This window comes from Arachis hypogaea, chromosome 13, assembly GCF_003086295.3.
Source record: "Arachis hypogaea cultivar Tifrunner chromosome 13, arahy.Tifrunner.gnm2.J5K5, whole genome shotgun sequence".
Lineage (NCBI taxonomy): Eukaryota > Viridiplantae > Streptophyta > Magnoliopsida > Fabales > Fabaceae > Arachis > Arachis hypogaea.
In genome coordinates this window covers 113,537,327-113,609,415 of record NC_092048.1, presented here as the reverse complement: position 1 = coordinate 113,609,415, position 72,089 = coordinate 113,537,327, and the positions used below count along the sequence as shown (strand labels likewise).

At 38.0% G+C, this 72,089-nt stretch overlaps 2 protein-coding genes and 1 non-coding gene across 46 annotated transcripts; 1 reads left to right on the top strand and 2 right to left on the bottom strand.

Annotated features, from left to right (window-relative positions):
- Positions 1-7,070: 7,070 nt before the first annotated feature.
- LOC112738944 (small nucleolar RNA R71) lies at positions 7,071-7,178 on the top strand. Its single transcript, XR_003169891.1, has one exon. It is a non-coding gene; the product is annotated as a small nucleolar RNA R71 (small nucleolar RNA).
- A 23,161-nt stretch (positions 7,179-30,339) lies between these two features.
- On the bottom strand, positions 30,340-37,174 carry LOC140177983 (uncharacterized). Of its 43 annotated transcripts, none has more exons than XM_072212283.1 (14): positions 37,075-37,174; positions 36,734-36,828; positions 36,247-36,567; positions 34,818-34,905; positions 34,468-34,735; positions 33,988-34,340; positions 33,783-33,905; positions 33,374-33,499; positions 32,966-33,165; positions 32,532-32,756; positions 31,986-32,379; positions 31,818-31,901; positions 31,615-31,746; positions 30,340-31,284 (listed from the first exon to the last, which is right to left on the bottom strand). In XM_072212283.1, the coding sequence occupies exons 4-7, from the start codon at positions 34,827-34,829 to the stop codon at positions 33,858-33,860; spliced, it is 681 nt and encodes a 226-aa protein (XP_072068384.1). In that variant the 5' UTR covers positions 34,830-34,905; positions 36,247-36,567; positions 36,734-36,828; positions 37,075-37,174; the 3' UTR covers positions 30,340-31,284; positions 31,615-31,746; positions 31,818-31,901; positions 31,986-32,379; positions 32,532-32,756; positions 32,966-33,165; positions 33,374-33,499; positions 33,783-33,857. The 43 variants fall into 43 exon arrangements, with proteins under 43 accessions (XP_072068384.1, XP_072068393.1, XP_072068392.1 ...); XM_072212292.1 differs by having other exon boundaries at positions 31,818-31,909; positions 36,770-36,828; positions 37,075-37,173; XM_072212291.1 differs by lacking the exon at positions 37,075-37,174 and adding an exon at positions 36,973-37,064 and having other exon boundaries at positions 31,818-31,909; positions 36,770-36,828.
- LOC112732748 (kinesin-like protein KIN-14J) lies at positions 37,071-44,215 on the bottom strand. 2 transcript variants are annotated; one of them, XM_025781524.3, is made up of 22 exons: positions 43,733-44,215; positions 43,115-43,257; positions 42,850-43,004; positions 42,559-42,660; positions 42,167-42,362; positions 41,924-42,048; positions 41,679-41,762; positions 41,489-41,572; positions 41,299-41,391; positions 41,183-41,212; positions 40,477-40,830; positions 40,309-40,390; positions 40,133-40,228; positions 39,857-40,036; positions 39,648-39,754; positions 39,382-39,560; positions 38,968-39,132; positions 38,616-38,869; positions 38,312-38,475; positions 37,650-38,203; positions 37,427-37,533; positions 37,071-37,326 (listed from the first exon to the last, which is right to left on the bottom strand). In XM_025781524.3, the coding sequence occupies exons 2-22, from the start codon at positions 43,200-43,202 to the stop codon at positions 37,265-37,267; spliced, it is 3,261 nt and encodes a 1,086-aa protein (XP_025637309.1). In that variant the 5' UTR covers positions 43,203-43,257; positions 43,733-44,215; the 3' UTR covers positions 37,071-37,264. The 2 variants fall into 2 exon arrangements, with proteins under 2 accessions (XP_025637309.1, XP_025637304.1); XM_025781519.3 differs by having other exon boundaries at positions 43,115-43,252; positions 43,733-44,187.
- Between the last annotated feature and the right edge of the window lie 27,874 nt (positions 44,216-72,089).

The following is a 72,089-nucleotide window of genomic DNA, read 5'->3' as shown; positions in this document are numbered from 1 at the left end:
TGATCTGTAAGGATGCACTATAGTAGAACGGCCATGTCCGCAGTGAAGGAGGACTCGTGAGTGCTCGAAAAGACGTAATGGGACATGATCTATGCCCATACGCAAGCCTCCAAGGTAAGTGCTAAAGCCGAGATTCCCTTAGGGCAGGTACGATGGTATCCGTAGATCCATCGGCTGCCAGGTAGTGCGATAATTCTGAGAACGGCGTCCCAGTCAAATTGGTACATCTGGCGCTTGAGTGCGGCTTCTTGAAAGGCATCCAAACCTTCCGGAATAGGGGGAAGACCTAGAGCTCTTTGAATGGCCTCTTCTGTAATGGGGACTTGCTTCTGACGGACAAAGACAGACTGCAGGGTTGGCAGGTGGAAGTTGGAGTAGAACTCGACTACCCAAGAAAGATTGACCTGCCTCGGCCGTCTCTGTAGGAAACCCCATTGTCTTTGTGCAATTTGCGGCTCAACAAAGGTAGCAATATGGTTTGGGAGGAGAAGAAGGTATTTGTTGTTGTAGCTCATTTCTGCCAGGATGGGGAACATCTGCTCACAGTAGCGATTGGGAAATCGCGCAGTGTCCTTTGCTGGGAAGACTTTCTCCTTTTCATCAACCTTTATAATCCTCTTAAGTCTCTTTGTTGAGGGCTTTACCGCAGTTGAAGAAGGCTCTGCCACTAGTGCTCTCTTTGTTCCTCTCCTTGCTGTTGATTTGGGGGTAGCTTTCTCTTTGCCCTTCTTGGTGGCCATTCTGAAAAAGGGAAGAGAAAGTAAATTAAATTCAAAAAGATAGAGCAAGGGAGAGAACGGAGAAGGGTGGTGATGAATGCACAGTAAAAGGTAAATGATGTTAACACATGGTCATGACTACATGTGAAAAGTCATCAATGGAAAATAGTTAGTGCATATGATGACAAGTGAATGCAAGGTGTTTATTGGCATGCTGGCAAAGGCATGAGTAGCATAGATCATGCATCACTCGTAATAAACCATCACGTTTGTATTGACAATTAATTTTAACGAATAAAATATAAAAGGGGTTTTGTGAAAAACGGGCATTTAATAGTAGAATAGAATAACGTAGAAAAGTGCATATTGCCATATTGGCTTTTTCACAAACACATAGCATGCATGGTAAATAAGGTATAGAAAGTATTAAGGTGAACATACAAGCAACCCTTTTTTTTTTAATTGCCAAACAATTTTACAACAATCCACAAGCATATAATGAGAAATAATGACTCAAATAAATTTCTAACACCAAGTAAAAAGGAAAAAAGAAAGAAAAAGAAAATATGGATAATGAAAATAAAAAGAAAAGAAAAGAAGATAACATATAAAAATAAGAAGAAAAATAGAAAAGTAAGGAGGGAAGAAGAAAAAGAAAAACCTTATTAATAGGGGAGAGAGAGAGAGAGTAGAAAGTGAGAAAGAAGGAAGAAGGAAAAAGGGAGGAGGAAGAAATAAGGAGGGAAAAGAGAAAATAGGATTTGGGGAGAAAAAGATAAGATAAGTGGCAAATCAGGGAAGGTGTCCGGCGCAAGCGACGCGGTCGCGTGGGGCACGCGGTCGCGCGACTTACGCTGATACTGATTGACGCGGTCGCGTGACCCGTTTTATGCCACTGGCGCGAGGGCAGCCTCGCACTCGCACAACTCTCTGTTCAAAACCATTAATTGCCAAATATTGGGTGACGCGATCGCGTGGGGCAGGCGATCGCGTGAGTGGCCATTAGAAGGATGTGACGCGGTCGCGTCGGTCACACGGCTGCGTAGGAAGGATTGTGCGTTCAGCACCAATCCAGCACCACTCTAGCACAACTTTCGGTCGTGCACCCTTTTTACGTCGAATTCCAGGGCACGCGGCCGCATGGGTGACGCGGTCGCGTGGGAGACCAATGTTTCCACTCGACGCGGACGCGTCGGCGATGCGGTCGCGTGGGGCAATTTGTGCCATTGGCACGCCTCCAGCCACACTCCTGCGTGACTCTCTGTTCGCCTTTTTTATTTTCTCCCATCTCCTGCGACGTGGACGCGTCAATGATGCAGTCGCGTCGCGTGAAAAATAATAATTTTTTTAAATAAAAGTATGTAAATGCAGAGGCACGAAATGTACTAATAAAGAGAAGAGTTATTAAATAGAAAAACTAAGAATAAAGAAAAGAACGATCATACCATGTGGGTTGTCTCCCACCTAGCACTTTGCTTTAATGTCCATAAGTTGGACGCTCCACTAGCTCAATCTTCGGCTATGTGAGGATCTTCCAAGAGGAAGATCTCGAGCTCCTTATTTTTCTTCAGCTGCTCGCCATGGTACAACTTTAAACGATGTCCATTGACTTTGATGAGTTCAGAGCTTGAAGGATGGCTAAGGTGATAAACTCCGTATGGTTCGGCCTTCTCTACTCTGTATGGACCATCCCATCTTGATCTCAACTTGCCTGGCATGAGTCTCAGTCGAAATTTGTAAAGGAGGACTAAGTCCCCAGGTTGGAACTCTTTTCTCTTAATGTGCTGATCATGTACAGCCCTCATCTTCTCCTTGTATAGTCTAGAGTTCTCATAAGCTTCTAGGCGAAGGCTTTCCAATTCTTGCAGTTGCAATTTCCTTTCAGCTTCGGCTTCCTCAATTCCCATGTTGCACTCCTTTACTGCCCAAAAGGCTTTGTGCTCTACTTCAACAGGGAGATGACAAGCTTTTCCATAGACTAAGTGGAAAGGACTCATCCCAATGGGTGTCTTGTATGCGGTTCTGTACGCCCAAAGTGCATCTTGTAGCCTGGTGCTCCAGTCTCTTCTATGAGGTTTGACTATCTTCTGCAATATACACTTTATCTCTCTGTTTGACACCTCGGCTTGCCCATTAGTCTGAGGATGGTATGCTATTGCAACCTTATGAATGATTCCATGCTTCTTCATTAATCATGTTAGTCTCTTGTTACAAAAATGGGTGCCTTGATCGCTCACGATTGCTCGTGGGATCCAAAGCGACAAATAGTATGGTTTCTCACAAAGGAAACAACAGTGTTAGCATCATCAGTGCGGGTAGGAATTGCTTCCACCCATTTGGAAACGTAATCCACAGCTAACAATATATAAAAATAACCATTAGAATTTGGAAATGGACCCATGAAGTCAATGCCCCAGACGTCAAAAATTTCACAGAAAAGCATAATTTGTTGAGGCATCTCATCCCTCCTGGATATATTACCAAATTTTTGGCATGGGAAACAAGATTTACAAAATTCAGCAGCGTCTCTAAAAAGAGTAGGCCACCAGAATCCACAGTCTAAGATTTTTCTAGCTGTTCTTTGAGGGACAAAATGTCCTCCACTCTCATATGAGTGAAAGGCCTCTAAGATAGACTGGAATTCTGATTGAGGCACACACCGTCTAATTACCTGGTCAGCGCCACATCTCCATAAATATGGGTTATCCCATATATAATATTTAGACTCGCTTTTCAGCTTGTCTCTTTGATGCTTAGAAAAGTTTGGAGGAAAGGTGCGGCTAACTAGATAATTAGCTATAGGTGCATACCAAGGGACTACCTCAGATACTGCTTGCAGGTTATCAAATGGGAAATTATTAGCTATAGGAGTGGGGTCATCTGTAATGTGCTCAAGGCGACTCAAGTGGTCTGCCACTAAATTCTGGTTACCACTCCCATCCTTAATTTCTAAATCAAATTCTTGTAATACTAGTATCCAACGTATAAGCCTTCGTTTGGACTCCTTTTTGGCTAATAGATACTTTAGAGCTGCGTGGTCTGAGTACACTACTACCTTCGTACCAAGTAAATAGGCTCGGAATTTATCCAAAGCAAAAAAATAGCAAGAAGTTCTTTCTCAGTAGTAGTGTAATTGGATTGTGCGGCATCTAGAGTTTTAGACACATAAGCAATAACAAAAGGATCCTTACCTTCACGCTGAGCCAATGCTGCTCCTACTGCATGGTTGGAAGCGTCGCACATTATTTTGAATGGCTGGTTCCAGTCTGGTCCTCTCACAATTGGAGCTTGAGTTAGGGCGGTCTTCAGCTTATCAAACGCTTGTTTGCAATCCTCACTGAACTCGAACTCAATATCCTTCTGCAGTAGTCTGGATAAGGGAAGTGCTACCTTACTGAAGTCCTTAATGAATCTCCTGTAAAAACCTGCATGGCCAAGGAACGAACGAACTTCCCTCACAGAAGAGGGGTAAGGTAAACTAGAAATAACATTCACCTTTGCTGGATCTACAGAAATGCCAGTATTAGACACAACATGTCCTAGTACAATCCCTTGTTGAACCATAAAGTGACATTTTTCAAAATTTAATACAAGGTTTGTACTGACACATCTATCTAATACTCTAGATAATCCATCTAAGCAAAGGCTAAAGGAATCACCATAAACACTAAAATCATCCATAAAAACTTCCATACAGTTCTCAATAAGATCAGAGAAAAGACTCATCATGCACCTTTGGAAGGTAGCTGGTGCATTGCACAAGCCAAAGGGCATTCTCTTGTAAGCATAAGTCCCAAAAGGACATGTAAAAGTGGTCTTTTCCTGATCCTCAGGAGCTATATGAATCTGGAAATAACCTGTGTAACCATCTAAAAAGCAATAATGTGATTTACCTGACAGGCGATCCAGTATTTGATCAATGAATAGAAGAGGATAGTGATCCTTACGGGTTGCTTGGTTGAGGCGTCTGTAGTCAATGCAGACCCTCCAAGCGTTCTGTACTCTGGTTGCTATGAGCTCTCCATGCTCATTCTTCACTGTAGTGACTCCAGACTTCTTGGGCACCACTTGTACTGGGCTTACCCATTCACTGTCTGAGATGGGATAGATGATATCTGCCTCCAGTAGTCTGGTCACTTCCTTCTTGACAACCTCTAAGATAGTGGGGTTCAGTCTTCTCTGGGGTTGACGAACGGACCTTGCTCCCTCTTCTAAAAATATTCTGTGCTCACATACTTGAGGGTTGATGCCTACTATATCTGCCAAACTCCACCCAATTGCCTTCTTGTGCCAACTCAGCACACTAAATAACTGCTCTTCTTGTTGAGAAGTGAGTTCCCGTGCAATGATAACTGGAAACTTCTGCTTATCCTCAAGGTAAGCATATTTAAGGTGTGGGGGAAGGGGTTTCAACTCTAACTTCTGCTCATGGTTAGGCTCTGGATTGTCTGGAGCAGGTGATAATGGCAAAATGCCCTCATTGTCGTTCAAGAGTGTCCCCACACTCGGACCTTGTCTTGTGTGCTTCTCCTCTAACTCCTCCTGGTGAACTTCAGCTACAGTTTCATCTATGATGTCACACTGGAAGATAGAATGATCTTCTAGAGGGTGCTTCATAACTCCATTCAGATTGAAACTTACTAATCGGCCATCTATTTCAAAAGAGTATGTTCCTGAAAAAGTATCCAATTTGAACTTTGATGTCTTCAGGAATGGTCTTCCAAGTAGGATTGATGATGGCTTCTCTAAGTCATTTTGGGGCATCTCTAGGATATAAAAATCATTGGGAAATGTGATCCCCTTAATGCCCACTAATACATCTTCAGCAACTCCAACCACTGTAATAATGCTTTTATCTGCTAACACAAAACGAGCTGCCGACCTTTTTAAGGGAGGGAGCCTCAAAATATCATATATAGACAAAGGCATTATACTCACACATGCTCCTAAATCACACATGCAGTCAGAAATTATCACACCACCAATAGTATAATTAACCATACAAGGACCTGGGTCACTACATTTTTCAGGTAAACCACCCATTAAAGCAGATATGGAACTACCTAAAGGAATAGTTTCTAATTCATTAATTTTGTCTTTATGTATACATAAATCTTTTAGAAACTTTGCATATTTAGGTACCTGTTGAATAACATCAAAAAGAGGAATAGTTACCTCAACCTTTTTGAATATCTCTACCATTTTGGGATCAGGTTCCAGCTGCTTCCTGGGCTTCCTTGCAAGTTGTGGAAATAGAATGGGAGTGGTGTCTTCTGTAGTATCTGCGCTCTGTGGTGCTTCTTCCTATGGTTGAACTTCTTCTTTTTCAGCTATGTCCTGTATGTCCTCTTCCTCTTCAACATCTTCTATTTCCACTACCTCTTCAGCTGAGGCGTGTTCTGGTGGGCTTGGCTCCTCCTGATTCCTCTCCTGCAGTGTGGTTCCAGACCTTAGGGTGATGGCATTAATGCCACCCTTTGGATTGGTTAATGGTTGAGAGGGAATTACACTGGAGCTCAAAGGATGGTTATTGGAGTTATTCATTTATCCAATCTGTGAGACAAGAGCTTGCAAAGTAGCGTTCAGACCATTTAGAGTGGCATTAATGTTATTTTCCATGGTCTGTTGTCTCCGATCAATGGATTGTAATAAATCATCATTAGAAGATGAGGAATGATACGTAATTTGAGAGGTCTGCTGTTGGGTATTCTGTGGTCCTTGGGATTGTCTCAGGTGAGGTGCTCTATAAGGCTGGTTCTAATTCTGCTGCCTGTTGTTGTTATTATTCCACCTCTGATTTCTCTGATTGTCTCTTCCTCCTCTCTTGTTGTTGTTGTCCCTCCAATTCTGGTTAGAATTGTCCTGCCATCCATGGTTGTAATTGCCACCTTGATTGTACCCTTGGTTGAGGCGGTCATAGAAGTTATGAGTGGCTGCCACGGTGTTGTCTTCCTGCTGGAGCTGCGGACATTCATCAGTATAGTGGCTATAATCAGCATAGATTCTGCAAACTCTCTGTGGGACTAACTGTTGGCCTTGCTGTGATGGAGAAGGTTGAGCTTGCTGAACTTGTTATTGATTCAATTGCATCTGCTTCAGCAAGTTGGTCATTTCACAGATACTCTGAGTCAGAGTAGCAGTCTCTCTGCTAGAGGATACTTCTGCAACGGATTTTGAATGGCCTTGTTTCTGCCTGTGATTCCGAGTAGATTCAGCTAAGTCGCTGATCAATTGCCATGCCTCATCCGTGGTCTTATACTTTTTCATAGACCCATTGCTAGCACTTTCCAATGTGGTCTTATCTTGGGGCCTTATGCCTTGTGTGACGTAACCGAGTAACACTATCTTGTCAATCATATGGTGGGGGCAAGCTTCCAGAAGATTATTGAAGCGCTCCCAGTATTCATAGAGAGTCTCAGATTCATCCTGAACAATCATGGAAATGTCTTTCCTTAGTTTATCAGTAACTTCAGCTGGAAAGAATTTTTCCAAGAATTCTCTTCTCAGTGTATCCCAGTTGGATACAGTTGCTGCTGGTTGAGTGTAGTACCACTCTCTTGCCTTTCCTCAAGAGAAAACGGGAAAGCTTTCAGCAAAATTGAAGTTTCATCTACACCATCACGCCTGACGGTAGAACAGGCTGCTTGAAAATCTCTCAGGTGCTTGATAGGCTCTTGAGCAGGCAAGCCATAAAACTTGGGCATCAAATTGAGCAGTGCGGTCTTTATTTCAAAGTCTGTAGCCACCGTCGGGTGATGCGCTTGAAATGGTTGCATTGTAAAATCAGGGGCTCCAGCCTCCTGGATAGTAACTCTCCTAGCTGCTGCCATGTTACCTGCACGTAAATCAACCAAATCAGTAGAACAGGGCTGGTTTCTTTCTCAAGTGACGTTTCAGATCTGCCCTCAGAGAGGACTAACCGACGCCGAGCTTGCCTTATTCGTGAAATAGTTCTTTTAATCTCAGGATCGAATACTGGCAAGTTTGGATCAGGAAGTGAATGCGTCATCTAACGAAAGAAACAAGCAGCTCATAGTAGCAAGATAAAATAAAATGCAAATAAATAAAATCCAATCAATAACTTTAGCACTCTATTGCAACTCCCCGGCAACGGCGCCAAAAATTGACGTGGCGGAAATTGGCGAGTTAAAAATTGTTATAAGATATGCGTTGCAAGTATAGTTCTTAACCAACCAGAGATCCGCTTATCAATTTAGAAGGGTTGTCACAAAAATTAAAATTAAAATACTGGAAGTATGAATCCTAGGTCGTCTCCCAACGAGTTGCAGAAAGGTGTGCTAATTTATTAATCAGAGGTTTTCAAAAAGAGTTTGAGTTGAATAAGCAGGAAATTAAATTAGAGAAATTAAGTAATTTAAATAAAAGCCTTGACTGGGAGTAGATTAGTTGGAAGCCCTATTCTTGTTGCAGTACTCTCAAGATTAATTTATAATTGAAGGTTGTTCTGTTTAGTTAACCCTTACTAGGTAAGGGAAAGTCAAACAAGTTGGAATGCTATTTCTATTCACAAGTCCCAATCCGCTTACTTGGAAGGACTGCGTTAGTGACTAGAGAGCAATCCAACAATAAACCCAATTACAATTTCTCTTTTGAGCATTCCAACTCAAGGGTTCCTTTCAATCAACTCCCCATCAAGTTAGGGAACTACTCGCTCATTGTGAATGTAGAACTCATAACATAGGAAAGGGAATTAAAGAAAGACATGATAAATAAAATTCAAAGGAATCAATTAAAAATAAAAGTAACTCTTGTATTAATAAATTCTAAAATAATCCAATAGTAAAATTGAGTAAATTAAAGGACATGGAAGAGTAAAGCCAAGTAAAGAAAACGAACTAGAATGACGAAGTCTTGATGAGGTAATAACTCTTCTCAATATCCCAATGCAAGGAGCGATAGAAATTAAAATCCTAAGAACTATGAATGTGTAGAGAGAAAACCTAGAAGAGGAGTAAAACTAGATCTAAAACTAAAAACTGTGTAGAATAAATGTTGTTTTTGGTTTCTGCATGTCCTCTGGCTCTAGTCTGCTTTTCCAGGCCGAAAACTGGGTCAAAACAGGGCCCAAAATCGCCCCCAACGAATTCTGCAGATTATGCAGATCGCGCATGTCACGCGATCGCATCATTCATGCGGACGCATCATGCGGCGTTTTGCTTTGCCACGCGGGCGCGTCGTCCACGCCTCTGCGTCACTTGTGCTATTCCAATCCGCGCGGTTGCGTATGCCATGCGGCCGCGTCACTTCTCGCTGATCATCTCCTCAATTTCTTGTATTCCTTCCATTTTTGCAAGCTTCCTTTCCAATCTCCAACTCATTCATGTCCTATAAAGCCTGAAATACTTAACACACAGATCACGGCATCGAATGGAATAAAGGAGAATTAAAATACATAATTAAAAGTCTCTAGGAAGCAAGTTTTCAATCATGTAATAATTTTAGGAAGGAAATATAAATGCATGCTAATCATATGAATAAGTGGGTAAAGATCATGATAAAACCACACAATTAAACACATTATAAACCATAAAATAGTGGTTTATCAGCGTACCTGACGCGTACGCGTGAAAAGCGAAGTTGCTCAGTGACGCGTGTGCGTACCTGACGCGTACGTGTGACACGCAAAGAAGACTATCGACGCGTCTGCGTGACTGACGCGTATGCGTGACATGCGCCACATGCAGGAAACGCAGAAAATGCTAATTTGGATTCTGATTTAAACTTTTATTTTAAAATAGGAAAAGATATTATTTTTAGTTTTAGAAAATAGATTTTAAATTTATTATGATTAGATATAAGAGGGATTAGAATTAGTTAACTTTTCATTCCACCTCAGCCCAATTTACAATCCTTATTTTCTCTCTGAACCATGAGCAACTAAACCTCCACTGTTAAGGTTAGGAGCTCTGTCTATTGTATGGATTGATACTATTATTTTCTATTTTAATTCATGTATTGATTTCTATTTCAAGAATTGATTTCGTTCTTTATCTTATGAATTTGGGTGGAACGGAAGTATGACCCTTTTTCTAATTGCATTCTTGTATAACTTGGAAAAGCTCTTTACTTGAACAACAGCTTGAAAACAATTTCTCCTAAATTTTAATTATCTGGACTTAACGGAATACGTGACATATAATCCTTTTATATTTAGGTAATTAGAGTTTCTGTGGCACATAAACTAGAATTGAACTTCATACTCTAATTGGAATTAAGTGACCAAGGAATTGGCGGTTGATGAAAGTTAGAGTAGACTAAGAAGGTCTAAGGAATTAGGGCTTAGTTATATATAGTTTGCCATGAATTGAATCTTGCATGATTAAAATAGTTAGTAAGAAAAGTCAATCTGGAAAATAGATAACTCTGAAGCCTTAACTGTTTCTCCATACATATTTCACAACCTGTTTACTGCTTGTTTTATTAAATTTCTGAATTATTATTTAATACTTTTGAATGCCAAAACACTCTTTTCTGTTTGCCTAACTAAGTAAATTAATCAACTATTGTTGCTTAGTCCATCAATCATCGTGGGATAGACCCTCACTTACCTGAGGTATTACTTGGTACGATCCGGTGCACTTGCCGGTTAGTTTGTGGTTATGAATTTCCGCACCAAGTTTTTGGCGCCGTTGCCGAGGATTGATAGTGATTAACAACTACTCGTTGTTTGATTGCTTAGATTAGATAATTTTTTTCATTAATTATTTTTTTTAGTATTATTAATTTTTATTTTCTTTTTTTCCTTTCTTTATTTATTTCCTTTTTCGTTAATACCCCCTCCCCTATTTCGTTTTCTGTTTCTTTTCTTTTATTAGTTAGTTTTAAATAAAAAAATAAAAATAAAAAAAATTAAATAAATAAATAGCACTAATAATTTTCCTTAATTTCTGAAATTAAGTTTGGTGTCACCTAGTTAATTTCATTTTAATTTTCCCTTTTATTTTCCCTGTTAATTTTCGAAATTTTTTGTTTTATTTATTTAGTATTTCTATTTTATTTCTTTACACGGGGTACCTCACTGGGAATTCTCTACACTCTGACATATAGAATCCCATATTTTCTTATCTTCTGTTTGTTTATGCGCAGGAACAGAGACAAGGAACATCTCTTAGACTTTGATCCTGAACCTGAAAGGACTTTCAGGCGACGTTTGCAACAAGCAAGACTTTACAAGGCTGCAGAATCCACTATGGATCCTAATAATACTGTTAATGCCAATGTGGTAAATCTGAATGGGAATGAGCCACAAAGGAGAGTGCTTGGCTCTTACTCTGCTCCTACTGCAGATCTTTATGGAAAAAGCATTGTGGTGCCTCCTATAGCTGCGACCAACTTTGAGTTGAAGCCACAATTGGTTACCTTGGTGCAACAAAACTGCCAGTATCGTGGTCTTCTCCACGAAGACCCAAATCAATTTATTTCTAACTTTCTGCAGATTTGTAATACTGTGAAGACAAATGGAGTGAACCCAGAGGTGTACAAACTCATGCTCTTCCCGTTTGCTCTGAGGGATGGAGAAAAGCTATGGCTAGATTCCCAACCCAAGGAGAGTTTGGATACTTGGGATAAGGTTGTTACTGAGTTTCTCACTAAATTTTTCCCACCAAAGAAGCTGACTAAGCTTAGGGTGGAGGTTCAGACCTTCAAGCAGAAGGATGGTGAAACTCTTTATGAAGCTTGGGAGAGGTACAAGTGAAGAACTGAAGATTGATGGTTTAGAAGTTATAGTAAACTCTTGTTGTAAGTATAGTTACTAAACCAAGCAATCAACCTTTCTTACAAAAGTTTTGGTTGTCACAAGTAACAAATCCCTAAATAAATTGATAACCGAAGTATTTAACCTCGGGTCGTCTTCTCAAGGAACTGCAGGAAAGTATGTTCTTATTATTGGTTATGAGTTTGTAAATTGGGGTTTTGGAGTTTGGGCAATGGGCACAAGTATATTTATAAATTAAAGCAATAAAAATAAATAAGAAATTTTATTGTAATTAAATTAAAAACCTTGACCCAGAGAAGATTAATCGGAAGTTCTATCCTTGTTGGATTTTTCTCAAGATCAATTGATAATTGAAGGTTGCTTCTACTTAGTTATCCTTTACCAAGTAAAGTAAAAGAAAGTCAAGTAAGTTGGAAGTCTACTTCTATTCACAAGTTCTAATCCTCTCCCTTGGGAAGGATTAGTGTTAGTGACTAGAGAGCCAGCCAACGATAAACCCAATTACAATTTAACTCTTGAGTAATTCAACTCAAGGGTCTCCGAATATTAATCAACTCTAAAATCAAGTTAGGATCCAACTTAGAACATTAATTAATAACAAACAATAGAAGAAGTGATAAATCTAAAATACCTCAATTATATTAAATAAAATATTCAAATCTTAACATGGAAAAGTTCATAAGCCAATTAGGCAACATAACTAATACAAGCATTAAAGTATCTGAAAATAAGAGATAAATATAAAGTAAAAGAAATATTGAACCTGATGAAGAGTTGAATCCTAAATCCTTTAAGAGGAATCCTAATCCTAAAACCTAAGAGAGAGGAGAGAACCTCTCTCTCTAAAAACTACATCTAAATTATGAAAAGTGAATTATGAAAAGCATGATTATGAATGGATGCATTCTCCCACTTTATAGCCTCTAATATGTGTGTTCTGGGCTGAAAACTGGGTTAAAAACAGCCCAGAAATCACCCCCTGCAATTTCTGTTACGTTCAAGTCGCGGGAAAGTGACGCGGAGGCGTCGTCCACACGTCCGCGCGGATTGAAGTTCGCAGATGCGACACGGGCGCGTCATTCACGTGTTTGCATCACCTAACTTCAGGGCAGTTATGGCAAATTATATATCAAATCGAAGCCCCGAACCTTAGCTTTTCAACGCAACTAGAACCGCATCATTTGGATCTTTGTAGCTCAAGTTACGATCGTTTGAGTGCAGAGAGGTCAGGCTGGACAGCTTTAGCAGTTCCTTCAGTTTCTTGTATTCCTTCCACTTTTGCATGCTTCCTTTCCATACTCTAAGCCATTCCTCCCATGTAATCCCTAAAATCACTTAGCATACATATCAAGACATCTAATGGTAATAAAAGAGGATTAAACATAGGGAACTTAAGGCCAAAGAAGCATGTTTTCAATCAAAGCACATAATTAGGAAAGCAAATGTAAAACCATGCAAATAGTATGAATAAGTGGGTAAAGAGTTGATAAAAACCACTCAATTGAGCACAAGATAAACCATAAAATAGTGGTTTATCAACAAGCTACTGACTCGGCAATGCCCTCCGGACATGTTCTCCAAATGGACCCAACTAGATATCTTTTATGAAGGTTTGGGTGAAATGTCCAAAATGTGCTTAGATAATTCTGCAGGTGGTTCATTGCACAAGAAGAAGACACCGGAGGAGACTATTGAGCTGATTAAATTGGTTGCTAGCAACCAATGTTTATACTCATCTAACAGGAATCCTGTGAACTCTGAGACTCCTCAGAAGAAGGGTGTTATGGAAGTGGAAGCTCTTAATGCTCTTCTTGCTCATAATAAGCTTATGTCTCAGCAAATAAGTCTACTTACTCAATAGATGGGTGCCATGCAAGTCTCAGCTATCAACACCCAAAAGTCACCTCAAGAGGTCTCTTATGACATGACAAGTAATTTTATGCAAAATGATAATTATGGTTATGTTCAATCCTCTTCTAAACAGGTCAATTACATAGGGAGTGCTCCTAGAAACCCCAATAATGATCCCTATTCTCAAACCTACAATCAGGGGTGGAGAAATCACCCAAATTTTGGGTGGAGAGAGAAACCTCAGAGGCCACAGAATTTTAATAATAACTCTCAGGGTGGTTTTCAACAGAAAAATTTTAATAACCACCAGTTTCAGTCATCTCAGCAAGCAACTTCTCAGCCCCAGCAGAACAATGATTTGGAAGCAATATTGGCAAGTTTCAGACAAGAAACCAGAGCATCCATCAAGAACTTGGTGATTCAGATGGGTCAACTAGCCACAAAAGTTAATGAAATTGATCAGAGGACCACTAATAGCCTTCCTGGTAACACAATTCCAAATCCAAGAGAGGAATGCAAGGCTATCACCTTGATAAGTGGACAAGTGACAAGTACAGAAGCACAAGTTAATGAGGAGCCAGTTGAAAAAGAAGATTTCAAGGTTATTCAATTGAGAAGTGGTAAAGTAGCTGGCTCTGAGACCAAGGTCAATGAATAGTTAGTTGAAAAAGAAGCTTCATATGAGAAGAAGGAAGAAGTAGAGCACGTCCCTCCAAGGCGTGCAGACAACCCATTCCCAGACTCTCTTAACACTTATCCTACATTGCCAAAGGCTCCTGAGTACAAGCCTAAAATTCCATATCCTCAGAGACTTCAAAAGGAGACCAAGGACAAGCAGTTTTCAAAGTTCTTGGAAGTCTTCAGAAAGCTGCAAATCAATATTCCTTTTGCTGAGGTTTTGGAGTAAACGCCTCTCTATGTCAAATTCATGAAGGAGTTGTTGTCAAAGAAGAAGCCTTTAAAGGGAGATGAGACAGTGGTCCTGACTAAAGAATACAGTGTCATCATTCAGAATAACTTGCTAAGGAAGATGCCAGATCCAGGGAGCTTCCAAATTCCATGCACCATTGGGAGCACAACCTTTGAGAAAGCATTATGTGATCTTGGAGCAAGCATCAACTTAATGTCCTTGTCTGTGATGAAGAAGCTGCAAATCCAAGAGGCACAACCCACAGGGATAGCATTACAGATGGCAGACAAATCTATGAAGCCTGCATACAGATTAGTGGAAAATATCTTGGTCAAAGTGGGTAAGTTCTTCCTCCCAGTAGATTTTGTGATTCTTGACACAGAGGAGGATGAGAATGCCTCTATAATCCTAGGAAGACCTTTCCTAGCCACTGAAAGAGCTCTAATTGATGTAGAAGTGGGTGAATTAGTGCTCATAGTACATAATGAGAAACTGGTCTTTCATGTCTTCAAAGATATACATTTAGCAGGTAAAGAAGAGAGGTGCATGCAGACTGAGCTTATTGATCCAAACCTTCAAGAACCCCCTGATAATGCACAGCAGAAATTGCAGCTCAAACCTCCTTTAGTGACAACCAATAAAATTCCTCCTGATATCAAACCTAAGTTTGGTGTCGGGAATACATCATCCACCAAGGAGGAGGTTCCCAAAAAGAAGAAAATACCCAGGGGATGGAGAAACAAAAAGATCCCTACTAAAGGTTTCTCCCCAAGAATGAAGGTGGTGTTGACTAGGAATCCAGTATGGATTTATACAGTAAACAGAATCCTCTCTCTGGAGCATATTGAGCTAATTTATGGAGACAAAGGAAAGAAGTTCAAAGTAAGGGGTGAAGAGCTGAGCCCCTATGATCCTCCTCCTTAGACGAGCTAACCGTCAAGCTAGTGACGGTAAAGAAGCGCTTGTCGGGAGGCAACCCGATGATTTTGTATCCTTAGTCATTTTTTGTAGTAGTAGTAGTAGTTTTCTTACTTATTTGACTTTTATTGAGTTTTTACTATTTTCTGATCATGCAGCTATTTTAAAACAGGAATCGAACATTTCGAAAAAAAAGAGCACACGACGCGTACACGTCATATGTGTATGCGTGAAAAATAGAAGTGAATAGAGAGTTGAGCGGGAGTGGCGATGGAACCATGTTTTGCGCACGAACAAGCCCATGCGTACGCATACCTCACGCGTGACCCTGAAAAATGGCGTAAATGGGTGTATGGCCAGAGTGTTATGATGGTATGGGACTGTAATGGTGCTGGGAGCACAAGCCCTATCACGCGCACGCGTCCCTGACGCATGCGCGTCCTTTCCAAAATTGGCCATCCACGCGTGCGCGTGCATGACGCGCACGCGTCATCTGAAAATTTTGGTTCCCAGGCCACGCGAGCAGAGAGTTTGTGCGTGCGCGTGGCTGCCTTCGCGTGATTCGCACAAACCAAGGGTACGCGTACGCGTGCCAGACGCTGACGCGTCACTTTCAAAATCTGGCGACCCATGTGTACGCGTACAGCACGCGTACGCGTCGCATGCGACGCCCAAATCAAACCCCTCAGCGCTTGATTTCACATCGTCCATCCCCCAATCCTAATTCTCTCTTGTTCTTTTATCCTTTTATTCTTCTTTCATCATACTATTTTTTTATGTCTTTTTTTATGTCCCTCTCTGTTTTCAGTTCTTCTTTGCTTGAGGACAAGCAAACCTTTAAGTTTGGTGTTGTCGCTTCGCTTATAGATTTTCTATGGGACCAAAGGGAGGCAAATCATCTTCACTGAGGAGCATAGCCGGAGGAATGAGATGGCCACCAACATAACTGAGGTGGTTGAGTTCTTTTCATTATATATTCCTTCCCGCTCTTACTATGTTATGTTCCGGTTTTTTGCTATTTTGCTTTGTTTATTGCATGATCCTTTATTAGTTAGATTCCTAGGTTCTAGTTAGTTCTGTTATTTTCAAAATTTCTATTAATTACTTAAATTCTAAACGGTGTCTCATGTATTTCCCACTGAGCTTGAAATCAAAAAGAAAGAAGAAAAGATGTAGTGCATGAGAAATTGAGTTTAATTTTTAGAGTAGTCTTATTTATTCAAATGTGGTGGTATTTTCTGTGACTCTGAATGCATGACATGAACAGTGCATATTTAAATTTGAATCAAAGAATGTTGATGTACAAGGAACAGGGATTTAGAGAATTATTATGACTTCTCTGAATTAAACAAAAATTTAATCCTTGAAGCAAAAGAAACAGCAAAAAAAAAAGAGAAGGACATAAAAGCAAGGTCCAAGGCTCTGAGCATCAACGACTAGGGAGGTCAGACATGATTAAAAGCTCAAAGAGTTGTTTCCCTAGTCCAATGCTTGTGGTGTTCTTGTGTCAAGTAATCCTTGAGACAAAACATTTAGAGTCGAGATCAATTGCAATTAGCAGAGTATGCCAAAGACTTTGAGCACCACTATCTGGGAGTAGCTGAAAGAAAAATCAGAACTTCAAAAGAGCTCCCCAGTTAAGTGCTTGTGGTGTTTCTGTGTCAAGTGAAGCTTGAGACAAAATATTTAAAGTCACGGCTAGGCTCAAGGTGCAATGCACCAAAGAAAAGACAAAAATTGCTGTGTTCAAAGGTTAAATTGAGTTATAAAAGATCAGAGAATTCATAATATTATCCGGATTCTAAGTCCGAATGACAGTGACATTCTTCTTATTCAAAGGAAAGTGAGATGCCAAAACTATTCAAGATTGCAGTTGTAAACCCCACTGTAAGAAGAGACATGAGCTTAATCGAACTCTCATTCTCATGCAAATTCACATCCTGAGCCTATATTAGTTTGGTTGCTTGAGGACAAGCAACAATTCAAGTTTGGTGTTGTGATGCGTGAGCATCTTTCCTATCTTTTCCTAGTGAATTTGCATTTAATTTGTTGATTTTAATCAAGAATTCATTATCTTTTAGCCACTATGGATGCTACTTTGAGTCTTGTGCAATTCTATTTATTTTAGGTAACATTTGGTTGGATTTGATGGAGCTTCCGCAAAAAAAGAGAAAAAGGCTATATAGGGCAGGAATGGCTTAAAGGATGGAGAGGAAGCTTGCACAAATGGAATCAGCACAAGAATTAAAGGAGATGACAGCAAAGAGCCACGTGTGCGCGTACCTGACGCGTACACATGAAAAGCAAAGTTGCTCAGCGACGCGTGCGCGTACCTGACGTGTACGTGTGACACGCAAAGAAGACCATCGACGCGTACGCGTGACTGACGCGTATGCGTGACATGCGCCAAAGGCAGAAAACGCTGATTTAGATTCTGATTTAGACTTTTATTTTAAAACAAGAAAAGATATTATTTTTAGTTTTAGAAAATAGATTTTAAATTTATTAGGATTAGATATAAGAGGGATTGGAATTAGTTAACTTTTCATTCCACCTCAGCCCAATTTACAATCCTTATTTTCTCTCTGAACCATGAGCAACTAAACCTCCACCGTTAAGGTTAAGAGCTCTGTCTATTGTATGGATTGATACTATTATTTTTCTATTTTAATTCATGTATTGATTTCTATTTCAAGAATTGTTTTCGTTCTTTATCTTATGAATTTGGGTGGAACGGAAGTATGACCCTCTTTCTAATTGCGTTCTTGTATAACTTGAAAAAGCTCTTTACTTGAACAATAGATTGAAAACAATTTCTCCTAAATTTTAATTATATGGACTTAACAGGATACGTGACATATAATCCTTTTATATTTGGGTAATTAGAGTTTCTGTGGCACATAAACTAGAATTGAACTTCATCCTCTAATTGGAATTAAGTGACCAAGGAATTGGCGGTTGATGAAAGTTAGAGTAGACTAAGAAGGTCTAAGGAATTAGAGCTTAGTCATATATAGTTTGCCATGAATTGAATCTTGCATGATTAAAATAGTTAGTAAGAAAAGTCAATCTGGAAAATAGATAACTCTGAAGCCTTAACTGTTTCTCCATACATATTTCACAACTTGTTTACTGCTTGTTTTATTAAATTTCTGAATTATTGTTTAATGCTTTTGAATACCAAAACACTCTTTTCTTTTTGCCTAACTAAGTAAATTAATCAACCATTTTTGCTTAGTCCATCAATCCTCATGGGATCGACCCTCACCCACCTGAGGTATTACTTGGTACGACCCGAGGCTCTTGCCGGTTAGTTTGTGGTTATGAATTTCCGCACCAGAGAGGGGTATATATAGGGGTGGGGAGGGTTTGGGTTCGGTCATTACGGAGAGAAAAATGGGGGGGCAAGGGGAATTGAATTTGAATTTGAGTGGGGTTGGTGGGAAAGGAAGTGGATGGGATTTATGAGTAGTTATTGGGAAGAGGAAAAGGTGGGGTGCGGGAATCTAGGCAATTGATGGGTGTAAGAGGATAGAGAAGGAAAAGAGTTAATGAATGGTGGGGTAGATGGGGGTTGGGTGGGACCCATTGGCTAATGAAGCATCAAAATTCGAACCAGGCTACCTCCCCCGTCGGCATTCAATGTCAGGTTTAAGCGTTGAACGCCAGGAGTGTACCACTTTTTTTTTGAATGGTGGGGCGTTCAATGCCAAGAATTGGCGTTCAACGCCCTAGGTGGACCAAATTATGGTTCTAAGCTGCTCCTGGGAGGGCGTTGAATGCCCAGCTTTCATCCCCTTTCTGGCGTTGAGTGCCAGTTCTGCCGTTCAACGCCAGCAAGGGGCTCACTCTAGGGTGTTTTGTTTTCTCTTCTAAGCGTTCCTGTTTCTATTCTAGGTGCTACACATGATCACAAACGTTAAAAATAAAAGGAAAACTATGAAAAACAATAGAAATAAAATGATATGAAATCAAAACCAAAATGATATAAAGGAAAATAAAATTAAGAAATATTGTACATATGGTTGGGTTGCCTCCCAACAAGCGCTTCTTTACCGTCATTAGCTTGATGGACAGCTCTTTTACAGAGGTTAATAGGGGCTCAGAGCTTCACCCCTCATGGTGAACTTCCTTCATGTGCTATCATGGATCAGTTCAACATGTTCCAGAGACAGGATCTGGTTCACAGTATGTGGAATGACTAGACTTCTAGTGAAGACAACTTGCATGTCAGGTGAGAAGTCTTCAGTTGGGATCTTCTTGTTTAGCCAGCCCTCGGATACTTTTTTCTTAGTGCCTCCTTCCTTAGTGGTTGATGAAAAATTCCCAACATCAAACTTAGGTTTGATGTCTGGGGGCTCTATAAGGCTCTGCACAGAGAGAGAAGGCTGGAATACTAAGTGTTGCATAGTAGTACCTCCTTTATCCGAGAGAGATTGAGGGTTAGGAATCTTAAATAGGATATGATCCTCCCATAGCCTCAGAATTAGCTCTCCCTTCTCCACATCAATCAAGGCCTTCGCAGTATCTAGGAAGGGCATTCCAAGGATGATGGAGTTGTCCCTGTCCTCTCCAGTGTCAAGTATCACAAAGTCTGCAGGGAGGTAAAGGTCTTCAACCTTTACAAGGACGTTCTCCACCAGTCCATATGCCCGTTTCAGGGACTTATCTGCCATCTCCAATGAGATCCTTGTAGGCTGTACCTCTTGGATCCCCAACTTCTTCATTATAGAGAAAGGCATAAGATTGATGCTTGATCCAAGGTCGCATAATGCCTTCTCAAATGTGATGGTCTCTATAGTACAGGAAATCAGGAAGCTTCTGGGATCTGGCATCTTCGGAGGTAGAGCTTTTTGTACAACGGCGCTGGATTCCTTGGTCAGCACCACGGTTTCATCCCCCTTCAGGGCCGTCTTTTCAAAAATCACACTTTTTAAACAGGCCATATAAGGGGGTTTCTTCTCTAACACCTCTGCAAAAGAGATATTGACTTGCAGCTTCCTGAGGACTGCTAAGAACTGAGCAAGTTGCTCATCCTCAGGTTCCTTTTCCACGTCGAGAGAGGGTTGGTCTTCAGGCTCTTTCATCTTCATGGATATGTGTGTGAGTACACTCTATGTCTCCTCCTGAGCCTTGTTCTCCTTCAGTTCCTCAACAGCCTTTTCCTCCTTGGGTTCGCCCTCAGCTTCCATAGTAATGGCCTTGCATTCTTCCCTTGGATTTACCTCAGTGTTGCTTGGAAGAGTGTTGAAGGGTGCCTCGGATATCCTCTTGCTCAACTGACCAATCTGTATCTCTAAATTCCTAATGGAAGACCTAGTCTCTGCCATGAAACTATGAGTGGTCTTGGAGAGGTTAGAGACTATTGTAGCTAGGTCAGAGAGGCTCTGTATGGGTGTGATGCCAAGGCATCTTAGGCTAGTTTCACTAGCATTTTTTTGTTAGTTTTAGTTGTTTTATGCATTTTCTTGAGCTTAAAGTAACCAAGAATGGTTAAATGAATTACAAAGCAATGAACCATCCAAACAGTATGATTTTGATGCAAATTCCATGAGTTTTTAGTTATATTACTTGAATGCTATGAATGGAAGATTTCTCATGAAATTTTGCAAGACTTTGATGCAATTGTTTGGATGATTTCAGGGAAGAAGAGGCTAGGCAAGGAAGCAACAAAATCAATAAAGGAAGCTTGAATATCACATGTGGAGTTTAAGTTCCAGTTTAAGCTTAAACTGGAACTTAAACTACCAAGCCATATAATGCTGGAAATGGCGTTTAAGTTCCAGTTTAAGCCTAAACTGGAGCTTAAACGCCAGAATCATGAAGGCTAGGAAATGCTGGAACTGGCGTTTAACCTCCAGTTTAACCTTAAACTGGAAGTTAAACGCCAAAATGAGAATTTCACCAAGGGAGCATTTCCACGTTTAAGCTCCAGTTTAACCTTAAACTGAAGCTTAAACGTGTTCGACACAAATTCTCACCAAAGAAGCATTTCCACGTTTAACCTCCAGTTTAACCTTAAACTGGAGGTTAAACGCCAGAAGTAAGAAAGGCACCAGGAGCATTTCCACGTTTAAGCTCCAGTTTAACCTTAAACTGGAGCTTAAACGTGTTCGACTATTTCTCTCCTCCAGGGTTGCTTTCTCATTTCCACGTTTAAGCTTCAGTTTAACCTTAAACTGAAGCTTAAACGTGTTCGACCCAATTGCTCCTCCAGGGTTGCTTTCTTCATTTCCACGTTTAAGCTTCAGTTTAACCTTAAACTGAAGCTTAAACGTGTTCGACAATTCACACTCCTGGGTTGCTTTCTTCCATTTCCACGTTTAAGTTTCAGTTTAACCTTAAACTGAAACTTAAACTTCAACTTAAACGCCACTTTTTGAAAGGGTTTCTGGGCCAAATATATTGAAGTTTAAGTTAGCATTTGAGCACAAACATTAACTTAAACGTATTATGGTATGAAACCCAATTGAATATCATGGTTTATGGGATTGGGCCTGAAGAATTGATGAGTCTGGAGCTTCAATTTGTTGAGTCTTGTGTCATTACTTGTTTATCACTAAGTTTGCTCAATGAATGTTACAGAATTGGATCACAGCCTCATCAGGATTATGGATCATAAACCCAAGCAAAAGGAAATCAGGGAAAGGCCTCAAAGCCCAAGAAACACAACAGAAGCTCAATTTAGAAAGTGTATAAATAGGATAGAATTTAAGTTGGTTGACACACTCGAGGAGTTTTATACACGGGAACTTTGGATCATTTTCTTTTTAGTTTTGTAATTGAATTCAGAGCTATGACTCACTAAACCCCTTTCATTGGGTTAGGGAGCTCTATTGTAATTCAATGAATCAATAATAGTTTTATCTTCTTCTTCAATCTTTTCTCTTGAATTTTGTTAGAAAGTTTCTCGATCTAATTCCATTGGGTAGTTGTCTTGGGAAAGAAACTACCCATAATTGGAATCCTTCGGAACCTTGGGAAAGGAATGGAGGATTCATGCTAGAGAAGCTTTCTCACAGTGAATTGGATTGGGGTTTGGATGGATATTGTGACATGTAATCCTACCAAATTGTGGTTCATGAAACTATGTGGTATAATCAGTGATCGAGCATCATCTCTTCTTATGAACATTTAAACCAAGGGATTGGGAATTTGTTTGTTTTTAGAGAGAATTGGTGAGCCAAGGGATTGGGATCCAATCATATAAGATTGCCAAGCAAAATTCAATGAATGCATTGGTTGAGGAAGGGATAAAAGTTGTTTTGATTCGGAGATCTCAATATCTCCTAACACCCAATGAACTCCCCATTTCTGATTTACCACTTTCTCTTTACATTCTGCAATTAAATTCATGCAATCACCCCCATCCCTTTTAATTTCAGCAATTTAGCTTCTCGCTCTTTAATTCATGCAATTTTACATTCCGCAATTCTCATGTAAATCGTGATTCCGCTCAACTAGAACATACTTCTAATCCGAATTGCTCACTCAACCAATCCTTGTGGGATTCGACCTCACTCTATTGTGAGTTTTTACTTGACGATAACCGGTGCACTTGCCGGAAGGAATTTTGCCGATCGTGCAATTTCCTAAATCGTAGCATAACAAGTTTATGCACATCAGGGTGTCTCCATCTGCTGCTGAGAGGGTTGGAAATGTCTGTTATTGAACCTGTTTTGATTGGTTCCACCCTGATTACTGTTGAAGCCTTGTTGAAGCCTCTGCTGATCTCTCCACCTGAAGTTAGGGTGATTCCTCCATCCCTGTCTGAAAGTCTGGACTTCCACCCTAAGCTTACTTAGCTTCTGAGGTGGAAATAACTTGGTCAAAAATCCATTGACTACCTGCTCCCATGTATCCAGGCTCTCCTTAGGCTGAGAATCCAGTCATAGCTTTGCTCTGTCCCTTACAGCAAAGGGGAAGAGCATGAGCTTGTAAACCTCAGGATTCACTCCATTTGTCTTAATAGTATCAAAGATTTGCAGAAAATCCGAGATGAACTTGTTGGGCTCCTCCTGCGGGAGTCCATAACTGACAATTCTGGTGTACCAGAGTGACCAGTTGAGGCTTAAGCTCGAAATTGTTGGCAGCTATTGTAGGTATGGATAAGTTGCGGCTATAGAAGTTAGATGTGGGTGCAGTGTAGGAGCCAAGGACCTTCCTTGCGTCTCCTCCGGCGTTTGGATTAGCTGCCATGGTCGTATCTTCAGCTTCTTGCTCAAGAGATTCTGTGAGATTTCCTCCAACTCTGTAAGCTTGAGCTTGTTGCAATCGCCGCCTCAAGGTTTCTCAAATTCAGGATCAGGATCAAGAAGGGCTTCCTTATCCATGTTCCTGCTCATAAACAATCAAGAAGCAAAGCAAGAAAAAAAAAGTAGGGGTCCCTATGTCAGAGTATAGATGACCCCCTGTGAGAAACTCTAATAAAGATATCAAATGAGATAAAGTAATAAATAAAAAGAATAAAAAATGAATATGGGATTTTAATTTAAAAAGTTTTCGAAAATAAAGAAGAAGAAAGAGGTTAAGAAATTTTCAAAAAAAAGGAAGAAAAGAAGAATTAAAGAGACAGCAATCTTTAAAATTAAAATAGGATAAAGCAACCAACTAACTAACAAGATTTAAAAATATAGACAGAAGAATTAATTTGAAAATTTTCGAAAATTTAGAGAGAGAAAAGTCACATAAAGATTTTGAAATTCAATTTGAAAGAAAGAAAAACTAAAGAAATACCAAACTTTTAAAATTTGAATTTAAAATAAAGATAAGATAAGATAATAAAAATTGAAAATCAAGTAAAAAGATAAGATAAAGATCTAAGATCAAGAAAGATAAACAAGATATTGTTAAAGAAAATTAACTTAAACAAAAAATTATTAATGGGACACCAAACTTAAATTTTAAACCAAGATAAAACAAGACTTAAGAATTTTCGAAAATTTGAAAGAATTTTTTTTTTTGAAATTTAAAAAGAAAAGAAAAACACAAAAAGACACCAAACTTAAAATTTGAATTACGTAAAAAGAAGGTAGCAAAAATTTCGAAAATCAAAAGAAAAAAATAAACAAAAAAGAAATTGAAATTTTCAAAAAAATAACAAGATCAAATTCAAAAATCAAGAAAAAAAAAATAACCAAAACTAAAAGACACCAAATGTAAAATCTGAGACAAAATTCGAAAAAGAGAAAAAGATGACTAAGATGAATTTTTGAAAAATTTTTAAGAAAATGAACAAGGAAGGTTCGAAAACTTAAAAGAAAAGAAACAATCAATTGAAAAACTAGTAAAAGTACCTAATCTAAACAATAAGACAACTGGTAGTTGTCAATCATGAACAATCCCCGGCAATGGCGCCAAAAACTTGGTGCGCGAAATTAGAACTCGCACAACTTCACCGGCAAGTGCACCAAGTCGTCGAAGTAATACCTCGGGTGAGTGAGGGTCAACTCCACGAGGATTGTTGGATTGAGCAAGCAATAGTTATCTTACAGGACTTAGTCAGGCGAAAAGTAAAGAGCGTTGTTGTTGTTGTTGGCACATAAATCAAGAAAGTAAAGAAAAAGCAATTAAAGATTGGTGAAATGATAATATATGGAAGCAGTTAAGGTCTTGGAAATGTTGATCCTTCCAGATTAATACTTCTTACTAACTATTTTAACAATGAATGCTTCATTCCATGGCAAACTGTAAATGATTAACCATAATCTCTTAGCGATTAATCTCTTCTGATCCTACTAAGAATGCCACTGACAAGGCCAGATCTTTCGGATTAGAGTATGGAGCTCGGTGTTCTAGTTTATACCACAAAGGCCCTAATCACCCCAGATCCCGGCTGAACAGGTATTCCCATGTCCCCAACGAGTTGTGGATTAGCCGTCTAGGAAGTGTGTTCTCAAGCTGCAGTTCGAGTGATCTTTGGTCGAGCATCACCAAAACTCATGTAGAAAAAAGGGTCATACTTTCGTTCCACCCAGTTTCATTAGTATGAAGAACGAGTCACACCTTAGAATGGAATCAAACATATATATTAAAATAGAAAAGTAATAATATTAAGCCATAGGAATAAACAGAGCTCCTAACCTTAACCAAGAGGTTTAGTTGCTCATGACTTACAGAGAAAACAAAGTAAAAGTAAAGAAGATCTGAAGCAATGTGTCCTCTAAGCCTAAGTGATCTCCTCTTTAAATAGTAAATAATAGACCTAAAAGATGTTAATTTAAATTTAAAAATTACAAGGATAAGATAAAATAAGCTAAGGAGTGCTACTTTGGGGCCCACTTGGTGAGTATTTGGGCTGATTCCTGGCATTCAACGCTGAAATGGGCGTTGAACTCCCATTGGGGGGGTGAGCTCGCTGGTTTCTGCTCCATGGCTGGCATTGGACACCAATTTTGGGCGTTCAACGCCAAGAGTTCCTCCTTCTTGGGCGCTAAACGCCAGGCTTGAACGTTTAGCGCCAGATTTGGCAGTGATTCTGGAAGAGAAGTATAGACTATCATATATCGTTGGAAAGATTTGGAAGTTAGCTTTCTAACGCCATAGAGACCACATCAATTGGATCTCTGTAGCTCAATTTGAGCTCGTAGGATTGCAAGGAGGTCAGGATTGACAGCATCTGCTATCATTTCCTCATCTTTGAACAAGATTCTGCCAAATTCGCCCAAAATTCACCTAAAATCATTAAAATAACATGAAAACTCAAAGTAGCATCCAAAGATGAAATTTTCACTAAAATATACTAAAACTTGATAAAATCTAACTAAAAACAACTAGAAAATACTATAAAAAAGGGTAAAAGAGGATCACGCATCATTGCCCTCCACTTGACAGGTGGTAAGAAATCACTGATAAAGGTGTCTCAGAACTCTGCGAGGAATCTCTGCTACCTTAACATGCATGGTACGTGTTGTCCTCGTTGCGACACGTGGCGAATCTCTACTGGGAATCTCTGATAAAGTTGCCTCGAAACTCTGTGTAAAATCTCTGCTAAAGTAACACATATGGTGCGTGTCGCTCTGTTCGCAACACGTGGCGAATTGCTACTGAGAATCTCTGTTATAGTTGCCTCGAAAATTTGTATAGAATCTCTGAAAAAGCAACACGCAGGGTGCGTGTTGTGTCAATATATCTACAACTCCACACTTCTGTAAAACATCCTAAATAACAATATTCAACAAAAAACACCACTTATTTTTTCATATCAAAAATAATTTCTAGTCAATTTAATCCTTTTCACATATATATATATATATATAATTTTCTACAACAAATTTAAGCCATTTCTTTTACTAATGATGTCACATCAACAATTTTAATGACTTGACAAAAAATAAAAATCAACCAATAATCCTTTAGTAAAAGATTTAAAAAAATAAAAGAAAAAATTCTTATCTATTATTATTCAATCAAAATTAAAGTATCAATTAAATATAAAAATTAAAAAATTAAAAACTTAAAAATTCAAATTAAAAAATGAGTTCGGTGACAACGAGAGAGAGAATGTGAGGGTAAAACACAGTGAGGCAGCTGGCACCACCGGTGGAAAAGATAAGAGGGAGAGCGATTAGGGGTTTACATCAGGCAATGGGGTGGAGGGGTATAGGGCTATTAATGGGATAACAAGAATGGTCAGAAAGCGTCAAAGTCTTTTTTCGTGACAAGGTTTTAGGGATGTCGGCGCCGCAACTTCTGGTGTGAGATCATACTCTTGTTGGGGAGGGGATGGCTCAAGTAATTGGCAAGCAAGGAGATTCAACACCACCAAAAGTGATCTTTTCTAAGGAAGCAAATAAAGCACTTGCAAAACCATATAAGGAAGCCATTGTCATCAAGATTTTAGGGAAACATATGAGTTACATGGCTATTACTCACAAATTGAAAGGAATGTGGATGCTTAAAGGTGGGTATGATGTTTTGGATGTAGGGTATGAATACTTTCTAATCAAATTCGATTTGGCAAAAGATAGGGAAAGGGTTCTCCTTGGTGGACCTTAGATGATTGTGGAATCGTACGTCGCAGTGAAGCCTTGGACTATTGAATTTGTCTGAATGAAAATAGTTATGCAAATTAGAATATAATAATAATTGTATAGCAAAAAATAAAAACATAATTACAAAAAAATTGGAAAAAAATAATTTATATTATTATTAATTTTAAAAATTATAGAATAAATTGAAATAATATTATTTTCAAATAATAATAATATTAAATAGAATATCTTAGAAAATAAAATAAAAATTATCTTATTTACTAATTTTAATAAAAATAATTTTTAACATAACAGGAAAGAAAAATATAATAACGGAAATTCTAAAAAAATATTTATCAATATTTCTATTATTTATTAATTTTAATAATTACAGATTAACATATTAAATTTCAATAATATTGTAAGAAAAAAAAACAAAAAATAAAAAATTATTAATATAATCACAGAAAATTCAAAAATAAGTATTTAAACTATTTAATTTACTACAAATACTTATAACGATATGAACCAAAATAATGATACTAAAAATAATACAATTCAAATACTAATCTCTAAATTAGCAAAAATAATAAACTTACATAATTAGGTTGTCCCAAATAATTAATAACATATTTTGCCGTAGACGTATAATCATGTACCATTTTTACTAAACACACTACTAGGGATGGCAACGAGTCCCCATGGGGCAAGGACATCCCCCCCACCCCCACCCCCCGCCCTCCGCCCCGTCACCATAATTTTTTCCTTGTCCTTGCCACGTCTCCGCTACAGGTAACAGGGACCCCGTATCCGCCGGGGACCTGGACATTCGCGGATATCTGCGAATTTTACAAATTAATAATTGAACACAGAAACTTAACAATTTCAAACACAGAACATTAACAGTTGAATAAATCCTAACTTTTCAAATAAAAATTCAACAACAATTGCCCAAACAAGGATAAAACTCAGAAGATTAACAATTTCAAATACAAAAAATTAGCAATTGAACAAATCCTAAATTCCTAAATAAAAATTCAACAATAATTGCACAAATAAAGATACAAACTCAAAAAATTAACAATTTCAAACATTGAACAAACCCTAAATCCCAAATGTTGAAAAAAACTCAAATAAAACTAATCAGAGAAAGGGACTTATTGATGCGGCAGTGACGATTGTGCTAGTGGCGGTGACGATTCTACTGGAGGCAGCAGCGACGAGGAAGACCGATTAGGAGACTGCAATGATGATGAACGAGCATGGAGCAGGAGGTGGTGACGCTGTTGAACGAGACGACGACAATGAGTGAGAGGGCGGTGATTTGCAATGTGAATGAAGGAGGGAGGTGGTGACCAACGATAAGGTTTGTAAGCATTAGAGATGTAGAGAACGTTGGAGTGGTTGGTGAAGTGATGAGAAGTAGTAGCTGGAGGCAAGGAAGAAAGAGGTGACTAGGTCAAGGTGGGCTACTGAGTGAGGGAGAGAGTGAATCTGACGTGAGGCTGAGATCTAGGGTAAAAGATTAGGGTTTTTAACTTTATATATATATATATGGGGTGCATTGGACCTGTGCAACTGTGTATGCGAGTCTGATACCTTGTCAAAGAGAGGAAGTTTGGAATTTCTTGACAGAGTTCTCTAGAAACTACACAAACCCTTGGCTAGCCATTGGGGACTTTAATGAAATGTTACTCCCTTTTGAAGTCAAATGAGGTAATTTTATCCATCGAAGAGTAGAAAATTTTAGTTGAGTGCTAGAAGATTGTGGATTATAGGATCTTGGGTCCAAAGGTCTGCGTTTCACATCTATAGTATATGCATTCTCGTTGAATTAACCAACAAAATTCAACAAGGTTCGCAGCTAACAACATAAGAATCCAAAACAAAGTCACTGTGTGTAAGACAAGAAAAACATCAAGTTCCAACAAAATATAGCTCAGCATGTGAGAGTATCCCTAGCCTAGGTAAACAACAATGTAATATACATCCTTTTCTTTCCCATGTTTAGCTCATTTTGATGGGCTTTTTCTTCGGCAATCCTGCATCTTGCCGAAGTATGCTCTTTGTGCCAGGTGTTGTGAACAGTGTCCTAACCTCCTTACGTTTGTTCTTTGGTTGGTTGCGGCGCACAGCAGGTTGAGAATGGTTGTTAAGGGCATTCAAAGCATCTCCAATGGCTGAATTTTTATGACACAGAATGATGTCAACCATTATTTCCAACCTATATAACTTGATGGTGTCCTGCATGTGAAAATCAGTGTTAAATGACTGCATTTAGGTATAGAAAGTTATGCGTGTTTAATTTGGAAGCTCACATAATTCCAGCCATTTAGTTTTCCGCCTTCGGTCAATTAGTCCATGAATTTTATTGCGTATACACTACAATCAAAACTATGTGAATGAAAGCAACAAATTGTATTAAGAGAACTAGTATGCATCCCAATGAAACTTACCAATTAAGATATTGCAAGAATTTTAGGGGGACTTATGATGGAGAGAATCGTTGTCGGTCTAGATTTTCTTCCTAAAGAAAGGAATTACTTCGTTGTAAGCATAGCTCCAAACCAACAAACAACTCTCACATCAAATTAAATTTTTTGTTTTGTCACAAGTACAAACCCCAATGAATTTATAACCGAAGTATTTAGACTCCGGGTCGTCTCACAAGGAATTGCAATGAAATGGTCAATTATTGGCTATGAAGAACAAGGGGTTTGGTTGATAGAAGGGGCAATAAAATAAATGACAAGAAAAGTAAAGAGAGCAATTAAAGAAAGCAATTAATAAAGAGAAACATTCATGGCAAGATTTGAGATCATAGGCTTTCTATCCTAGTCATTAATCATAATAATTAACAAGAATTTATCTTATTACGTCATCCCCAACGATGGAAGAAGATATAGGTTATCTTCTATTAGAGAAAGTCTAACAAGACTAGCTAATCTCAATCCAAATGTCATAATCAACTCACTAATTGAATTAGCAAGAGATTAGCGTCATTGAAAATGATATTAACTAACAACTCTAGATCACCAATCTAAGTTGGGTTTTCAACTCAAGATTGCCTAATTACTCTTTCCAAGCCAAGAATGCTCAAAATCTACTCTCACATCCAACCAAGCATTTTGTCAAACACTTGGAAGGCATAAAAGGAAAGCATAATAAATGATAAGAAATAGTAAAATCTACCAACTACAAATTGCAAGGAGACAAGATCAACAGCTCAAATTCACAATAAGAGAACATTAAACATCAAATTTCATTAAATGTGAACCAAATCCAACAAGAGCATCGATGAACATAAAAGAGAGCAAAAAAGGAAAATTAACAAGAATACTAAGAGAATCAAAGTGTAGAAACATGAAATTGTAGAAGAAACAAGATGAGAACAATAATCAAAACCTAGATCTAAGATGAAATTAAGCCTAAGAACCCTAATTCTACAGAGAAGAGGGAGCTTCTCTCTCTAGAAACTAACCTACATGATGCCAAAACTACAAACAATTGCTCCTCCTTTGCTTGGACTTCAATTCTGCATGAAATACACTCAGAAACAAGTTGGATTTGGGCCTGGGCAGCTCAGAAATCGCCCCCAGCGCTTTGCCTTTAAGTGGGTCACGTGCTAGTATCGGCGCATACGCGCCATGTGCGCGTGCGCGTCGATTGGCTGTTTCTTCATCCGCGCAGACACGTCTTGTACGTGTGCGCGTCTCTATGCAAAACCAAATTTGCGCGCGCGCGCCTTGTACGCGTGCGCGCCCATCGATGCATTTCCAATATTTGTTTCTTCATGCATTCTCCACTTTGTATGCTTTTCTCCTCATTTCTTCCATCCAATACTTGCCTTATGAACCTGAAATCACTCAACAAACACATCAAGGCATCGAATGGAATTAAAGTAAATTAAAATCATCAATTTAAGGGCCTAAAAATCATGTTTTTACACTTAAGCATAATTCAATGGAGAATTACAAAACCATGCTATTTTATTGAATAAATGTGGAAAAAGGTGATAAAATCCCCTAAAATAAGCACAAGATGAACCACGAAACCGGGGTTTATCAACTTACCCATTTGGTTGTATTAGAATAGAGACGTATGTGCAAGACAGACCTTTTTGAGTGGGCTTATAAGTGGGGATGACCACCTTTGTCATGTCTTCAATGAACCTTTCTTGAGACACATTCAAAGTTTAAACGGAATACAATAATAAGGGTTAAATAGAGCAACAGAATCATGAGATGTTATTGTACTGCATATGCATCTAGCCTCATCTGTGTTGTATCATATGGTTTAGTGTGTAAGCTATCTAGTACAAAAAGCCTTTTTCCGGATACATCAAATGCATACACCCACCAATGACAGGACATACATATGGGAAAAAACCACTGCAATAATATACAATTGTAACTAAGCATAGTATGTACATTTATAAAGAAAAATACATATTCATTGTTCGGGTGCAACGATATAAGTTAATTGTCATATGGCAAATGGACTTACCCACTTTCTCTTTAAATCTGCTACCTTGTCAAAATACCTTGTGTCGGTACCAAAGTGTTCACCCAAATCCATATACACCGGATTTGGCCCGTCCTCAAAATGCATTAGATTTTTTGGGACCAGCACCATTTCCTGTCCAAAGATGAATGTGAGTGTTCATAAGCGGTAACGTACATAAATGATTCATATAAACATATCCTTACCAGTATCCCCAGACACACGCAGAAGTCATGCGTGAATCTGTTTAACCCTGAGTCATTGAATGCGCAACACATACAGTGCACGACCTACATAACTAGCTTGTAAAATATAAATGTTGCCAAAATATGAGATCAAAACAAATTGGAGTAAAATGTTTTTGGGTTACATACATTGTTGTTGAGCCAAGCATGTGGTCTCAGCGTGCACAAGTCCTCCCTTGCCAGCATTAGGTGCGGTCTACCCTCATACGATGCCACTATTTGCTGGTTATCAACAGATGTGTCCACACACCACCATTTGATTCATTATTCATCCCACTCAATGAGTTTTCATCCCCAAAGTAACGGATGAATGGATCGGGGGGACGGTGTGGGTGTTTTGAAGATTTGGGTCATCCCAAGGGAGAATGAGAGGCGTTGCGGACTGGGTGTGCATCAAGAAGTACCTTTTGGAATAATGGTTTGGATTGGATCCACGCTAATGGGTTTTGAGCCGTAACACCATTCGATATCTGCCCACAACTTTTCACACTCTGGATCTCGTTGAGATAAGATGTCAAGATTTCTGTTTCAAAAATAACTGTGAGGTGGCCAACCATTATACATTTTAAGGAGCCGATAACAAAAAATATGCATACTATATCTACAAAGTTTTTTGGTATACACTTTCCTATCAAAAAATTCACTAGAATATTCATCAATTCTTGAATACTATACCAATGCTCTTGACGGAGTTTTTGTTTCATGATCGTCTGGCTCGGTTGATTGCTTTGTTGTTTCCGGCTGGCTGGTTGTGGCGGTGTCCCCTTCCGTCCTATGATGCGTTCTATTGCAGAGTATCTTTCCAATGGGCTCGTCGTCATCGTCATCCTCATCGGATGCAACTGAAGGTGCATTTGTGCGCATTGAGCCGTTGCTAACTCGACCCCTCTTGTCGGATCCCTGAAGTCACAACACCAAACTAGTTATACACAAAGAACCTCAAAGTGCTTTTAAATCACACAATAAACTCACGATAAAATAACATTTCATGAAGCTATCTCAAAACATGGCATCACCAGTAACTTATTTAAAGGTAAGTTGACATGTTCTCATGTTTTAACTTTGAAACATGCAATTTAAACCTTCTTAAAACAGAATATTTTACTCACTTTTTGTCTTTCTATTGTGTCCATTTCACTAGTCGTGCCGATGTCCCCTTTTGTCATACGAGGTTCAGGAGTTCTTGTCCAATCAATTTTTCTCTGCAGTTTTTTGGCAATGGGCTCGTCGTCATCGTCATCCCCATCCAATACAACTGCGGGTGCATCTATCTTGAGCAGTGTCTAACTCCCCCTCTCTTATCAGATCCCTGAAATCACAAAGCCAAACTATTCATATAGAACTACCACAAAGTGCTTTTAAATCACACTACAAACACAACGTAAATTAATACATCTCCTCTGGCAATATAAAATATGGCATCAGCAGTAAGTTTTTAAAAATAATTTGTATTGTTCTCTTGATTTATGTTTGAAACATGCAACTTAAAGATTCTTCAGAAAGTAAAAATTACTCACTTTTGTGGACCCTATGGTTCCTTTTGTCCGGTGCGCGTCTTCTCTTTCAGCACATTGGTTCATCGTGACCTCACTCGCACAACCTTCACCGACACACCCATTGTTCCCGTCGGTATCGCTGCATTCCTGTTCGGAGCATCAACTAGTCAGAAGGCACATATAGCTAAGGATACATCCAGCGAGGACACATCGACATACGATTGAAACAGAAGACACAACTATTACCAACAAATTGGAGTAAACACTAATTAATGAGATGTTAGTTCTTCTGAAGGCCACGTAAAATTAATTACAAGAGAAATCGACCTCTGCATTATAAATATCTAATAAGCACACATGTATAAAATCTAAAAAAATCAACCAATTTCTTCGTGCTACAAGAAACCGTTAGCCTTGCTTCAATGAATACCTCTGGTTGAACAGTTGATGATGCCATAGCGCTGAGCTCCGCGGCAGTCCATGCAGAAAGCCACGGCTCATGTTCTTAACAATTCTCAAGTTCACCACGTTTTAGCTTTTGAAAGTACAAAATCTGGAGATATCGCAGACACACCTTAGGTGTTGGGATTCAAAGGTGAGTCAGATTAAATACCATTTTGAAATTAAAATGTTACCAGCAAAGCGAATATGCAACTCTCACAGGACTTATTGTTTCTACGTTGATACTTCCTGATTGCCTGTTCTAACAAGTTGAAAATATGCAACGGCCAACGGTATCTTCCCATATCAGAAACATCAAGTATTATATCGATGTGCCAAGACGAGATGACGTGTTGCACAGTCAAACACAGAAACATCTTAAGCACAAGCAGGATGAAATGTCTCCTGAACTCCATCCTGTCATCTACAGTTTCCATAGCACAATGGTTGACAAAACACCTATGTTGAATGGTTTTCAACCGATGAAATCTTCTTTTTATTGAAGCATGAGAAACATTCCCACAGTCGAACGGTGGGAAGTCGTCAACTACAACATGCATGTGCATAAAATAGTGTAAAATGAGCAGCAAAATAGGTAGAAAAAATGAAAAACCATGGAGACCGAAACTATTTTGACCAATTGAATGCTGTGTAACACAGAAAGCTATACTCACCACCAGGTGGGATTCCGAAAACACGCTGAAATAACTCGGGTCCAATGCGGATGTTTCCATGATCTACAGTCAACGTGCTCGTTTCAGTGTTGTAGGCTTTAACCAACGAAACCATTATGCCTTGTTTAACCGGCCACCTCGGGACTAGCTTCAGGAAACCAAAACCCATTGCTTCTATCTCCTGTAGCTTTTCTTGGGCTTGGTTTATTTCCAAATCTTTGAAGAAATCCGCAATGTGGTATGGTGAGCACCTTATCTCTGATAATTTCTGTCAACATAAGACAAGACCATTAGAAACAAACAAACTGATAAATTAGAATAAAAACACAAATCTCTGAATGATGTAGTACCGACTTTCCCATGACTTGAAGGTGATTTCTGGCAACAGACCAAAAATTATGTCCACGTACAAAATTGTCTTTTATTCCCCAAACTCAACTAAGTCAGCGGTACAAGAACAGGAAGAAATAAAGTTAAGCGCAAGATTACATAACAAAATACAATTCAGCCACATAAAAAACCAATTTTCACCTTTTGATTCTTCTAGATTAACTAGGTCACAAGTACAACAATAAGAAGACAAAAAGTAATTCAATAACCACCTCTATTAATCAAAGAATTACTATAACGCTAAAGACACATGTAATATATAGGTGTGCACATTAATATGACCAGAATTAAAATTACAACCATGAAAATTATGTTATTCGAGTTCAGATAAAGGAGAACTACCATAAAACACAACACCAGATAATAGCAATTATACCAGAATACAAAGATAATAAAAAGAAAACTTAGATAATGGAATTTAGTAATGTTCAAAGACATGAAGGAGTGTTTTTTTTCTAGAAACCACCTATATGTAGAAAAGTTTAGTAATATAAACTATCCTAAAAAGCAAAAGCGTCACAATGGATATGATAATGTAGTTAAGGTCGTGTTGAAACATTTTTTAATGAGATGATTATGACGTATCAACTAAACGACAATATGGACATGGACAACAGGCAACATAGCAGCTTTGAATCTTATTTCAGGCGAAATCAACAAAACAAAAATCAATTTCTCATAACCCACAACTAATTTAAAATATGGAACGACGCATAAAAAGTAAATCTAATAAGAAGACACACCAATTTTATATAAAATATCCATAGTTGCACCTGTTGCTCGCTAGACCATAAACCAAATAACAACTCAACAATAAAAATTTCCAACATCCAACTACTTTTTGCTTAATCAACCCAATCAAAGGTCCAAGGATTAATTGGTTTTTTACATGTAATCATTCGAAAGCAACATCCATTAACCATATTCACATCAATAACACCTAACGCACCAAAACAAACACCAATTAGTGACAACCATACATATTAGTTGAACCAAGGAATGGTCCATGAAAATGAACTCTTACTCAGCAATACAAATCAGCACAAACCATCACTCTAAAGACACATCTGAAGTAATGTTCAATTGCTGTGATTACAACTAATACGTTCCCTTTTTCCTTTTCCTTTTAACTTAGCAGTACAAAACATCACCCTTAATTTACAGTGTGATAACCTCCAGACATTATCAAAATCCAATTATATGTTGACAATATTCAAAATCATTTCCAACCCAGGACATATGGACACATAGGAATCAATTCATTATTTTTACCTTTCTAAAAGAATCCACACACTCAGAAAACCATGTTGTATCAATCTCAAACCTTATGAAATGCTCTCAAATCGAACCTAGTACAAGCAATTAATGAAAATCTGAAGAACCACTAACCTGTTATTGCAGCGCCGGCACCGGAGGGAAGACACGTGCGGTGGGCCCAGACGCTAGGCAGGGAGCGGCGCTGACTGGGGATGCAGAGGCCGAACAAAGGCACCGTCGGGTTGGAGGCCGGAAGAATGGATGCATCTTCAAAGGGGGGCCGACGGCGACATGCAACAAAGGCGGCGATGCTAGGGGACTACAAGGAGGTACTTGCGTGTGGCGTTGTCTGGTGTTCCGGCGGCGTTGACTCCCGTTGACGGCGGCAACCATCGAAGACTGCAAGGAAGAGGGGCTGAGTGGCGCTGAAAGGGGAGAGTTGGAGGGATGTGGCTGCACGGTAACAAGATGTGGGTATTAGGTTTACAATAGTAAATTAGTGACATTAGGATTAACCTAGGTTAATTAAGAATGCGACTTTTTGAATAAAATAGGTTTCGGGGTCCAACCCAATGAAAGTTGGCAAGACCCTGTTGGAAACGGAATTGATATTACAAACCATAAATATATTAACAGACATAGGCATGATCCATACGAGATCCTGATCAGTCCTGGTGCAAATGAACTTTTGAAGATATGGGCGCGTTTGATTCCCTGCAATGATGCCAAGAATGAGAATAAGATTTGCACATCTGTATTTATCGTTCAGATGTGGATTTTTTTTTTTTTAATTTGGGATAAATACAGATGTAAGTTTTAATCAGATGCGACTTAGTGTCTTCAATGATTCTCACTTACTTGGTGGCTACATATGTCATAAGCATAAAACAAAGATACATACAGACGTAGATTTTAAATTTTTAATCAGTTGAGTTGTACGATTCTCACAATCTCACTTACAGAAAAGATCGCGATGCTTAAATACAAAATAGTTACAAGCTAGGGTTTGCAATCGCCTCACTAAATAATAGATTGAGGCTGAAATGAGCTATAACTCAGCCTTGGGTGCAGAATAATATAATAAGCACCTAACATGAATAAAAAGTTCCTATGGCCCTAATCTTTCTACAGCATCCAAGTTGTATCCTAACTATTGCCATCTTTTGAGGGGCTTTGCCGAAGAAGAGCTACCAGCTGTCTGTTTTCTAACACCTACATGCAGGACGTTAAGTTAAAAACAGAACCATGGGAGACAGGGAAAGAGATTAAATTAAAATAATAAGCGAAATGAGAGCAAGCTGGATACACATACTTGAATTTGACACTGAGTGGGTTCTGTTCAATGATAGCCTAGAAGGTTTCGTTGGTAGTTTCGATGCAACTTGCGGGGCTTTGGGAATTTTGGATGGCATGATAGGCCTGCATGCAATTCAATGCAAATCGATATCAAGTTTATGGCTCAGCAATGACTCACGTTCCACACAATGAAAGTACATAGTTACTACAATAGTGTTGAACACAGAGAGAGCACTCACTTTCCCGTGCTCTGAGGTGGAAGGTCGTCCACTGTTGTGTTCTTTGCTGGTGTGGTTTCAGCTGCCTTCTCGACTTCAGGGAAAAGAGTGTACTCAACAATACTGCTGATTGAATCGGTTTCTGTACCCATTGAAAGACCGCCATCAGATATGTCACTTAATCGCTCTTCTGAATCTGCATCTCCAAATCCTAAGAGGTCAATGTCCTCATTGAAATTTTGATGATTATCTTCTCTGGCTAATTTCATTTGTAGGGAACTGGACTTGTGCCTGAAATCATCCAACGATCGAGGAGAACCAGCTTCTGATTGCCTGTCACTATACTCAGAGCAATTGTCAGCATCAGAAGTTGCTTTGTCACGGGCTCCAATGCTCCTTGTTCCTGAGTGTCTCAAGCTATGCCGAGGAGTCCCCATTGAGTGTCTTCTCGGAGATGATGGGACATGCCTAGGTGAGATCGTACCAAGCTTTGCACCATTGTTATTAACCTTGACCGACTGCAACCGCTCAATTTCTTCATCCTTCCTTGTAATTGCATCCTTGAGAGACGACAACTACAAGAAAAGTAGAAATCAGTGTGCAATTGTAGATGATATTGCAAAATCAGTTTAAGCCAACTGGTTTCAACATATATGTTAAATGCAATTAAGACTGGATATAACCTGTTCCATAAGTTCTCTCACATCCTTGCCCTCTTTGTTGCTACGAGCAGCGCCTAACTCCACACCAGAAACCCTCTCAGCAAACTTCAAGGTACTTATAGTTTCAGAATATGAAGCGACATCAGGATTAAGTTGTACAAACATAAGGGTTTTTGCTTGACCACCTAGAAAATACAAGTTCGAAAGTTACCATAATAAGATATGATTACAACATGCCCCAAAAGAAAAAAACAAACAAACAAAACAAAACAAAATAAAACCAAGAGAACAAATATAACTTGATATTAATGATGGCAAAAATTACCTAATGAACTCTGAAGAAGTTGAGTCAGTTTACTATTTCTATATGGCACGTGTGAACTCTTCTGTGCTAGAGCAAATATCACATCTCCAAGTGCTGAAAGTGATTTGTTTATATGTTGTGCCTCCTTAAGCCTATCTCCTGTTGCTTCAGAACGATCCACTCTTTCACTTCCAGCAAGATCTACCAGATGTAGACACCCACGCAAGAGAGTGTTGGTCTTCAAATCCGTTCCCCGAACATGAATGGAGAGAACACTGGCACATAATTATAATAACAAAATGAGTACCGAATCTTCACAATTCGACAAATGACATTAAGAGGAGAAAAATATTCTGCAAGCTTTGAATACAACCTATGTGATCTACTACTCCTTTCATTTAAGGCTGTGGCACTTGTAGCCCGATTCGTCATCCCGATATTCATCAACTCAAGGACATCTGTCATTGAATTTACAGAGTGCATACTTGCATCAGGAACAGCCAACCCATTTGGTTGGGTTGTATTCCAAATCCCAAGTGTGTGCAAGTCAAGGAAACAGTATTTTATTTGCTTGAAAACAAGAATGAAAGGAAATGTATGCTAAACGATACTATAAATTTATATGTCAAATTTTTTATACATATCTATATGCAGTAAATAGTTGTACATCAATACATAAATGAAAAAGCATGCATGCATGTTTAAGGATAGATAGGAGATGCTTAGCTTATAATAAAAGGCAGCCCAAAGCATCTGTGTATATTTATTAGAATTAGAAAAAGGATATCTCTTTTGAGGGCCATTGGTTGATAGTAAATCACGAACTTGTTCATTATAAATCTCAACCATTTGAACACCAATTTCATACATGATAGAGTTCCTTCTGCTATGGGAGATATGGAAAAGATCGTGTAGCGCCCGATAGTTGACTCCCCAATCCGATTTTGACGATAAGGAAGGTCCACTCTAGAAGAAGGGGGTGAAAACCTAAATTAAACTTTTGAAACACAATGCAGTTAAAATGTAAATAATGCCCAACATATTAAATACTACCATTGTATATGTTTTTCCAGCACCAGTTTGACCATATGCAAATATACAAACATTGTAACCATCAAGAACAGAACGAATTAATGGTTGAGTATCCCTGAAAACTTCTTCTGCAGAAATAATAATAAGAGGTGCAAGTCAAAAGTTACTACCAATTTGGTAAAATATAAAACTAATAACAAACATAAAATTCAAAAGAATGAATGTTGTACCTTGACTTGCAGCTTGACCAAAAACCTTGTTAAATTTAAAAAGCTTGCGACTATCTTTTCCTTGTTTGAGAGGATTACTGACAATTAGTTCTCCATCCTCACCCGCAAACTCAATGGTTGAATGATTTTGATTTTGTCCCGGAAGAAAGGGTCTAATTCGGCAATATACCCTAATATTTCCTATTCATCAATGATTTAAACAACAAAAAGAACAGGTCAGGTCAGAATCAAGCAAAGACACAATAATAGTGTGTCTAAGCACTACAAAATACACACCTTTCAAATCTTGAACTTCATTATACAATTTTCTATTTTCAGCAAGAACTACGTGGTAATTTTCAGCAGCATCAGCTAGACCTTTGAGTTTGGTTCCTATATATGAGCACATCTTGTAAGTATATGACACATCATAAAACAATATAAAGTACTTGAAGAGATACAGTATATATTACCAAAGTACTTGAAATCCTCTAAGTAGCTTCTTTTTGTTTTTAACACTTCATTTTTGACAGACTTCATTGCAGCTCTCAATTCCTATAAAGCACCAAATAATATAAATATAGCACAAGTAAAAAGAAAATGGAAATAAAAAATGATGCAACATAAACAACAAAGCAAACCTGAAAAGCTCTAGATTGGCAATCGACAAAACTTAGGTAAGTACGCTCCTTATTCTTCCAATTCACAGATCTGGATTCTGAAAATGCCTCCAATTCCTTCACTTGCTTCCTTGCATCAGCAAGAAGACTTTCAAGTTCGGATATTCTTTTCAAGTACTCAACTTTAGATTCAGTAGCTTGTGATTCTAGCTGCAAAACATGTTCTTCATGTGTTCTTTTGATCATTTCCAGTTCTTGCTTCAGTGTAGAAACTTCAATTTCATTACGAACTTTTTCTTTCTTTAATCGAGAAAAATCCTGTTCTTCAAGTTTCTTCTTCTCCTCAAATTTACTTTGTTCAAGCTGCAAAGAAACCTGATGAAACAACTGACTGAAGTTAGTAGCCAAACAGAACTAGAGTTGGAAGCTGGAAAACATGTTTTGTAATTTTAAATGCTAAAGCATTTCAATATTAATCAAATCATCATTTACTTTTCAAAATTATTAAAGGTAGTCCTTTTGCAATTATAGGAACTTTATTATATATAAAGGTAACAATGCTGCATAGTTTCAAACAAATCTACATAAAAACTAGCTTTGTGTACAATAAGCAACATGAGCTGATAGTCCAATCAATTTGAGCTACTTAATCATGCTGAAAATAACAACTTCAAGTTTTAACTTCTAACAAAAATGAGGATCTATATTGCAACAGATAGGTTTGCACCTTCAATTGCTGAACCCAACTTGCAACCACCTGTATAAAATAGAGACAACTTTGAAATTAAACTGAGATAAAAATAGAGTAAGCCACACTCCCAGCTCAATCAACAAAGAAACTACCTCGTTCTCTTCAGTGGTCCCAGCTGCAAGAGTTTCAAGTGCATTTATTCTTGATTGGTACTTCTCCTCATGAGCCTTGAAAATATTGTTTTGCTTCATATATGCAACATAATAAAACAGTCATTCTTCAAGGAAAAATGAAAAACTTGAATTCTCTAGGAGGGCAATGAACATATAAAGTTAATTTTACATTTTTTATGCTTTGTGCTTGATGTGAAACACGCAACTCAATGACTTGCAGAATTTTCTTCAACAGACAACCTGCACGTTGAGCCTAGAAACATGCAAATAAACTCAACAACTGTTTATCAACAAAACCAATTTGGCAAGAACAGGGTAGCATTGACATGAATTATTTATTGCAGAAGTATTTAACTCACTTGGGGTACATCTCCATTCTTCCTTTCAAAGATATCACTGAGGATCGCATTCCCTATGTTAAAGAGCGATCGAGTTGATACACACTGCAGATATACATTTCACTTATTTATCAGGTTCATATATGAGCAAACTACAAGAGCAATAGTGCATAACACATATTGAAGAATTCCCTAGTGGTAACTGGTAAGCACAAAAAGAAAATAGAAAATTTGATAGAGACAAGTATATTATCTTATTGACTCACATCCAAATTGTTTGATTTTAATAATTCCATAAGTTTAGCATCTGAAAGATCTAAGGGCAGTCCTTGCTTCAACTGGAACAGTTCATTAGACTTCAACCCATTTTGGTCTTTGGCAGCAATTCCCCCTGGACAAAGAGATGTAATAAGAAAACATCATTGATATAAGGTAATTGCTGCAGAAAGAATATTAAAATCTTCAATAAATCTATTTAGAGCAGAGCATAATTTAATTGATTGTAATACCATAAACAAAAGAACCATCGATAGCATGTCGGAATTTCAAAGTATCCTTGAGACAACTATCATTTTCCTCAAGGGATGTTTGATCTGACTGGCCCCACCTCTTCCTAGAAAAACTCTGGATATTTTCCCGAGCAGCATTGAAAGCAAATTGAGTTTTCAATGTCTCAAGAGATTGTAAGACAGGCACCATGGATCCCTGCGTGAATTCTCAAACGACGTCAAAATTAAATAACTACAGGAGAAATTTCAGTTTTGTCTATGGACAGTGCCACCAAATTTCTCCCTCATAGCAACTATAATATAAATAAAAAAATAAAAGAAAGAAGAAGGATAAGGAAAGGCCATAACTCAGCATGTTCTCAAATAGCATTTCAGAAAGGAACTTCTTATACCTGCTCCAGGTCTGACAATTCAAATCCAGACAATCCCAATTCATCCAAAGACATTAGAAACTTTTTAATGCGGCCCACTGGCTCATTCAAATATCCACGTCCCTGAAGTTAAAGATGTACTTCATTAGAGGAAAGAGAACAAAAACAAATAAAATAATAAACTCCAACTTAATGTCAGCACAATCAGAAAACAATGAAAATTATTGTAGACATACTCATCAAATAGAAACGGTTTTAACAAAAGGAAAAGCAATATATAAGTATTAACACAGCGAAAGATATTTGTATTACTTCCAATGAACCAGGAACCAGCTGGTCCAAAAGGCTGCATAATAAAGATCCATCCCTCAACCATTCTCTCAATTCCTCCTCTGAAGTTTCTGAAGGCAGATTAAGGTTAGGAAGCACGGCATTCATCCACATCACCAGAGAAGCAAGCTGGCTACCTGAAAACATAATCAAATAAAACATTGTAGAAATGGGGAAGTAGGATAACAAGCACAAACAGATAAGCATCTAAACTTAAAAAGACAGAAGCCAGTAGTAGTTCACTTACCTTCAACTGTACCTCCTAACTCTTCCCCAGAAAACCCATTTAAGCTGCCAGTTTCCCCTTTTCCTCGCCCCTCCTGCCCCAACTGCATGCTCGTTTTAGATACTCTTCCTGCCCCTTTGATTAACTGTACCTGTTTCCCTACGCTGGCACAACAGAGATGAGAGAACTTCCATAAGAAAAGTACCCCCTTGACTCAAACATATTTAGCAGCTTACGTGGACCAGAAATTAACAATGTATTAAGAAATCAAAGTAACTATATCAGAAAAAAGGTTAAATGTCTACGATATAAACAGATAAAGTCAGAAAATAGTTGTCTAACATTTAGAAAAGGGGAGACATTAGAATAATTAGGATATTTTTTCCTTAAACTAAACTACATTGAAAAATACAGTCAGATTAAAGGAGCTCGGATTGAAATAATTACTCCAGAAAATAATACAGTGAAATTTAGAGCGGCAAATGGAGAAGATCGAATTGAAAAAGAAACAGAAACAAAAATTGAAAAATGCTAAACTCGGAAACGCAGCTGCGGCATTAGCTGACGCGCATTATTAATAATTAATTCATCAATCAATCGATCAATTCCTCAAGGAACGAAAACAAGATAAAAAAATACCAAGAAAAGCAAATGCAGCAGATCGGCGCAAAGATATGTTGCAGAGGCAATGCAGGAAGAAGTTGAGGAAGTGGGAGCTACCACGCAGCGCTTTGGAGGTACGTAAAAGCCTCCCAGATCAAAATCGGAACCGTTGAAACGACAGCGTGTTGGAGCAGCAATGCAGATACCGAACCGAACAAGGCGATAACGGATGGATCCAAAATTGCGGAGTGGTTATTTTGTAGAGTTTGGTGGAAACGGTGAACGGAATTTAGTTGGCAGAGAGATTTGATTTGGATTTTGGTTTTAGTGGTGTGGGAGACTGTGTGTTGTTGTAGAAGGGGGAAAGGGTAAAAACCAAAAAGAGGTTCGGGATTGGCCCTTTCCTTTGTTAAGTTGTTTTCGTTTTCGTTTTCATTTTTGAAATGATAAAAGCGTCGCGTCGAGACCTGAAACTTTGGAATAAATTTTGCAAATAGTATATTGAATTGGATTGCAAGCAAAATAAAGTGAATTTGAATCTTTAAGTTTTAACCTTTTCTTAAGCTTGCCCCTTTTTGTTTAATTAATGAAATCGCACCTTCTTTGTTGCGATTTTGTGAATTGGCCACTGACTACTTCTCGAATGACATTCCCGCCGGCCTCCTTAAATCCGCTTTTAAAAATTAGATCGTCAGCTTTGTCTTAAGCCTCTATCCTGTATTATTATTTTATATGAACGAAAAAAATTCTACGTCCAAATAATTATCCAACCAAAGTTGTATAACCATTTTTCATATTAACTACTATCACGGTTATTTTTTTTTCCTTTTTTTTCTTTTTTTATTTAAATTTTTTTTTCTTTCCTTTTCCTTTTTCTTTTTCTTGATCGCCATTGTAATTCTTATCATAGACGCGAATTTGGAATCTCTATTTATTTATAGTATTTTTTGTGTGATTTAAATTATATTGATAAGTTTTTTGGTGTCGTCATTTTTAAGTTTCGGTATTATTATGAATTAGATTTATTGTGATTCATATTTCTATACTTATTTTGAGTTTAATTTTTTCTAGTGTCACCATTTTAAAATTTTGGTATTATTTCTTTTTAAATTTATATTCTTGTCATAAATTTGGATTTGGAGTCTCTATATAGTCGTAGTGTTTCTTATGTGATTTAAACTATGTTGATGAATTTTCTGATACAGTGGTACTATCATTTTTAAATTTCAGTGTTGTCATGAGTTAGATTCAATGTGATTTGTGTTTTTGTGCTTGTTTTGAGTCCAGTCACCATTTTAAAATTTCGGTGTTATTTTGATTTAGATTCAGTGTTGATATGGCTGTTACAAATCAAAAGTCATAACTCGGCATTATGCGTTATAATTCGGCCCAACAGATTTTAACTCATCACAACAGCGCAACTCCGAAGTAAAACACCCGACCAGATATTGTAACCTACCAATCTATAATTACTCTTCAATGCAGATAATGACCAAAGGCTCAACCGATCAATCTCACTTCACCTATAAAGGTATTGATCTTGCCTGGAAAGTAGATCGGCTTTTACTCCTTGAAATCAGCCGAGCTATATGCTACAAGGTTGGACGTCTGTCCCTTCAGGGTCCGAGCTTCTGATGTTCGTTGTAAGGTATAAGAACGTGAGCAATGCAGAGGAGGTGGAGTGTACCTGCAAAGGCACTCCGATGCTTAAGTCAGTAATGGTATCAAGTTCGGAATAGAAAAAAAGATACTTTACATTCTCTTTTATAGATATTTTCTCATCTGTTGCATCTTTAGATGATTGTTTTGTCCGTTTCTGATAATTGGTTTGGTAACCGATTTTATCCTTACCATTTGGGACGTCGGTTATAATAATATTGATTTTGCCGAGTTATAGCTCATAAAGGCCGAATAATAACGGAAAATGACGAGTTATGATGATGGCTGGTTATGAGGCTGAGTTATGATTTGTATTAATGGTGACCACATCACAACCCCCAAGCTTAGCTTGAGGAGGATTTTAATGAAGCAGGTTGAGCTTTGTTTTTGATGAGTTATAACTCAGCTTGCGTGGGTTAGTGGATGAGCCCCCAGATCAACTTACTTCATTAAAAGATGGTTAAGCGTTTTGAATTTTGGGTACGTGGGGAGTCGTGTCCGTTATTTTCTGATGAAAGAGAAAGAATGATGGTTGCATTTAAGTTTGCTGATTCCCAATGTTGGGTTCACTGTTTGATGTGGCTTTGGGAGTGGGGGTTATTATTTGGAACTTTCTGTCCCTTTGAGTGCTTGAATCCCTTCAGATTTTTCGTTGGTTTTTGTTGGCTGTTTGTTATATGCTTGCTTCTTTGAAGAATGGGTAAGAGAGGTATGAGTCTCCTTTCCTCTTTCTGATCCATTTCTGCGTTTTCTTCTCTCTTCTTTTTGTTATTCTGATACTGTCTGTGACGCTAATGGGTTTTGAGAAAGAGAAAAAGGATAAGGTGGATTGGTCTTATGATTGGGTGGGGGAAGATGTTAAATCAAGGGTTTCACTATTTTCTGATGATGCGGCGGTGAAGGAGGTTGATGTGAATAGAATAGTGAGGGCGGGCTCTGGGGTGAAGGTGGAATTGTTACCATGTAGTGTTAATGATAGGATTTATCACCGAGAGTCGGGGTTTGGGTTCTTCTACATGCACAGTTGTGTGCTTGAAGAGTTGCGGGTTAGGCTTCCGTTTACTGAGTTTGAGTGTCAGATTCTTAAGCAGCTCAACTGTGCGCCTTCACAGTTTCATCCTAATGGGTGGGCTTTCCTGAGATCCTTTGAAGTTTTGATGGAATATCTAGAGGAGGTGCCGTCTGTGGATTTATTCTTTTCTTTATTTCAAGCTAAAGGGGTTTGGAAGGGGGGGTGGGTGAACTTCAATAGTACTCCGGGATTTGGGATTTTCAAACTTTACAAGTCTTCTTTTAAAGACTTCAAAGAGATGTATTTTAAGGTCAGGAGTTCAGAGGAGGATTTCCTTTTTTTTATTGATGAAAATCTTGCTGAGAAATTTCCTCTTTTTTGGTGTTCGGAGCCGCAAAATATACTCGGCCCCGAGGTGATATCGCCGAGGAATGAGTGTCTGATAGAGTTTTTGGTGGAGAATGTTGATCGGAAAAATTTGATATTGATGTATGAGTTGCTGAAGTGGGATGATGATAAAGATGCTGTTGTAGAGTATTTAGGTGAGTTTTTAGGGTTTACATTAATGTTCGCCCCCCTTTGTTTTCTGAAAAATCTAAAACGAATTGGTTGTTGTAGGTGGAAAGTATCCGGGCGTTTCTGCTGCATCTCTGAGGACGCGGTTCAAGAATAAGAATCTTGAGAAGGAGGTATCGTCATCAAATGCCGAGAAGGTTGTTGGGACTGGCGAGGTTTCGCAGCCTCGTCAAGGGCGGAGGAAGGTGATTGTGAAGAAGAGAAAGAAATCCGACCTTGTGGAGCTATCAGATGATTCTGATGAAAAAGAGTTAGCTGTCCCTCTGGAAGAGATACAGGCCTTTATGGGAAATCAAAAAAGGCTTCACGAAGTTTCTGAAGAGAGCGAGGCATTTTCGGTGTGGGGAAAAGAGTATCCTTACATGGCTGTTGTGGACGAGTATTGTCAATCGTCTGCGGATGTGACTCTTGCAAAGGAGGTCGGGGATATGGCCATTGGTCAATATATGCAGGTAATAAGTTACTGAATTTACCTTATTTTTCCTTTGGTAGTCTTATGGGTTTATTCTGCTTTCTAGGTTGTTGGGCTGCGCCTTGCAAGTCTTGGGCGAAGTCAGGAGTTGAAATATAAGGGAGTTGCTTCTGAAAAGGGGGAGGTTTCTGTTTTGAAGGAGGAGTTGGTTAAGTGTAAGAGTCTTGCTGCCGAGCTTCAAGCTCGTCTGACTGAGACCGAGAAGATGCTGAAAGAGACTAAGGAAAGTTATTCTAAGGATGTGGAGGATTTGAAGAAAAAGGAAAGCGATTTGGTGAACGTGCAAAGTCGTCTGATTGAGGTGACTGCTCAGTTTAAGGATATGGAGAAGAAAAAGGCAGATGAGATTTTGGATTTGTTTGTTGAAGGTTTTGAAAGGGCAAGGTTGCAGGTTAAGTTTTTGGTTCCGGATGCCGATATTTCTGGCATGGATCCAGGGAAGATAGTTCGAGATGGTCAGCTTATTGAAGATGATGGTGATGCAGAGGATGGGGCTGACAACGTTTAGAAAAATTTCTTTTGAACTTGTTTTGTATATGTTTAATTTGAATGTGTATTGTAAGTTGATAACAGTATGGCTCTTGTTTTTTGAACTTTTGTTAGATTGACTTGTTTGAATGTTTAATTTGGTGCTTTTTATAAAAGTTGTTTGTGACTGTTCGGATGTTTTTCCGAGTTTATTGGTTTTTCTGGTTTGAGTATGTTATTTGATTTGTAGCTTAGACGAGTAGTGGTATTTGTCCGAGCTGTATGGATAGATTGATAAGATCAATTTGATAGAGTAGCAAAGATAAGACATTGTTCGTTTCATTTATATTTGAACCTTTTACATACAAAGGTGCAGGTAGGCTAGCCTCGTTAAAACCTCTCCAAGCAAAACCTTTTGGGATAAAATCTTGGTAGTAGGAAAAAGAGTACAAGCCTGTCCCTGTCTTTTTAACTATAATATTTCTTTAAGGAAGACACGTTCCATGTGTTAGGCAAGATTTTTCCATCCAGTGACTCTAGTTTGTATGCTCCTTGGCCGAGTGCTTTGGATACTCGGTATGGGCCATCCCAATTGGCTGCGAGCTTTCCATGTGTTGGTGGTTTCCGAGCAGTTTCTGTTTTGCGGAGGACTAAATCTCCTGCGACGAAGGATCTGTTTCTGACCGTCTTGTTGTATTGTCGAGCTATTGCTTGCTGCGCTGCACGTTGTCTCAATGTGGCGATTTCTCTGACTTCTTCGATGACGTCGAGCTCGGATATCCGAGCTTCGTCTTGATTGGTGATATAAGTTCGGATAGAGTTCTGGGAGATCTCCAGTGGTATCATGGCCTCTGAGCCATATACCAATCGGAACGGCATCTCCTTTGTTGATGTTTGTGGGGTGGTGTTGTATCCCCAAAGGACTTCAGGTATTAGCTCGGCCCAGAGTCCTTTGGCGTCATCTAGTTTCTTTTTTAGTGCATGTAAGATGACCTTGTTTGCAGCCTCAGCTAGTCCGTTCGTTTGAGGATGTTCGACAGAGGCGAAATGTTGCTTTATTTTTAGATTTTGCAAAAAAGTTTGGAATTTCTGATCGGCGAACTGGCGACCATTGTCAGTTGTAATATGCTTAGGTATGCCGAAACGGCAAATAATGTTTTTCCAAACAAATGTAATCATTTGTTGTGATGTTATTTTTGCTAAAGGTTGGGCCTCCACCCATTTGGAGAAATAATCAATGCCGACAATAAGAAATTTTACCTGGCCCGGTGCCGTAGGGAATGGTCCAAGTATATCTAGACCCCATTGGTTAAATGGCCAACTGATGTCCGAGTGATGTAACTGTTCGGCAGGTATGTGTATCAGTGGTGCATGTATTTTGCAATTGTTGCATGACCTGATTTTCTGTTGGCTGTCCTGCTGCAAAGTCGGCCAGAAAAACCCAGCTCGAAGGATCTTTGATGCTAAGCTCCGAGCTCCTGTATGGGTGCCGCAGATTCCTTCATGTGCCTCGGCTAAAGCTATGTCGGATTCGGATTTGTTGAGACACTTGAGTAGGGGCCGAGTATAACCTCTTCTATACAGTTCTCCATTGAGTATTGTGAAGGAGGATGCTTGCCGTCGAAACTTTTTATTGTTTTCGACCCCTTCTGGTACAACACCTGTTTCTAGATAGTGTATGAAGTCGTTCCTCCAATCTGTTACCTGTGAAACACTTAACACGTTTATCAGAGTAACAGTGGGTGATGTTATTGTGAACTGTTGTAGTGTAGATAGTTTGGACTGAGTACTGCCGAGCTTAGATAAGAGATCTGCTCTCGATTTTGTTCACGTGGTATATGTTCTATTTCAAATTTGACAAATTTCTGTGATAATTTCTTTACTAATAGCAGGTATTTAGAGAGTAGAGGATCTTTTACCTGAAAGAGGTCATTTACCCGCTGTACGACTAACAAGGAATCACAATATACCTTGATCGTCGATATTTGAAGATCTAAGCAGAGTCTGAGTCTGGCGAGTAATGCCTCATACTCGGATTGGTTGTTGCTTGCTTTGAAAGCTAAGTGTATTGAGTGTTCCAAGATGAATCCATCTTCGGCTTCGAGATGAATTCCTGCACCACAGCCTCCGTGATTCGAAGAGCCGTCCACATATAAAATCCATTGTTTTGCATGATCTTCCTCGGATGGGATTGTAAGCTCGGCAATGAAATCTGCCAGGAATTGTGACTTGATAGGTCCTCTGGAGTGGTATCTTATGTCGAACTTGGATAATTCGACTGCCATTTTATTAGTCGTCCTGCAATTTCTGGTTTGTGTAGCACTTGTCTTAATGGGTGATCGGTTCTGACATGGATAATGTGGCTCTGGAAGTAAGGTCGGAGACGTCGCACCGAGAATATAAGTGCTAACGCGAGCTTCTCGATCCTTGGATAATTGAGTTCGGCCTGCTGGAGAGTTTTGCTAACAAAGTACACTGGATGCTGAACGTTGTTTCTCTCTGTAACAAGGGCTGAACTTATCGCCCAATCAGTAACTGACAGATATAGAAATAAATCTTCCCCTTGTAGGGGTTTTTGTAGAATCGGCGGTTGTGAGAGTGTTGTTTTTAATTTTGAAAAGGCCTTCTCACAATCGTCGTTCCACTCGAATTTATTTTTCTTTTTAATTGTTTGGAAAAAAGGAACAGAAGTTGAAGCAAGGCAAGGAACAAATCTGGAAAGTGCAGCGAGTCGTCCGGTTAGGTGTTGAACTTCCTTGACTATTTTAGGGCTGGCCATTTCCAGCACTGCTCGGCATTTGTCTGGATTTGCCTCTATTCCCCTGCATATTAGTAAAAAACCTAAAAACTTACCCCCTTGAACGGCGAAGGCACATTTCTCGGGGTTGAGGCGCATGTTGTACTGGCGAATCTGGCCGAATATTTCTGTAAGGTCGCTGATGTGATTATGTCCAGTTTTCGTTTTGGCGACCATATCCTCGACATAAACTTCGATATTCCTGCCGATTTGTTTGGCGAACACTTTATCCATAAGGCGTTGGTAAGTTGCACCTGCGTTCTTTAATCCAAATGGCATAACTTTATAACAATAGTTACCGAAATCAGTGATAAAAGCTGTTTTATCTTGATCAGAGGGGTGCATTAATATTTGATTATACCCTGAATACGCATCCATAAAACTTAAAGTAGCATAGCCTGATGCGTTGTCTACTAAAGAGTCTATGGATGGTAGGGGGTAAGAATCCTTTGGGCATGCTTTGTTTAGATCGGTGAAATCGATGCACATGCGCCACTTACCGTTTTGTTTTCTTACCATTACCACATTGGCTAGCCATGTAGTGAATCTGATCTCCTTGATAAATTCGGCGTTGATGAGCTTTTGTGTTTCTTCTAGTGATGCTCTCCTCTTTTCCTCGCCGAGTTTTTGTTTCTTCTGTTGTACTGGTCGGACTGCCGAGTTTATTGCTAGTTTATGACTGATAATGTGTGGATCGATTCCGGGCATGTCTGATGGTGTCCATGCGAAAAGGTCGGCATGTTCTTGCAGGAAGGTTGTTATTGCCTGCAACTCAGATGCATTGAGTGAGGTACCTACATATGTGAATTTATTAGGGTTACTGTTAAAATACACTTTTTGTAGTTCATCAGAGGGTTTTGGGCGATCGAGGAAATCAGCTCTTGGGTCCAGTTCGACTAGCGTGTGCTCCTTTTGGTTTAGGCCGACGTTATTGACTTGTTGCGTGGAGCGATTTTGGAATTTCATGCTGATGTTGTAACATTGTCGTGCCTCTTTACGGTCGCCATGAATTGTTCCAACCTGGTTTTTTTGCAGAGGAAACTTTACACAGAGGTGAACTGTAGATACAATGGCGCCGAACTTATTTAGAAAGGGTCGGCCGAGAATAATGTTATATGGGCTGAAACAATCGACTACTAAATATTGAATATCATTAGTTTTTGAAAGAGGTTGCTCACCCAGTGTGGTTTGTAACCACAATGATCCGAGTATTGGAACTCGTTCTCCTGAGAAGCCGACCAGGTCTCCTCCTGTTGACTGTAACACGTTGTTGCTGAGCTTCATCTTTTGAAATGTGGAATAAAACAGAACATCGGCACTGCTCCCGGGATCCAAGAGTACTTTTTTCACTAATAGATCCCCTATCTGGAGGGTGATTACCACAGGGTCGTCCAGATTTTGTATATTGGAGTTAAAGTCGGCCTGTGTGAAAGTGACTTCTGGTTGTGGGTTAGTGATTGCTTCATCTTGTTTCGGTCCTTCTACCGAGCATATTGCTCTGAACGACCTTTTCCTTGCCGAGTTTGTGTATCCCCCACCTGCATATCCTCCTGAAATACAATTGATTATACCTCGTGGTCTTTCGTATTGGCCTGAAGATGCCTTCTCTTTTCCTCGGTGTTGTTCAGAAAGGTCGTTTGTTGTGGAACTAGGGCCGCATTTTTGGATGTGACCACCGATGTATTTGTCTAGGTGACCTTGTCTTGCTAGTCGTTCTAAGAGATCTTTGGCGACCACACAATCATCGGTATTGTGGCCGTGTTTCTGGTGGAAAGCGTAGTACTTTGACTTGTCCACGTTCTTTGCATCCTGGTATGTGCCGGCTTTCTTGGAGGCTTAATTAGTTTGAAGTTCAAGATCTCCTTGATTATGTCTTCCCTCTTAGTGTTAAACTGCGTATAAGAATCAAATCGAGGTGTTAGTTTAAAACTTTTCTTAACGGTTGAGTTCTTATCTTCTTCCCGGAAGTGTGACTTGTCAGACTTCCGAGCTTGTCTGAGCTCCTCGATGTCAATTTGTCCTTTTGCTTTCTCTCGAAATTCTGCTAGGGTCTTTGGTTTTGCTACTGCGATCGTTTCCTGGAACTTTCCGGGTTGGAGGCCGCTTTTAATTGCGTGCAGATGGACCTCGGAAGGGACATTGAATACATAATACTAACTTAAAGAAGAAGCCCGGCCTCCACAAAAAGAAGAAGCTCAACCAAAAAATGAAAATACCAAGCCCGATAACTCTGTAGGGACATTCACGGCCGATGTTATGAATTTCGAGCTACCCAGAAAGTTCACTTTACCACCAACCATAACCCCCTACGACGGATTAGAAGATCCGAAGAAATACCTCAAAAAGTTCAGATCCATAATGATCGTAAACGGTGCTTCCGATTCCGTCTTATGTCGTTGTTTTCCATCTTATTTAGACGGTCCTGCACTTGATTGATTTTGTTCTTTGCTTGCAGATTCTATTTCTCGTTTTCGGGAACTAGCGAAGCTTTTGAGGATCACTTTGCTGGATTTGTCATCTACTTATATGACTCTGACTACCTGAACACAATCAAACAAGGCCATAATGAAAGTTTGAAGGACTGCATGACTCGTTTCACAAAAGTGGCCATGAGCATACTAGATCTTCGTCCTGAGGTGCATTTGCACGCCATCAAAAGCGGACTCCGACCAGGAAAATTTCAAGAAGCAATTGCAATAACCAAACCAAAGACCCTGGCTGAGTTCCGTGAAAAAGCAAAAGGACAGATGGACATTGAGGAACTATGACAAGCTCGGAAGATAGACAAACCTCAGTATAAAGACGAGGATAAAGCTTGGGACAGTAAGAAGAATTTCAAGCTAACCCCTCGCTATGAGTCATACACTCAGTTCAATACAAAGAGGGACGACATCATTAAAGAAATTCTCAACTCCAAGTTGATCAAGCCTCCGCGAAAAGCGGGCACCTATCCGGATGCAAAAAATGTGGACAAATCAAAATATTGTACTTCCCACCAGAAGCATGGGCACACCACTGACGAGTGTGTCATTGCCAAAGACCTTTTAGAGCGACTAGCTCGGCAAGGTCATTTAGACAAGTATATCAGTGGACACATACAAAGGCGTACCCCATTCTCTGCTGACCACACCTCGGTAAGACAACATTCCCGAGACAAAGAAAGGGTGACTTCAAGCCACCCCGATCAACCACGGGGAGTTATTAATTGAGTTTCTGGAGGTTTTGCAGGTGGAGGAGCTACAAACTTGGCAAGGAAGTGTTCATACCGAGCTATGCTATCGGTGGAAGGCAACCTCGGCAACAACCAAGCACCCTTACATTTTCTTCAAATGACATTTCAGGCCTCTGATTTCAATACAAATATCACAAATCTAGACGACCCAGTCACCCAGTGTCGATGTTCTTTTCTATTCTACATTTCAGAAAATAAAGCTAAGCAACAGCATACTTCAACCTTCCATTGGAGATTTAGTCGGATTCTCAGAGGAACGAGTCCCGGTGTTGGGATCTGTGTGGTTACAAACCACACTGAGTGAGCATCCATTATCAAAAACTTCAGATGTTCAATATTTAATTGTCGAATGTTTTAGCCCGTATAATTTAATACTCGGTTGACCTTTTTTAAATCAGTTCGGCGCTATAGTATCTACAATTCATCTTTGCGTTAAGTTTCCTATGCAGGACGACCTTATTGCAACTATTTATAGTGATAATCGTGAAGCTCGCCAATGTTATAACATCAGCTTGAAAAAGCCTAACCGAGCTATGGTCCACAAGTAAATATCATCTGCAATTGTGCCGAGCTCCCAACCCTTGCCGACCTTGACCCAAGGGCCGATGCCCTCAAAAGACCAGCCCCAACAAAGGATTTACAAAAGGTTTATTTTAACAATGACCCTAACAAATTCACTTATGTAGGAACCATGCTTAGCTCGGAAGAGAAAGCTTCATTTTAGGAGTTTCTACAACAACATGCCGATCTCTTTGCTTGGACTCCTGCCGACATGCCCGGCATTAGTCCCTCGATTATTTCACACAAGTTGGCACTAGATCCATATTTTTGACCTATAACACAGAAGAAGTGGAACCTCGGCCTCGAAAAGAAGCAGGCATCCTCAGAAGAAACCAAAATATTGATTAATGATGGCTTCATACAGGAAATCTGCTTCACAACATGGCTGGCAAACGTCGTCATGGTAAAAAAGCATAACGGTAAATGGCGCATGTGTGTTGATTTCACATATCTCAATAATGCATGCCCAAAAGATTCCTATCCCTTACCCTTTATTGACTGTTTAGTAGATAGTGCTTCAGGTTACCAAACATTAAGCTTCATGGATGCATATTCTAGTTATAGCTAGATTCTAATACATCCATCCGATCAAAATAAAACAGCATTTATCACTGAATATGGAAATTACTGTTATAAAGTTATGCCATTTAGACTTAAAAATGCAGGGACATCATACCAACACCTTATGGATAAGGTATTCGCTGATCAAATCGGCAAGAACCTAGAAGTTTACGTCGACGACATGGTGGCAAAAACAAAGGTCGGGAAAAGCCACCTCGACGACCTCTTAGAGATCTTCAACCAAATACAGCGATACAATATGCAACTTAACCCAGAGAAATGCGCCTTCGGAGTGTAGGGAGGCAAATTCCTCGGCTTCATTCTTACTAACTGAGGAATCGAATCCAATCCTGAAAAATGCCGAGCTATATTGGACATGGCAAGCCCACAAACAATCAAAGAACTCCAACGATTAACAGGGAGACTTGCTGCATTATCTAGGTTCCTGCCTTGTTTAGCATCTAAATCCTTCTGTTTTTTCAAAACACTAAAAAAGAAAAACAACTTTAATTGGACTAATGAATGTGAAGATGCTTTTGCTAACATAAAAGCATTCTATCTAAACCACCCATTTTACAAAAACCCCTTCAGGGGGAAGCACTTTATTTATGTTTATCTGTCATTGACTGGGCAATAAGTTCTGTTCTTGTTACAGAAAGGAACAAGCAGCAACAATCGATTTACTTCATTAGCAGGTCCTTACAGAATGCCGAGCTTCGCTATCCAAAGATCGAAAAATTAGCCTTGGCTTTAGTCTTCTCAGCTCGGCATCTTCGACCTTATTTTTAGAGTCACGTCCTCCACATCTGAACCGATCAGCCCTTAAGACAAGTGCTACAAAAACCAGAAATGGCTGGCCGACTAGTAAAATGGTCGGTAGAACTCTCCAAGTTCGACATTAGATATCAAAGACGAGGTCCAATAAAGTCCCAGTATATTGCCGATTTTATATCCAAATTCACTGTACCAAGTTCAGAGAATACCCCATAACGATGGACCTTATATGTGGATGAGGCATCCAACCCCCAAGGCTGCGGCGCCAGAGTCTTGCTTGAAGACGGCAATGGATTAGTTCTGGAATAGTCCTTACACTTTTCCTTCAAAATGAGCAACAATCAAACAGAGTATAAAGCTCTAATTGCAGGCCTCAGACTTGCAGCCGAATTAAAATTCACGAATTTAAAGGTATAATGTGATTCTTTACTTGTTGTGCAACAGGTAAACAATTTCTTTCAAGTAAAAGACCCCTTATTGGCAAAATATTTGGATATTGTCAAAAAGATTATTTCTAATTTTCCAAAATTTAAAATTCTTCATATAGCTCGTGAGCACAATAGCCGAACTGATATCTTATCTAAGCTCGCCAATACACAAACACCGACTTCTATACTATATCAATCTGTGCTACATGAACGGAGCATAAAACTAACCGAAATTTTAAGTGTTACACAGGATGAAGATTGGCGTACACCATATATAGAATATCTCAAAACTAGAATCATTCCAGACAACATTGACAATATCCGGCGATTTCACTGATGGGCATCTCTTTTTACCATATATAACAACTCTCTATATAGACGAGGTTTTTTTTGTCCCTACAAAAATGTCTTTCTAGATCGGAGGCTGAGCTTGCACTTGCCGACGCACATGAAGGCATATGCGACACTCACGTTGGAGCTCGAAGCTTGTCATCTAAAATACTACGTGCTGGCTTCTTTTGGATAACATTGCAACAAGATTGCAACAACAAAGTGAAACCTTGTGACAATTGCTAGAAGCACAGTCCCATCACACACCTTCTAGCCGACGCCCTTCACAGGTCCGAGATAAGTTGGCCTTTCAATCAATGGGGGCTCGATATCCTCGGCCCTTTCCCCTTAGCAAAGGGAAAAGTAAAATTTTTAATAGTTGCAATTGATTACTTTTCAAAATAGATAGAGGCGCAACCCCTAGCCAAAATAACATCAAAACAAATGATCTCCTTCGTATGGAAGAATATTATCTGCAGATTCGGCATACCTCGACACATGATTACTGATAATGGTCGCCAATTTACCTATCAAAAGTTCACCTCTTTTTTGCAGAATCTGAAGGTCAAACAACATTTCTCATCCGTAGAATATCCGCAAACAAACGGCTTAGTAGAGGCCACTGATGCTCAGTTTCTTGTACGGTTTAGAATTTCACTATTGAATTCTCGTTGCAAGTATAGTTCTAAACCAACAAAGAATCCTCACATGCAAAAATATTGGTTGTCACAAATACAAACCCCAATGAAAATTAACCTTTGTATTTAAACATCGGGTCGTCTCACAAGGAATTGCAATGAAGTGCTCAATTATTGGCTATGAAGAACAAGGGGTTTGATTTGTAGTTAACAAGAAAGGTAAATAACAAGAAAGTAAATGACAAGAATTAATAAAGAAAGGCAAACAACTCTTGGCTAAGCATAGGAATTGAGATCACCATCCTTGTCAACAAACCATATATTAACAATTATGAGGAACCAAGCACATTAAGTGTACTTTTATCCTTGAAGTATGTCAAATGGCTTGATCAACATCAATCCATAAGTCTTAACCTAGCTACTAATTGACTTAGTAGTAGGCAAGGGTTCTCAAATTGACCACCAAGGGTTCTCAAATCACCAATTCAATGAGACCCAATGACTCAAGGTCACTCAATTCCCTTAGCCTAGGCCAAAAGTAAAGAAAGCTACTCAATAATCAAAGAAAACATTTCATCAAACACCTAGAGTGCAATAAAAGTAAACATCACAAAATGCAAGAATTAACAAAACCCACAACTAACATCAACAAGAAATCAACAATAATAATGGAGATAACATAAAAGAGACTTGAAAACATAAGATTGCATTCAAAGAAATCAAGATTCAACAATGGTTCATCAACATAAAAGAGAGCAAAATAAGAAATTAATAAGTAAAACTAGAAGATCAAAGACAATAGAACACTAAAATATAAAGAGAATTGAAATCAAAACAAGAATTGAAAGAGAAATTTGAGAGAGATTAACCTAACTTTACCCTAATTTCTATCCTAAATCCAGAAAGAGGAGAGAGCCTCTCTCTCTCTAGAATTCTACCCTAAAACATGTTGAAAACCAAACTATGACTACTTGGTTTATTTCCCCTTCAATCCTTGGGTTCAATAGCATCAGAAATGAGTTGGATTGGGCCAGAAATGCTTCAGAAATCGCTGGCTACGTTTTGCCCAAAATGGTCCACGCTGGTCCTGCAACGCGTGCGCATTGATGACGCATGCGCCTCACCTAAATGAAAGGCAAATATGAAAAAATTTATATCATTTTGAAGTCCCGGATGTTAGCTTTCCAACACAACTAAAACCGCCTCATTTGAACCACTGTAGCTCAAGTTATGATCGATTTATTACAAAGATCTCAAGATTGACAGCTTTGCAGTTCCTTCATTTCTTCATGAGTTCTCCCACTTTGCATGCTTTTCCTTCATTCCTTCAATCCAATCTTTGTCTTCTAAACCCGAAATCACTTAACAAACATATCAAGGCATCGAATGGAATTAAAGTGGATTAAATCTAGCTATTTTAAGGCCTAAAAAGCATGTTTTTACACTTAAGTACAAATTAAGGGAGAATTACAAAACCATGCTATTTCATTGAATAAATGTGGGAAAAGGTGATAAAATCCCCTAGATTAAGCACAAGATAAATCACAAAATTAGGGTTTATCAAACCTCCCCACACTTAAACCAAGCATGTCCTCATGCTAAGAATAAAGAAGGACAAGAAAAGGGGTATGAACATGTATTCAATGCAAAGAAACTATATGCACCTATCTATATGAATGTAACTAAATGCAAGATGATTCTACCTACTTGGTCAAAAGCAAATCAATCTCCAAGAGCATGTATGAGCAAGTAGGGCTAAGATCATATAATGATTCATGAGTCCTACCAATTCAAATATCAACATAAAGTTCAAATAGGCTTGCAAGAAGAAAGCTCATGAAAGCCGGGAACAAGGAATTGAGCATTGAACCCTCACCGGAAGTGTATCCGCTCTAGTCGCTCTAGTGTATAGGGTTGATCACTCAATTCTCTTCTAATCATGCTTTCCATGATTTGTTTTTCATCTAACAATCAATAATTATTCAATGCATGCATACATTCATCATGAGGACTTATTCATAGGTTGTAATGGGGCTAGGGTAAAGGTAGGGATGCATTATGGCTAAGTGAGCTTAAAATTTGTATCTTTGATTAGCCTAAGCTCTCACCTAACACATATAGCAACCTATCCAATTCTAATACACAACCTAACTTTCCCATGATTCCCACTTTTTCACATACTCATGCATTCTTTTTTTTTTCAATTCACGTCCCATATGCATTGTTATTATTACTTTACTTTGGGGCATTTTTGTCCCCTTTTTATTGCTTTTCTTTTTCTATTTTTCTCTTTTTATTTTTTCTTTTGTCATATATTTTCTTTATTTTGTATTTTTTTCTTTTTGCAATAAAGTATATACAAGAGTATCAATGCATATGGTTTTACATATTTAATGCATAAGCACGTACCTAATTCCCAATATTTTCAATAAAAATACAAAAATACTCTTTTACCTCAACCAATGTTCCCAAGTTTCCCATACCCGAATGATACACACTCTCACTAGCTTAAACTAATCAAAGATCCGAATTAAGGACATTTATTATTTTTCGCTTTAAGGCTTGTGATGTGCTACACTTAAGAACAAAAGGGATTAAATAGGATCAAAATTGGCTAACAATGGTTAATGAAAGGTAGGCTATTTGGGTAAGTGAGTTAGATGAAATGATGGCCTCAATCATATAAATGCATTCATACATGGAATAATGGACATAAAGAATCAAACAAATCAAATATTACAATCATAGAAAGAGAATAATGCACACAAGAATGAAAATAAGTGGTTATAAGATGTAACCACACAATCAGGCTCAAAACTCACATGCTTGTATCCTTAGCTCAAAAACCCATATTCCAAAATAAATTCTTCAAGCGAGTTCAACAAAAAAATTTTCAAATTGGTAGGGTGTCCTAAAACAGTTTTCTTCGAAAAGAAATCATCACCCTAACCAAGTAGTCCTAATATAAAAAGAAGTGGTAAAATATATACAAACTTTAACTATCATATAATGCAACACTAACTAACAAAGAAAATTAAGAATTGCTGTTGAAAAAGGAAATTGTTACCCATGGAGATCGGTCAGACGACCTCCCCACACTTGAAGATTGCACCGTCCTCGGTGCATGCAAAGAAGAGCAAGATGGACGGGTTGCTACAATTGATGAGCTCCTTCAAAAGGTTGTGCGGGTGAACTTGTTTGTTGCCCCATTTAGAAGCTTTTCCTTTTCCTCTTTTGGTGGCCAACCTAAAAGGAAAGAAAAAGAAAGAAAATTAAGCCTATAACAAGGATATCAAAGCAAATAGAACATAGGCGGGGCTAATGCCAAATAGGAGCATGGTTCTCTACTACATGGTAGCTACAACATGTGAGTGAGAAAACAATATAAGCTAAGGCATATTAACTAACACTTGATGCAAGAGTAAAGTCAAGGCATGAAGAGCACTCAAAAGCATTAGGTTCAACTAGAAAGAGTGGGTCATGAAAGACATGCAAGTTCATATCAACGCACAAAGAATATAAGAGTCATACAAGATTAAGCATTGATTTAAAAGTTTCATCATCCAACAATATCAAACAAGTCAAGAGGCACCAAGATTAACCAAGAAATTCTCAACAATTGAGTAAGAAAATTCAATACCATTATTAAAATAAGAAACTTAGAAAGAAAAATAAAATCAAGTTATAAAAACAAAATTAAAATACAATGGATGATAATATGCAAATGCAACATATAAAGGAAAATGAAAAATAAGAAAAACGAGAAGTGAAAGTTTAAAAAGAGACGAGGAGAGAAAGTAAGAAAGGAAGAAGAAAGAAGAAAGAAGAAAGGAAGGAAGAGAGGAGGAGAAAAGAAAACAGAGCAGAAAACAGGGGAGGCAGGGCGCAGAATCGACGCGTAAGCGTCACTCACGCGTGCGCGTGAGTGGCAGGATGGACAAGCGACGCGTAAGCGTCTTGTACGCTTGAGCGTGGATGGTGAGAGTGTGAATCGACGTGTACACGTGATGTACGTGTACGCGTGGGTGCAGCTGTGCGTTTCGCGCAGTGTACGCGTGGTGTTCGTGCAACTCTCGGGTTCCATGTATGGAGCCATGTTGACGCATCGACGCGTACGCGTCGGGCACGCGTACGCGTGCCTAGCCCCTTTTTTTTTTGAAAACAGAAACATGGCACTCTCCTAATCTATAAGCATTCTAAAACAATCAAAATTCAAATTTAACAACAAATATTTTTGATTTTGAAATATTTTTCACATACAAAACACACAAAACTTACACTTCAAGCAAAATACAATTTAACAATAACTATTCTAATCATGACATGAATTTAACAAACAATCTATCAATAAAAGCAAAATGTATAAGAGTATAGAAAATAAGAAAAACTACCTACAATGGCAACTCAATTCATTCATTGATTATATATACAAGAGAATGGAAAGAGGTTACTATGGTGGGTGTCTCCCACCTAACACTTTTAGTTTAAGTCCTTAAGTTGGACATTTGGTGGGGGCTTTTCTACGGTGGCTTATGCTTGAACTCTTCCTTAAATCCCTACCAATGCTTGCATTTCCAATAGCCTCTGCGATCCCAAATTAGGCGCACAAGGCCTTCAAGTAAGCTTAAGTAAATGACAAGGCCCCAAGAGTGTTGATTGTTGAAATGAATTCCGGGGTCCCAAACCTTGTTCTTACACCCATCTTCTTGTTGACTACCATAGTTAAATCTGGGTGACAAGGCTTGTGAATTCTCAATTAAGCATCCAAACATTCTCCTAGACCCATGCAATTTGGTTCTACACCAACCATTGCTATTCAACCTTGAGCATGCAACCATCATGAATCTAGAGTGATGTTTTCAACCACTACACAACTCTCTCCTACTCTTAACTCCACAAAGAGCTCTAAGTTGACCATCATTTTCAATCAAACCATATACAAGTGAGAACGTAAAGCTTAGGGATAGGAATTTTACCCACTTAAATGTTGTGTTGGATGATGGTGACTTAGGAAGGGAAGCTTCTCCACGCTTAGCCAATGTGAGATCCATTCCCTTGTGCTCTTCCTTTGCAACTTCCACCTCTTTGCAAGCTTCTTCAATTTCAATTCCTTGCTCACCAACTTCTTCTATACACCCCTCATTGCTCAAATCATGTGTCAGAGGTTGTGCACGGACCTCCTTGTCATTAATTTCATAACACAATGAGGTGTGTTCATCAATTTCAAAAGACACATTGGTTGGTGTGGAATCATCTTCAATGATGGAGCTTGCTTCTTGCTCAACCTCTTCCTCTTGCTAGCTTTTTTCCAATTCAATCTTTTCTTTATTGGTTACCAAAGGTATGGGAAGTGAGGTATCTTCTTCTTTACTCTCTATGTCAAGCCCAATAGGAGAGGATTCAATTGTACATAAAAATTCATCAATGATTGAATCCATCTCTTGATCAACCTCTTCAAAGTTTTCCACCATGATATGCCTTGGAGGTTGTACACCCTCCTCAATATCAATATCAAGCTTCTTGAAAGAGGGCTCTCTAATGCTACATTCCCATGGACTTCCAACATCTCCTAGGTTTTTAACCACTTCTTCCTTTTCAATCATCTTTACGCCCTCCTCTTGTTGCACTCCTTGCTTCAACTCCTCTTTTTCACCTTGAAGCTCCAAACTCACCTCCTCTTTATGCTCCTTGATTGCTTCTCCACATTCAACAATAGGAGTGCCTTGATCACGCGAGCTTAGGTAGGATGAATGCATGTTGCTAACGGCTTCCGCCACGATAACAATCTTGGCTTCTATCTCCTTGAACCCTTATTCATGCTTCATACATTTAGCTAGAAGCTCTTGTTGCTCTCGCCTTAGGGGTTGGAGAAACTCACTATTTGAAGGTGATGGTGGAAGGGATGGTTCATTGTTTGGGAGAAAGGGTTCATAATTAGACGGTAGTTCATCTTGGTATGGATATGGAGATGGTGTATATGGAGGTGGTTCTTGGGAATAGTTATGTTGGAATTGTGGTGGTTCCATGTATGGTTCATATGGCTCATAAGGTGGTTGGTATGGTGGATAGGGATTAAGGTCATATGGAGGTGTTTGGCGATAAGGGGCTTGTGAGTATGGTGGTTCAAAATTATGTTGAGGGGGTGGTTCATAGGCATATGGTGGTGGTTGTTGACAATTACAATAAGGGTCACCACATCCATTAGATTGATATGCATTAGGATTGGAATTATACCTATAAGGAACCGGAGGAGGTTGTTGTCAAGAAGGGTGATCAATTCCTTGAGGCTCCTCCTACCTTTGATTGTTCCATCCTTGGTGCATATTGTCATTATAGTTCCCATTTCCTACAACATAATTAGAACCAAACTCATAGCCAAAGGGATGAGAATTCATAATAGCAGATAAAAAAAAAGCTAACAAAAATAAGCAACAAGGTCCTAAAGCTAACAAAAACTAAAAAATAAGCAAAAGGCAAACATATTCACAATATTCACAACAGCCAATAATATAACACCATTGCAATTCTCCGGCAACGGCGCCATTTTGATGCTCAGTTTCTTGTACGGTTTAGAATTTCACTATTGAATTCTCGTTGCAAGTATAGTTCTAAACCAACAAAGAATCCTCACATGCAAAAATATTGGTTGTCACAAGTACAAATCCCAATGAAAATTAACCAAAGTATTTAAACCTCGGGTCGTCTCACAAGGAATTGCAATGAAGTGCTCAATTATTGGCTATGAAGAACAAGGGGTTTGATTTGTAGTTAACAAGAAAGGTAAATAACAAGAAAGTAAATGACAAGAACTAATAAAGAAAGGCAAACAACTCTTGGCTAAGCATAAGAATTGAGATCACCATCCTTGTCAACAAACCATATATTGACAATTATGAGGAACCAAGCTCATTAAGTGTACTTCTATGCTTGAAGTATGTCAAATGGCTTGATCAACATCAATCCATAAGTCCTAACCTAGCTACTAATTGACTTAGTAGTAGGCTAGTAGCAATGGTTATCAAATTGACCACCAAGGATTCTTAAATCACCAATTCAATGAGACCCAATGACTCAAGGTCACTCAATTCCCTTAGCCTAGGCCAAGAGTAAAGAAAGCTACTCAATAATCAAAGGAAACATTTCATCAAACACCTAGAGTGCAATAAAAGTAAAAATCATAAAATGCAAGAATTAACAAAACCCACAACTAACATCAACAAGAAATCAACAACAATGGAGATAACATAAAAGAGACTTGGAAACATAAGATTGCATTCAAAGAAATCAAGATTCAACAATGGTTTATCAACATAAAAGAGAGCAAAATAAGAAATTAACAAGTAAAACTAGAAGATCAAAGACAATAGAACACTAAAATATAAAGAGAATTGAAATCAAAACAATAATTGAAAGAGAAATTCGAGAGAGATTAACTTAACTTTATCCTAATTTCTATCCTAAATCTAGAGAGAGGAGAGAGCCTCTCTCTCTCTCTAGAATTCTACCCTAAAACATGATGAAAATTAAACTATGACTACTTGGTTCATTTTCCCTTCAATCCTTGGGTTCAATAGCATCAGAAATGGGTTGGATTGGGCCAAAAATACTTTAGAAATCGCTGGCCACATTTTGCCCAAAATGGTCCACGCTGGTCCTGCAACGCGTGGAGGACGCGTGTGCCTCACCTAACTGCAAGGCAAATATGGAAAATTTTATATCATTTTGAAGTCCCTGATGTTAGCTTTCCAACACAACTAGAACCGCCCCATTTGGATCTCTGTAGCTCAAGTTATGATCGATTAGTACGAAGAGCTCAGGATTGACAGCTTTGCAGTTCCTTCATTTCTTCATGAGTTCTCCCACTTTGCATGCTTTTCCTTCATTTCTTCAATCCAATCTTTGCCTTCTAAACCCGAAATCAATTAACAAACATATCAAGGCATCGAATGGAATTAAAGTGTATTAAATCTAGCTATTTTAAGGCCTAAAAAGTATGTTTTTACACTTAAGCACAAATTAAGGGAGAATTACAAAACCATGCTATTTCATTGAATAAATGTGGAAAAAGGTGATAAAATTCCCTAGATTAAGCACAAGATAAACCACAAAATTGAGGTTTATCAGCCACCAACAAGGTCATATTACACGCCTTAAGAAAGAAACTTGACAACGCAAAAGGTCTCTGGGTTGAATTAGTACCAGAAGTTATATGGGGATACAATACTACCATCCATTCAACAACAAAGGAGATACCTTTTCGGCTGGTGTATGGCTCTGAGGCTATGATATCTTTAGAAATATCTCAATCCTCTTTCAAAACTCAAATAGATGACCATGATGAATCTTGGCGGCTGGACCTCGATTCCATCGAAGAAGTCTGAGATATTGCATCCCTCCAACACCAAGCAATGCAACAAATAATTTCCCATAAACACAACCAAATGGTGCACCCCGATCATTCAAAGTAAACGACTTGATTCTACACAAAACAGAATAGGCCCAACGACCATCATCACATGAAAAGCTCATCGCAAATTGGGAAGGCCCATTCCAAATTACTAAAGTCCTCAGAAATGGGGCATATCAGCTACAATCTTTGAATGGTACAACTATCCCTAACAACTGGAATGCTTCTTCTTTAAAATAATACTATAGTTAAAGTCAGGGACAGGCTTGTACTATTTTTCCTACTACCAAAATTTTTTCCAAAATAGGTTTTGCTTGGAGAGGTTTTAATGAGGCATGCCTACCTGCACCTTTGTAACCAAAGGTCAATTAATATATAATTCAATATTGTCGCTTTTGTTCTATGATTTTATATATTTGCCACAGCTAACATTCTAAATTATCGACTTATGATTCACAAACGCGACAAATCGGATTTCTGAGCTATATATAACAAACCACAATTCTAATCCACACTCGCCAATCTCAACAACCAAATACTATCTCTCTAAGATGTAACGATCAATCAAACTATTGACTAAAGGTCAAATAATACTAATACCCTAAGTGTATTTCTACTTCTATCATGCAAACAATACGAATTTCTACACCAAATACAATAACAATCTAAGGCAAATCATGCAACAAATCGCATTCAGTAACAAACACATTTGGTTCACATACCAAAACAACATACAAGTCCAAACGCTCCATAGTGAGCACAAAAAGAACCAACACGTATCAAAGTCAAATTACACAAAAAATTCATCAAAACAAATTACTCTACATTCTCGTCTTCTTCTTCAGCTGTACCATCATCGTCCACCATAGCTCCATCTCGGGCGATCTTCTCTAGATCCATCTGAGAAAAATCGAACTCAAGAACCAAGAACTTCGCCTGTAGCAAAGCACGTTCCAAACCCTCAATGAACGAATCCAATATTGCATTTTCTTTAATTTTCTCCATCTCTTTCAACTTTGCAGTTACTTCAATTACTTGAATGCTCATACTAGAAAGGTCGGCCTCTTTCTTCTTCAGATCTTCAACCTCCTTTGCATAAGTCTCTTTCATGAGCTATAATTCCTTTTTCTTTTCAGATAATTTAGACTCCAAATCAGCTATTGTATTCTTTTTCAAAACCAATTCCTCTTTTAATAAACTCGGATCCTCTCTCTGACCCATAAGCTTCTTATGCTTATTCTCCTGGCTGCAACCTAAGCTAGCTAATCGCAAGCCAAGAACCTTCCAAAAACAAGTAGAACCATTAGCACAAAAAAGCCCCAACAACACAGAAAACCATACCTGCATATATTGGCCAATAGCAATATCTCTCACCTCATTTGCTAAAGAAACATCTGCCAAAGATTGGCAAACCTCGTCTGCAATGACTATATAGGGAAAGTCTTTTCCCCAAACAGACGACCCTTCACTATGGCCGGCAGTATCATGCAATTTTTTTTTATTATCCATAAACGCATGTATTTCCTCAATAGGAACTTCTCCCCTATCTTCATCAGAGTCCTCAGATAGATCTACAACATCATATTTTCTTTTCTTTAGTATGACCTTCTTCCTTTTCAGCCGAGGTTGATTAACCGCACCAGCACCAGCAACCTTATCTGGCTTTGAGGTCGAACCTTCCTTGTCAAGATTCTTACTTTTTACCCGAGCTCTTAAGGTAGCAGCAGATACCCCAGGATATTTCCCCCTGAAACAAAGCAAACTGTTAGCAACATATCAAACTAAAACCTACAAAGGTATATTTCAGCACCTTACCTAAATAAGCTACCATAGCTTGCCTATTTCATCCCACTGAAGCAAATCAAAAACAGAAATCAACTCTTGCCGATCAACAACCTCCACTAAATATTCAATGATACATTCATTTCTCGGACTAATGGTTTCAGGCCCCAAAATATTCTGAGGTTCGGAGCACCACCACAAGACAAATTTTTTCTCGAAATGCTCATCCAAATAAAATGAAAAATCGCTCTCAGCATTCCTAACTCTCAAAAAAATTTTCTTGAAATCCTTAAATGTGGACTTATACAGTTTAAAGATAGCAAATCTCAGAGAACTATTTAAGTTCACTCAGCCACCCTTCCAAACACCCTTGGCTTGAAACAAAGAGAAAAATAACTCCAGAGAAGAAGACTCTTCCAGAAACTCCATTAACACCTCAAAACTTCGCAAAAAAGTCCAACCATTGGGGTGAAGTTGTGACGGAGCACAATTCAACTGCTTCAAAACCTGGCATTGAAAATATGTGAAGGGAAGCTTCACTCTCAACTCTTCTAGAACACAACTATACATGTAGAAGAACTCAAAACATTCCCCCTATGAAAGACACAGTCACTAACAGAACATGGCAGTAACTTTAAACGAACCCCAGAACCATGTCTCACAATCTTATTGACATCTATTTCTTTGATTGCTTCTTCATCCACAAACAACGAAGTACACTTCCTGACCTCTTCATTCAACCAATCATATGGCCATTCAATCTTCTCCTTTTTCTCCTTCTCAAAATCCATTGAATCGACTCAAGAAAAGAAGAAGAAGAGTAGAAATTACAGACAACAGAGAAATAGAGTACACGTACCTCTCTTGCTCATTCTTCTTCCAAAAATTTTTGATAACCAGCGAAAATAATGATAACCAACACAAACCACTTGGATTCCAAAGTCTTTAATTAAACATCACAAAACTGCTTGGAATCCACCCAAACCGTCCTATTAGTTACATCAAAAGGAGCAGAAAGCATTGCGAACACGCACGTTCTTTAATTAACATTTAATTTTTCTCTCTCTTACCCATATTACTAACATTTTCATTAATTAATAAAGCATCTTGACTTAAGAGCTCCATGGATATCTCACTAACCGAGTTATGCCTCATCAAAAGCTCAACCTGCTTCATTAAAATATATTCCCATGCCAAACTTGGGGGCTATGATGTGGCTGTTACAAATCAAAAGCCATAACTCGGCATTATGCATTATAATTCAGCCCAACAGATTTTAACTCATCACAACAACGCAACTCCAAAGTAAAACGCCCAACCAGATACTGTAACCTACTGATCTATAATAACTACTCTTCAATGCAGATAATGACCAAAGGCTCAACCGATCAGTCCCACTTCACCTATAAAGGTATGATATTTTTATCCTTGAAAGGGACATTGGATACACAATACTAACTTAAGCATCGGAGTGTCTTTTGCAATTATATTTCCCCTTTTCCCTCTCCACAATGTGGTACACTCTCAGACGAAGAGCTCAGACTTCCAAGCTTACAGCTCGGCGTCAGCTACCAGGAACCGAATTGTCCCAAGTTTCATCCACGCAAGAACAAGTGTGATTCTTGTATAGGCTTGGGTTGGTGTCTTTATGTAGCACCATCATCCTCTTCCTTCTCCTTGTCCTCCTCCTCCTCCTCATCATCATCATCATCATAAGAAGAAAAAAATCAAATATAAAAGAAGAATAAATACATAAAACTGCAAAATTACCATGAAGAGAAAGAGGAAAAGAAAAAATGCAGCAACTATATGTAGAGTAATAAAAATGTGAAGAAGAAGAAGGAGGAGAAGGATGAGGAGGAGGAGCACAAAGAAGAAAAAAGAACGCAAAGAAAAAGAAAAAACGCGCGATGCTGTTACTGGAAGTTGGAGCGTGTCTACACGCTCTCACTAATGAGATTGATTTTTGTTGGGTTTAAACTAACTTAATTAAATTTGGTTGTCAAAAAGACTTAGATATATAGGAGAACTGTTTATAAATTTAATATCGATTAATTCATTGACGATATCTATCTATCTATCTATCTATCTATCTATTTATCTATTTATCATTTATAAAAGTTGATACTAATATACAATAAATTTTAATCATTTTATTTTTTCTAACGATGCCACATCAACATTTCAAATATATGGCAACATATGAGAATTAGCTAATCATCTTTTAAAAAGATTAAAAAATTTAAAAAACTAAACAAGCTTACCTATTATTACTATTCAATTTAAACATAAATTACTTATTAAATACAATAAATATATACAGATAAAGTGTTATAATAATCATAATTATTAAAAGTTTCAGTTACAGATATTCAAATTTCATATTTTTTAGCTTATTTATACACTCTTACTACTACACTATTTAATCTATTTACAAATCATGTTGCATATATAATTCTTATTATTATTATTATTTTATTTCTTAATCTTTTATACAAATTTTTTAAAATTGTTTCAAATATGTTTAAATTTGGTACATCTTCTCTTTTTATTAGGTACATTTAAAATTATTAAAAAAATATTTCAAGTAATAAGTCTAAATTTGGCACATTTTCTCTTCTTATTAAATATATTTAAATATAGAGAAAATACCACTCCCCTCCCCTATGAGATGCTAAAATGGCACTTCCCTCCTCTCTATTTATAAAATGTATATTCTCCTCCCTTATAACTTTTAAAAAATCTCATCTTTAATCTATTTTAAATTTTTTTGTGTTAACTAATGTTAACTTTATCTATTTTAAAAAAAAAAATAAATTATTTTTTACAAAAATATCTCTTAACAAAAATTTTAATTTTTTGTCATTAAATTTTGCTTAGCAAAATACTCTTTAATAAATTATTTTTTATTAATTAAATTGTATTTTTATCAAAATATATATTTTTTTAAAATTAATAATGAGATTATTTTTTCTAAGATATTTTTCAATAATTTTTTAATTATTAAATTATAATTTTACCAAAATTTTTGTTAACAATTATTTTTATATTTTACTATTAATTTTTTGATATCAATATATATTATTTTAACATTAAATAAAAAAACCTTACTATTGTTAATATGTATAACAATTAATATATATTTATATTGAAAAATAATCTTACTAATATTTTTTATTTAATGTTAAAATATTATATATTAATATCGAAAAATTAATAGTAAAATATAAAAAAATTTTTAACAAAAATTTTGGTAAAATTATAATTTAATAATTAAAAAATTATTGAAGGGTATCTTAGAAAAAAAATTTAATTATTAAATTTTTTAAAAATATTTTGATAAAAATACAATTTAATCAATAAAAAAATTATTTATTAAAAAGTATTTTAGTAAGCAAAATTTAATAATAAAAAATAAAATTTTTGTTAAAAGATATTTTTATAAAAAATAATTTATTTTTTCTTGAAAAATAGATAAAGTTAACATTAATTAACACAAAAAATTTAAAACGGATTAAAGAGGAAGTTTTTTAAAAGTTATAAGGGAGGAGAATATACATTTTATAAATAGAGGGGAGAGGAGTGTCATTTTAATATTTCGCAGAGAAAAAAAATCGTGTTCTCTCTTAAATATATCATGATTATAAAGTTAAGTCATTATTTTATATTATATTTTTGTTGTTTTTTTTTTGAATTTATTTTTTCTCAACTTTTTTCTTTAATTATTTGCAAACGATAAAAATAATAAAGATATAGATTTGTACAATTTTAATATAAATATTTATATATTTTTTAAAAATAAATGAATTCAAATTTCTAAAAATAATAATCTATAATTCAAATTTTATTTTAGTTGCATTGTATTCTACTATTTTGTAGATGATAATAGTACATAAATGTCTATTTTGTTAAAGAAAGAAATTACACTTTTGTTGGGTGAATGAAGATTAACAAAATTAAAATTATTTTCAAATTATCTTAATGAAATTTTCTTTATTATGTTTAGTTTACTTTTGTCATTTTATGATGAAACCGCTATAATGCTTGTTTTAGTGCTGTATGATGTTTTGGCGTATAAAAGCCGGCTATAATAAAAATATTTTTATGTACGTGTGTCTTTGTTCTTTTCCGACAAATCAATTTTATATGGAATTTGTTCTTGATAAGAATAGTAGTTCTCAACGTTATAATTAAATGAAATCATTACATTGCAAAATCGTAATGATTTAACGTGAATGCTATCAAAAGACATAAATTATAATAGAAAAAGTATAGGTAGACAATGAAAATACTAAATAATGTGAATAATGGATATATTGGATGTTCAATTTACTAGATGTGCAGATAGTTATTCTAATATTAAGATTTAGATGGATAATTTGAGAGTATAGTGTGTTTTTATTTTATTGGACCAATTTTAGAGTCTATTGTTCACAAAAACTATTGTCTACCTAGCAAAGTCCATTATAATAAGCCGGAATAAAGCTGTACAAAAATAGAGGCAGTGAAAACGGGAGAGAGTCTTTGAGGGTGGCACATAGCGAGGTAATTGACTATATCGGCGGAAGCAATAAGGGAGAGAGTGGAGGATGACATGCATTAGGTAAAAAGGAGAGAGTTAAAGGAGACAATAACAAAACTCAAAGTTAAAGGGTATCATTCAGAGATAAAGTTGTTGGTACTTCAGCAAGAAAGG

Bases quoted from the DNA above. Each gene is read 5' to 3' on its own strand.
- LOC112732748 (XM_025781524.3), bottom strand. From the start codon at position 43,202: ATGCAGTTGGGGCAGGAGGGGCGAGGAAAAGGGGAAACTGGCAGCTTA. The intron at 43,005-43,114 runs GTAAGTGAACTA...TTATGTTTTCAG, and splicing joins GTTAGGAGGTACAGTTGAAG to GTAGCCAGCTTGCTTCTCTG. The intron at 39,755-39,856 runs GTACAACATTCA...TTATTTCTGCAG, and splicing joins TGGTCAAGCTGCAAGTCAAG to AAGAAGTTTTCAGGGATACT.
- LOC140177983 (XM_072212275.1), bottom strand. The intron at 34,341-34,467 runs GTGAGTATAGCT...TGCATGTTGTAG, and splicing joins TTTCGGAATCCCACCTGGTG to TTGACGACTTCCCACCGTTC. The intron at 33,906-33,987 runs GTAACATTTTAA...CGATATCTCCAG, and splicing joins GTTGCATATTCGCTTTGCTG to ATTTTGTACTTTCAAAAGCT.